This window comes from Quercus lobata, chromosome 6 (assembly GCF_001633185.2).
Source record: "Quercus lobata isolate SW786 chromosome 6, ValleyOak3.0 Primary Assembly, whole genome shotgun sequence".
NCBI lineage: Eukaryota > Viridiplantae > Streptophyta > Magnoliopsida > Fagales > Fagaceae > Quercus > Quercus lobata.
In genome coordinates this window covers 22,196,599-22,266,011 of record NC_044909.1, presented here as the reverse complement: position 1 = coordinate 22,266,011, position 69,413 = coordinate 22,196,599, and the positions used below count along the sequence as shown (strand labels likewise).

The 69,413-nt window shown below is 36.6% G+C and overlaps 1 protein-coding gene across 1 annotated transcript; it reads right to left on the bottom strand.

The window, feature by feature from the left end:
• Window positions 1-15,753: 15,753 nt before the first annotated feature.
• LOC115994982 (myosin-6-like) lies at window positions 15,754-44,171 on the bottom strand. The gene is made up of 38 exons (XM_031119362.1): window positions 43,758-44,171; window positions 42,309-42,437; window positions 39,814-39,957; window positions 39,389-39,534; window positions 39,146-39,305; window positions 38,933-38,991; window positions 38,625-38,784; window positions 32,357-32,506; window positions 32,150-32,286; window positions 31,930-32,076; window positions 31,716-31,817; window positions 31,224-31,281; window positions 31,029-31,130; window positions 30,013-30,050; window positions 29,705-29,831; window positions 29,427-29,597; window positions 29,209-29,340; window positions 29,007-29,116; window positions 28,864-28,924; window positions 28,392-28,569; window positions 28,059-28,264; window positions 24,670-24,789; window positions 24,285-24,383; window positions 22,774-22,986; window positions 22,486-22,625; window positions 22,183-22,312; window positions 22,007-22,081; window positions 21,713-21,883; window positions 21,219-21,365; window positions 20,931-21,113; window positions 20,054-20,185; window positions 19,895-19,965; window positions 19,142-19,241; window positions 18,850-18,906; window positions 18,550-18,606; window positions 16,916-16,996; window positions 16,691-16,773; window positions 15,754-16,396 (listed from the first exon to the last, which is right to left on the bottom strand). Exons 1-38 carry the CDS (start codon window positions 43,758-43,760, stop codon window positions 16,282-16,284), a joined length of 4,494 nt encoding a protein of 1,497 aa, XP_030975222.1. The 5' UTR covers window positions 43,761-44,171; the 3' UTR covers window positions 15,754-16,281.
• Between the last annotated feature and the right edge of the window lie 25,242 nt (window positions 44,172-69,413).

The window sequence follows — 69,413 nt, the reverse complement described above, 5'->3', positions numbered from 1 at the left end:
GATGACTTAAGCGGACCAATCAAGCTGTGACATGTGTCACCAATCAAGCTCTGCCACGTGTCACTCACCCACCCCAAAACTCCTATAAATAGAAGCCTTCCTGAGACATTTAGAGGACCAGAATTCAGAAGTGAAAAAGCTCTGTGAAGATCAAGCCTCAAAGCCTTCAAGAACTTCAAGAACTTCAACCCCAAAATCGAAGAACATTCGAAGCAGAATCGTCCAGATCATCTGCCTAGATCCTAAAGTTCACGGGAATCAAGCCAAAAGTGTCCGAAAACATCAACAACTCACAAATCATTGAAGCTCAACGGATTCAAGCCTCTAAAGCTCCGAAGAACTTCCACCACAAACCTTCGAAGACGAAGAACGCACGAAGAACACGAAGAACGCGAAGAACAAAGGATTTCTAAACAAGCTCATAGCCAGAGATTCATTGTAATTCCGTTTCAGTAATCTTCGATCCATCCATCAACCAAATTGAAGGATATTTTGTGTTTAAGTCAAATCCACATTACCATAAATCTAATCAATAAGTTTTGCAAGGAGATCGAATCAGAGGATCACTCTTTTATAATTTCAGAGAACTGTACCACACAATCATAAATACAAATTCGCATTTGTGAAACTATTTTACTTGTTTGATTTATTTCAAACTAGAGATTTAGTCGCTTACAAATTCTGGCACGCCCAGTGGGACCTCTCTGCCTCTCATCTCATTCTCCTTCAAAGAAAGAAATCAACATCACCATCTTGCTACCTACTTCAATGGCCTCTAGCAAGAATGTCCGAAAATCAGTGGTTGATGATTCCAGTGCTGATGAGTATGTCGGCCCAATCACTCGCAGTCGATCTAAAGCTCTTGATCGACTCCAACCTCAACCAACCCAAGAAAATCAATCTCCTGCTGACATTTCTCTGGACTTTCTTGCAAATAGGAAAGCTACCACCAAAGATTCATCTACCTCGGAAGATTTGGAAATCAGTAATGAATCGTCCCCAACAAAGACCTTTTCTATCAACTCTTCGCCCGTGATGAGAAACTTAAGGAGTGAAGTACCACTAACTCATCCTGTTTCATCATTTTCTCCATCATCTATAGAGGTCATGCCAGTAATGATGACTAACACCTCTACCATGGAAGAAAAGATGGCTGAAATGGAACAAAGAGTCATCCTTCTCACAAAGGCACTTGAAGAAAAGGACGTCAAAATTGCAACTCTAATGAACAAGCTGGAGGTACAAGATTCGGGTGAATCAAGCCTTGGCCCTGAGCAGCCACCTGGCTTTACCTTCAAAGGAGAAAACGTCAAGGGTGATAAAGGAAAAGGAGGTGAAGGCACTTCTCAACACGGACATTCCACCTCAATGGCCTCAATATCTGTCCAACAACTACAGGATATGATTACAAACACCATTCGAGCACAATATGGAGGTTCTTCCACAAGTTCTCTCATATATTCCAAACCCTATACAAAGCGCATTGATAACATGAGAATGCCAAATGGGTATCAACCTCCCAAGTTCTTGCAATTTGATGGCAAAGGAAACCCTAAGCAACACATTGCTCACTTTGTAGAAACTTGCGAGAACGCAGGGACTCAAGGAGGCCTCTTTGTAAAACAGTTTGTCCGTTCCCTAAAGGGGAATGCCTTTGATTGGTATACAGACTTAGAGCCCGAGTCAATCGATAGCTGGGAACAACTTGAAAGGGAGTTTCTCAACCGATTCTACAGCACACGACGCACGGTAAGCATGATGGAGCTTACCAATACTAAACAGTGGAAGGATGAACCCGTCGTTGATTATATCAATCGGTGGCGTTCTTTGAGTCTAGACTGCAAGGATAGACTTACTGAAATATCTGCCATAGAGGTGTGCATCCAAGGCATGCATTGGGGACTTCTTTACATCCTTCAAGGAGTAAAGCCCCGAATATTTGAAGAGTTGGCAACTCGGGCACACGACATGGAATTAAGTATTTCCAGCCATGGAAATACGAAACCTCCCGTACCTGAGGAAAGGAAAGAAAGACGGGAAATAAGGAAAAATGACAGGAATGTGAAAAGTAATATCAAAGATTCAATGAATGTCAATCCTGCCCCAGTCAAAATTTCAACAAAAAATGTGAAGGCCAATGAAAAGAGGCCCGAAGGAGGTCAACAGCGTGAAACGCGTCGCTCATCACTTAAGGAATGGGAACAAAAGGTCTATCCTTTCCTAGACGCCGATATGCCTGAAATGCTAGAACAACTGCTCAAGTTGAAATTAATTGAATTGCCAGAATGCAAACGACCGGAAGAGATGAGAAAAGTTGATGACCCGAACTATTGTAAGTATCATCGCATCATAAGTCATCCAATCCAAAAATGCTTTGTTCTTAAAGAACTCATCATGAAGCTAGCCAAGGAAAGGAAAATCGACTTGGATTTTAATGATGTCGCTCAGTCAAACCCGGTCACATTTTCTTGTGGGTTACCTAGTTCCCTGTCTCCAAATACTAAGCAAGGGGCAAATACCACGCTCATCCATTTTGGTTCTCTAGAACCGGTTCAAATTCAGCTCTCACAAAAAGCACCTGATTATAATTCAGATGATGATAAAAGGTCAACGATGGATGAGGAAGAAGGCTGGACGATAGTTACTCGCAAGAGATGGAAGAAGAAACGAGCATTCCCTCTTCATTTGATCACCCGAGAGTCCAAAAGAGCACAAAACCAGATTCAGCCTTGGTCAAAAAGAATGAGTGATAAGAGGCAAGGGAGACTAGGAACAAAAGTGTATGAAGATTCAGCACAAATCCAAAAATCTCGAAAGCTCATCACATTGGAAGAATTCTTCCCCAGGAAATTCTTTCAAAATGACTCAGCCGAGGCCGTCCACACAATTTCTCGTTGCGAAATCCAGGACGAAAAGGAGGACGTTGACCATGATGATCCAAAAGAGACCTTGTCATCTTTGGAGAAATTCCAATCTCAGGTCGATGAAGTTGAACCCTTGCAATCCCCCACATCACCAAAAGAAGTGCTCACCCGAGCTCTTGAGGAGCCAGAGATATACGCCCCTCATACCAATACGCTTCAACAAACACAGGGATGTTATGCATGCTCTCCAGACTTGACTTTCACTGATGAGGATCTATTGTTAGGCTCTAAGCCCCACAATCGCCCACTCTATGTCTCTGGTTATGCTCGTGAACAAAGGATCGAGCGTATCCTTGTTGATGGAGGTTCAACCGTTAACATACTTCCAAAAATGACCATGAAACGACTAGGTTTTACTATGGAAGAATTATCACACAGTCGTTTGGTCATCCAAGGTTTTAATCAAGGAGGACAACGTGCAATCGGCCTGATCCACCTAGAATTATCCATTGGAGAATTGAAAAGCAACGTCTTGTTCCACGTCATTGACGCTAAGACGACCTACAACATGTTGTTAGGACGTCCTTGGATCCATGAAAATGGAATAGTGCCATCAACCTTGCATCAATGCTTCAAGTTCTTTCAAAATGGAATAAAAAAGGTCGATGCCGATTTAAAGCCTTTTGCAGAAACCGAAACTCATTTTGCTGATGCAAAATTTTATGCAAAAGAAGACATTTCTAGCGAGGTTCTTCCAGTTGAGATCCCGTCTATGAAAAGTAAACAGGATGAAAAAGAGCATGTTAAATTCATCGCCAAAAAGGACATTTCTTCCCCAAAGAAAGGCCCAGAACCCTTCCTCCGGTATATACCATTATCACACCGCAAGAATGGACAATCACCATTCGCGGAATGCCTTCAACCTACAAAAGACATGGGAAGACCTGCAAAGCTCACGATGGAGGATGTAGCCATATTGAAAGAAGATCATGTCATGCCTTTAACTTCATCCACAAATCCTTTGCCCTCGAAGCCGTTAAATGGATTCGTGAGGTCTTTGCAAACTCCGATAGAGCATGGTATTCTACCAAGTGGGCGGACAGAAGAATGGTTCGACCCAAAGGCATATAGGCTGTTAGCCAAAGCAGGCTACGATTTCTCAAAACGAGAAGACTTAGGGAAGCTAATTCCAGAAGCCACCGGAGAAAAGATGCATGGCCTTAGCAAAACACAAAGGAAAATGCGGCTTGAAGGGCATGAAATTCATATCCCAAAGACCGGATTAGGTTATACTCCCGAACAACCAGCTCAAATATGGATCAAGAAAAGAAGCGATCCTTCAAGTTCCCAATACATAACGGTGGAGGTCGGCGAAAGTTCAAATCAAAGAAAAGACCATTCTTCACCCCATGTCTCAGTGTTTGATCGCATCGAGGCCTCGTCATCACGAATCACAGTGTTCGATAGGTTAAATACAACTTGTTTAACACCAAATCGGGACACCCTTGCTTGTAAATCAGTCTTTGATCGACTGGGGGCAACGAAAAGGCCTATTGATAGTCATTCTCAAAGTTCAATAAACTTTGACGTTCAAGGGGAGAAGAAAGCCAATGATGAGATTCGCAGTAGCATCCCTTCACGCATGAAACGTAACTTTACCTTAGAGATCAACACTCAAGGATCGCTCAAAGTCAAAAGACGAACGATTGTACATACAAGTCAGTCACTCGTCCATGATGAGGAAATTGAAGAGGTGTCATCCTCGTTTCATATTACAATAGAAGAGAGTACACTGTCAGATGCTGAAGCAACCAATGAAGAGGTCGATGAAGCTCCTCCAGCCTTGGAAGATGGAGGACAAGCTACAGTTGATGAACTTAAAGAGATCAATTTAGGAACTGTTGAAGAACCCCGGCCAACTTTCATCAGTGCGCTTCTTACCCCTGAAGAAGAGGAAGGATACCTCAAGCTCCTAGTAGAGTACAAAGATGTGTTCGCTTGGACTTACAAGGAAATGCCTGGGCTCAATCCGAGTATTGCTCTACACCATTTGGCAGTAAAGAAGGGCGTGCGCCCAGTCAAACAAGCTCAAAGACGCTTTCGGCCAGAGCTTATCCCTCAAATAGAAACCGAGGTCAATAAGCTCATTGAAGCAGGCTTCATTCGTGAAGTACAGTACCCGGAATGGATCGCTAACATCGTCCCTGTCAAAAAGAAGAATGGACAAATCCGAGTGTGCGTTGACTTTCGAGATTTAAACAATGCATGTCCTAAGGATGATTTTCCATTACCCATCACTGAGGTCATGGTTGATGCCACTACTGGTCATGAAGCTTTATCTTTCATGGATGGATCTTCGGGTTACAACCAAATTCGAATGAATCCTAAGGATGAGCAGCTTACAGCTTTCCGTACCCCTAAAGGAATTTACTGTTACAAAGTGATGCCCTTTGGACTAAAGAATGCTGGTGCTACTTATCAACGGGCCATGCAGAAGATCTTTGATAATGTACTTCATAAATATGTGGAGTGTTATGTCGATGATTTGGTGGTTAAAACAAAAAGGAGGGAAGACCATCTGGCAGATCTACGATCCGTGCTCACCCGACTGAGAAAGTATCAGCTTAAAATGAACCCCCGCAAATGCGCTTTTGGCGTAACATCTGGAAAATTTCTTGGTTTCATTGTGAGGCACCGCGGTATTGAAATTGACCAGTCCAAAATTGAAGCTATCCAGAAAATGCCAGAGCCCAAGAATCTACGAGAACTTAGAGGCTTGCAGGGAAAACTGGCCTACATACGACGATTTATCTCGAATTTGGCCGGTAGATGTCAACCTTTCAATAGATTGATGAAAAAGGATGTGCACTTTGAATGGGATGAGGCTTGTAGCAATGCTTTTGCGCTCATCAAAAGGTACTTGCTTAATCCTCCAGTTTTAGGTGCTCCTATCCCAGGAAAGCCTTTGGTGCTGTATATTGCGGCCCAAGAAAGGTCTCTAGGTGCTCTTATGGCGCAGGAAAATAAAGAGGGGAAAGAAAGAGCCCTTTATTATCTAAGTCGAACTCTCAATGGGGCTGAATTAAATTACTCTCCTATCGAAAAGATGTGCCTCGCTCTTTTCTTTGCCATAGACAAACTGGAGCACTACATGCAAGCATATACAGTCTGTTTGATAGCAAAGGCGGATCCGATCAAATATGTCCTCTCCAGGCCAGTGGTTTCGGGTCGTATAGCTCGATGGGCAGTCTTGCTACAACAATATGACCTTGCATACATTCCACAAAAAGCTGTCAAAGGACAAGCATTGGCAGATTTCTTAGCTGATCACCCAGTTCCATCTGATTGGGAGTTCTCTGATGATTTCCCGGATGAAGATGTGTTTTACATTGAAGAAATGCCACCATGGATTATGTTTTTCGATGGGGCTGCACGTCGAGAAGGAGCGGGGGCAGGTGTTGTGTTTGTTTCTCCACAAAGGCAAATACTTCTGTACTCGTTCTCATTAAGCGAACTTTGCTCTAACAATGTAGCTGAATATCAAGCATTGATTATTGGTCTACAAATGGCCATTGAGATGGGCATAGCGCAGCTTGAGATCTTTGGGGATTCCAAATTAATTATCAACCAAATCTTGGAGCAATATGACGTTAAGAAAGAAGACCTCATCCCCTTTTGCAAATATGCGAAGAAATTGCTAGCAAATTTTGAGGCCACCACATTGGAGCATATACCAAGGAAGGAGAATAGACAGGCCGATGCTTTAGCTAATTTGGCTACTGCCTTAGCATTATCCCAAGAAGAGACAACCAAAGTCGCTATTTCCCAAAGGTGGGTGGTACCTCTCGTAGTTGAAGAAGAAGAGGAAGAGCAAGCCAACATCATTTCTGTATGCCTTGTCGAAAAAGAAGATTGGCGACAAGTGATCATTGAATACCTTCAACATGGAAGACTCCCGGATGATAAACGCCACAGGACTGAAATTCGGCGGAGGGCTGCTCGATTCATTTACTATAAAGACACTCTCTTCCGCCGTTCATTTGATGGATTGTTTCTCCGTTGCTTAGGAGAGGAGGAGGCTAAACAAGCCTTTGAGGAGGCTCATTCTGGCATATGCGGCGCACATCAGTCAGGTCCTAAGTTACACTATAGGATCAAACGAATGGGTTACTATTGGCCTACAATGGTACAAGATTCTATGGAGTGCGCTAAGAAGTGCGAAGCTTGTCAATATCACGCGAACTTCATCCATCAGCCGCCAGAACCTCTACACCCAACTGTAGCTTCTTGGCCTTTTGATGCATGGGGTCTTGATGCAATAGGGCCATTACCAAAGTCATCCGGTGGCCACTTGTACATCTTGGCCGCAACTGACTACTTCTCAAAATGGGCGGAGGCTGTACCCCTTAGGGAAGTGAAGAAAGAAACGGTGGTCAATTTCATTCGAACTCATTTGATCTATCGGTATGGTGTCCCTCGGTATATCATAACTGATAATGGCAAACCATTCTACAATAGGCTGATGACAGAGCTATGCGAGAAGTTTGAATTTAAACAATACAACTCCTCCATGTACAATGCCCCGGCAAATGGACTAGCTGAAGCGTTTAACAAAACACTGGGCAGTTTGTTGAAAAAAGTGGTATCCAAGACAAAGCGAGACTGGCATGAAAGAATCGGAGAAGCATTATGGGCATACCGAACAACATTTCGAACGCCTACTCAAGCAACGCCCTATTCTCTTGTCTACGGAGTTGAAGCCGTCCTTCCGTTAGAACGCCAAATCCCATCATTACGGATTGCCATTCAAGAAGGATTGACTGGAGAAGAAAATGCCAAGCTCAGGTTGCAAGAATTAGAGGCGCTTGATGAAAAAAGGCTCGAGGCCCAACAACGCCTTGAATGCTACCAAGCTCGTCTTTCAAGTGCATTCAATAAAAGAGTCAAGCCACGATCATTCCAAGTTGGTGACTTAGTCCTCGCCGTTCGAAGACCTATCATCACAACTCATCGTACAGGCAATAAGTTCACTTCAAAATGGGATGGACCTTATGTTGTGCAAGAAGTCTACACCAATGGAGCTTACAAGTTGATTGATAATGATGGTGTAAGGATCGGCCCCATCAATGGGAAGTTCCTCAAACGCTTCTATGCTTGAAAATCAAGGATTACTCCTCGGTAAGAGCTTAAACTACCCACTGTAGCGCTGCAAGAGTACATGATGTCTTCCCATTACCCTTCAAAGCGTACCAATAAAGAGAAATTAATCTCATTCCATGTCAACAATTGTGAGTGTGGCGTAGCGGTTGGACGCCCGTGTCACCCTTGAGGCCATCTCGGGTTCGAGCAGTGGTGATACCCACTATTACACACTGCGCCCCCCTTTTTGCGAAAAAAAAAAAAAAACTTTTGAAAACAAACTTGATCCCTAAATACGTAAATAAATAAAAAAAAAAAATCATTTGAACTACGTGATGACTTGATCCCTCTCAAGGGTACGTAGGCAACTTAGTATCTTTTGCTAAGTTCAGTCTCGAAAAAAAAAAATCTTTTGAACTACGTGATGACTTGATCCCTCTCAAGGGTACGTAGGCAACTTAGTATCCTTTGCTGAGTTCAGTCACGCACTAAAAAAAAAAAAAAATGAATGAAGGAACAGAAAATAAAGTCTTCTTTATTGATTGACGAAAGGAAAATAGTACAAGAGGAAAGCATGTTGACATATATGAAGGGAATTAAAACTAAAGAAATTATGACATCCATTTCAAATCTTTCAAACTAGAGCGATTATCTTCCAGAAGGATTCGTATCTTCTCTAAAGCCTCTATATCCTGGTCTTCAAGAACGGGGGCAGATTTGACTTCTTCAAGTTGTTCTTCTAAGTCTTGCACAACATTGTCTTGTTCAACTTGATGAGTCTCAATTTGAGAAAGCGATAGCTCTAGTTGGACGAGCTCGGTTTTCAGGTCAACCATCCTCAATTTAACAGCATCAAGTTCGGTCTTCAAAGATGCTTTCTTCTGCGATGCTTCAGAAAGGAGAAATTCAACTTCAGTCTGGCGTTGAGATAAGATAACAGGACTTGGTCGTTTGTTCAGAGATTCCTTCATCTTCAAATAGTCTGCGATACCCTCACAATATTTGTCAACATTCTCACGCAAGTGTTGAGGGTCCACTCCAAAACTTTCAACTCCGCTATAAATTTCATGTACTTCAGCTTGTGGGAGGATGGTGTCTACAGAAAGATTCGAAAGCCTATTTAGAAGAACATCTCCTAGCATAGAAGCCCCTTTCCTACGCACAGAAGAAATATGCGCCTTGGCTTGAAACACAGAGACTTCCGGAGGTTTAGTCGATTGCAGGAATGGGAGAGGTGACCTTTCTGTCTCAATCGGAAATTTGGACGACGTACCAACATCAGCAAACTTACACCTCCTGAGATCTGAACTCTTCCCAGATGGCTTTGAAATAGAAGACTCACTGTTTGCAAAAAGATGCGCATGATTAATAGAATTCTCTGGATCAACACCCTCCATTGGACTCTTTGAATGTCTCCAATTGGAGCCTAGGTCATTACACACCTCCTCTTCAGAAATTTTAATGGCATCCCTAACTGGTACAACAAATGGACTTTTGGTGCCTTGACTGCAAGTGACTTCGTTATGTTGAGATGAGTCCTTTGAATGATTACCATCTTCAAGACGACGTTGTGCAAACGCTGACAAAGGCTGTGGAATGTATGGGTCTTGTAGTTCCCTCTTTCCCTTCTGAGGCTTGTTGGATGTTAGTGGCTTAACAGGGAAGGAGGCAATGTCAGCTAGGAGGTCTGTTCCTTTGGTAAAATCATTTCCGCAAACTCTTTCCCACCATTGTTTGTAGCTATGTCTGACTCGACTTCCAAAGTCTGTGGCAAAAGCTGGAATGAATATCTTAGAATCTGTGTTACAGCAAGTGAAGGATTGATAGAATTGGCAGAGGTCTTTTAAAGAACCGGTATGAATTTCTTCCTTCAAATCACCTGGGATGTCTTGATAAAATCCAAAGCGCCGACTGAATCTGTGAGGACTGTATGCTTCTACAATATGTTGGTCTTCACATCGAAGTGACAAGTACCCCGAGCGAAGGCTCATAAAGTAGTCGAACTTCTGAACGGATAAATGATTATTGTCAATGAAAGTCTGGTCATAGTTTTTCTTGAAAGCAGTTCGGTGCCAAAGAAAGTTTGTGGCGTTTCGTATATGCTTGCGTGCAGAAAATTCGTTGAACGGAGAGACATAACCCACACCAGAATATTTAGTCATCAAAGCATCAGATGGTTTATCATGGGTGAGGCGATTGCTTCGGAAGAAATGACCTACCCAAGCATAAACATAATGGATGGCAAAGCTAGCTCCGGACTTGCTCGGGGTAGAAGAGGAAGAAATGGTATTAAGCCCACGATAAATGCTAGCCAATACTGGGGAAGCAAGGCCAAATGAACGACCATTAGCTATGGAACTAGCAATTTTGAAAGTGCCAGGACGGATGTTGTTCTGATCCTTGATAGGGAAGACAAATATGCACAGCCAACAGGAAAGAAGTGCCGATAAGTAAGTCTCTTCCTTTAAATCACCTTCAACTTGAAGATCCACAAAGACCCCGTGTTCTTTGTCAAGCCATGGCCCATGCTCCTTTATCTCACCCGAGGGATTCTGACTATACTTAGGGATGGTTGTCCGTCTCGCTGGTTTTCTGGGAGCCGAATACTTGCTAGTTCCTCTATACCAAAAAGTAATCCAGTCGCGAACACTTACTTTCCCTTGTTTCTTCAGCCGATTTTGAAGATGATGATACGCCAGGAAAAGGTAACGGCAGCTGTACGGCAGATAGGGTCGTCCTTGGTCATTGATTCCATCTAGCTCTTGCGCATTGGGTACTACTTCATCATAAAATGCACCGGTACAAGGAAGTCCACCGAGAATGGAAAGATCCCATGGTGTGATGGAAATTTCTCCAATGGAGGTGTGGAGGGTATTAGTGGACGGACTCCAACACTCACAAAATGCTTTCATGAGGTTCTCATCATAATCATACGTGAACAAAGAAGCAAAGACAGCACTGTAGAGGTGGGTTACATCAAGGAGGTGTTTACACCGACTGAGCACATCTTCTAGCCAATCCCAATAAAGGGAGAAGTAGGAAAACCCTCCATTCACGCTAAAGGAAAAATCCCAATCCGCACGTTTTGCAATCATCTCTCGCCCTAAAGTGTTATACGGCTTTGATCTAGCAACATTTTTGTGGTGTGAAGCAAGAAGGATAGTTGTTTCCAAGTTAGAGCCGCCATCAGAAGGAACGATCTGTGACCATTTCGGCAAATTGAGAGGATAAGAGTTACGACCCCATTTTTCTGAAAATCTCCCAATTATGGGTGGACGAACAATCAAAGTCGTAGCCTTCGCATCCTTGCCATCTTTTTTTCTATAAATAAACAAAGCTGATTCTTCGCCAATCTTCGAATCTTTAAAAAAGAGCGTCATGATAGCTGTGTACAAAAAAGAAAAAAAAAAATTATTATTATTATTATCAAATAATAGAAAATGAATAAATAAATTTAAAAAAAAAGAAAAAAAAAGAAAAGAAAAGAAGGGCGTGCATGGTTTCACCATACAGAATATTACGTATTCTTTTTAGAGGTTATGTTTGCACAAGTTAGTGCATGCCTGAGTGGCTTTATATAGGGATCCACAGAAGCTTCTTCCTTTATGGAGCCAACTGCCACCAACTCCATGAGATCAGCAGAGACACTCAGTAGTTACTCTGCAACCACTCCCTGCCTGGATTGTCAAGCGTTGTCAGAACGGCAAGCACCAATGTAGACCAAAGTGGCAACCAATTCAACAATATCTGTGGACTCCATTCTGGATTTCTAAAGTTTCTGACAAGATTTCACAAAGAAATCAACCCACAGAGATCTTCTAAAGACTTTTGCGTACAAAACCTAGAAAAAAATCTTCAGCAACGGAGCCGCCACGCACCGCCACGCACGGCCACAAACTCACGATGACCCACGGTTTAATCCTTCAAATCTGTGCAAATCGGGACACCAATTCAGAAAACAGAAACCACCATTAGATCCATCGGCTCGCGATCTACAAAACCCAAAAATTTCAAGCCCAGAAACGGCCGTATCCGCCTCCATGCGCCGCCACAATCTCTCAATGAACCGCTACCTAAGCCTTCGGATTTGTGCAAACCTGCTCAGAAATTTACAAAACTGACCAGACAGGGGTCTCGAACGGCCTTAGATCAACAAAACCCAAAAATTTAAGGCCCAAAAGCCCAAGCACGCGCCGCCACGCGCCGCCAAGAGGTCCGGCGAACTTTTCCTTAAGCTCACGCGCTGGTCACGCGCTCACACGCGCCGGGAAGTTCCCTCACGCGCGACACGCACGACACGCGCCATACGTGTGAACGCCAGCGCATAGTGACGTCATCCATGACGTCATCTAACACCAGCTGACCCGTTGGTCCGATTCGACCCGGACCGACCCGGATCCGAACCACCTAAAAAAAAAAAAAAAAAAAGAGAGAAAATGCTTGGACCAAGCAGACTTTTGACCTTGACCAGAAAATCAAAATTTTCAAAATGGACCTGTCCCACTCAATTTTTCGAGTACATTCCGATTTTGGGACCCGTTTCTTCATTCGAAGCTCAGAAATTGTGCAAACGTCCAATTTCCAAAAAAATTGACTTTTGTGCAGATGTTGACCAAATGTCAAAATTTTTGAGATGGACCTATTTTGCTCAATTTTTCGAGTACATTCCAATTTTGGAGTCCGTTTCATCATGTGAGACTCAAAAAACTGTACAAATGGCTCAAATTCCAAGACAGTTGACTTTGATGTTGAAATCAACCTAAAGTCAAAATTTTCAAGTCACACTTGCCTTCCTCAATTTTTCGTGTACATTCCAAATTTGGGGTCTGTTTCTTCATTTGAGAATCCAAAATTGCTCAAATGGTGTGATTCTACAACTGTTGGCTTTGAAGTGAACTTTGGCCAAGAATCAAGACATTCGAGCAAAATTTGTCCTGTTCGGACCTTCTCAAAGATTCTGATTTTGAAATCCACTTATTTTGGATTTGGTGATCACCAATCAAACCCCCACATCTTTGAAGTATTAACGATGTCCAAAACTTAAACTCCTGAGATCAAAATTTGAGATTCATCCATTTAATTGGGATTTCCTCAGGGTTATTCTCCAGACTTCATCAAAACTTCTCTCTCCAAATATAAATGAACTCTCACAAGTGTGTCAGAACTTGAGGTTACACTGGGTCATTAATTCAACCTAACATTCTCATTCGGTGCCTACCATTCCCACCTACCATTTCCACCTACCGTTCCCATCTACCATTCTCACCAAAAATTCTCAACTACCATTCTCAACTACCTACCTACCATTCTTCATCTCTCTACTATAAATAGGAGGGCCGGGTTCATCAAAAACTCATCCAAAAAAAAAACCCTAAATCATGAAATGAAGATTTGCCTCTTTCAGATTTTCAAATCCTCCTTTTCACAACCATTTCTCACTATGATCTTATCATTCTCAACACCTAGCAACCGATTTTGCTTCATAATCGGTTTGAGATCAACCCTCCCATGGTTCGGTTGAAACCCTATTTACAACATCATTGCAGTTTTGAGATCCAAACAAACTTTATTTCTCCACTTAACGACCACCTTTGTCCATAAAATTACTCGTAACAAGGTCTGCATTGCGGTTCCATGTTTCCTTGGACTTGGTTGGCCAGGAAATCCAAGTCCAGCAGAAGCACCCGTTCCTAACCTCAGGGCTCCTGTAGTCTCTTTCCAATTGCTTGGTCTTCCAGCAGGAGCAGTAGTTCGGAACAAGTAGCAACTTGGCTGGTTTCTAGGGCCAGAATCACAAGTTAGCTCCATCTTTCATTTTTCTGTGCTTTTCCAACAAGTGGCAGTAGGTGAAGATGGTAAAAAAGTGTTGGGGTATCCTACAAATTGTTTTCCATCAACACTTAAAACAACCTCCAAGGTGCCAGCTCATCAGAATTCAGCCTTTGGTGCCGGTAAATGGTCATCAAAGACTTATTCCATGTCCCCACTACTACGGGACCTAAAGGTCATCGTTGCTGGTACCTCAAAATTTATTTTCTGAAATTACTCCAACTTAAAATCAGCTTGAAGAATTTCAGAAGGTACTCTTCTGAAATTACTTCAACATAACATCCGTTGGCATGGTCCCATCACACAGGCACATTCGGTTACTTGCTGCCAAACCCCATGCAACACACAGTCAGTCCCATATTCAAAGGTGTACTTCCCATAAACATCTACACCAGAAGGGTCCCAGCATACAGGGCCAGCACCATGGTAGTGTATGCTTTGCCCATTTGCTTTGCTTCATCTCCGTCTTCTTTGTGATCTTCTGAAATAACTTCACCAGAAGTTCTTAAGAACACGAGGCTAGCACCATGACCCTGCATGCTGTACCCAGCCACCATTCTCTCATCTTCCCCATCTTCAACATCTTGTGATCACCGCCAACGATCCAAAATACTCTCCTGAAAGTACTTCAACTTAATCTCTGCTAAGAAAGCTCCATCACGCAAGTACGTTCAAATACTTGCAGACCCTTTTTCGATCTCATCAAAGCCTTTCATATGGGTAGGTCTACTCTTCGGAAATTATCTCATCCTTCTGAAAGCTCCACCACCTTCAACAGCTCCACCACCTTCAACAGCTCCACTACCTTCAACTACTTCACTTAAATAGTCAAGTACCAAAAATCCATTTTTTCGAAACTCATTCCCACACCACACTCTGAAACTGTGTGCGTGAACGAGTCTCGAGGGGGCATTTGTAGAGAGGGAAAATTCCCGACCTATCACAAGCTGACACGTCACATTACCAAGTCCACAAAATACAGTCAATTACAGAACACCATATATTGCTGCTAGGTTTTGCTATCACTATTCAGAAGCCAACAGAAATTTGCCAAGTGTCATGCAAGAGCTAATCACGCATCAGCGCACGTGTAAGCGATGACTCAAGCAGCCTCGCACGTGTAAGCGATGACTCAAGCAGCCTCGCACGTGTAAGCGATGACTCAAGCAACCTCGCACGTGTAAGCGATGACTTAAGCGGATCAATCAAGCTGTGACATGTGTCACCAATCAAGCTCCGCCACGTGTCGCTCACCCACCCCAAAACTCCTATAAATAGAAGCTTTCCTGAGACATTTAGAGGACCAAGATTCAGAAGGGGACCAGAATTCAGAAGTGAAAAAGCTCTGTGAAGATCAAGCCTCGAAGCCTTCAAGAACTTCAAGAACTTCAATCCCAAAATCGAAGAACATTCGAAGCAGAATCGTCCAGATCATCTGCCTAGATCCTAAAGTTCACGGGAATCAAGCCAAAAGTGTCCGAAAACATCAACAACTCACAAATCATTGAAGCTCAACGGATTCAAGCCTCTAAAGCTCCGAAGAACTTCCACCACAAACCTTCGAAGACGAAGAACGCATGAAGAACATGAAGAACGCGAAGAACAAAGGATTTCTAAACAAGCTCATAGCCAGAGATTCATTGTAATTCCGTTTCAGTAATCTTCGATCCATCCATCAACCAAATTGAAGGATATTTTGTGTTTAAGTCAAATCCACATTACCATAAATCTAATCAATAAGTTTTGCAAGGAGATCGAATCAAAGGATCACTCTTTTATAATTTCAAAGAACTGTACCACACAATCATAAATACAAATTCGCATTTGTGAAACTATTTTACTTGTTTGATTTATTTCAAACTAGAGATTTAGTCGCTTACAGGTGTATGGCAATCTTTGTTAACTAAATAATGAGTATGAATTACGAAACAATTCTTTTTCATTCAAATGAAGAATGGAAGTCATAATGACATCAATCCACTAGAAAACAATTACACTATATATCTTCATATTCTGTTACTTTGTACAATAAAACGTGGGGGACGGGAGTAGCAGGCTTGATTATTGAGACACCTCCTCGCACCTCACAACTGATAATATTCTTCCCTCCTACCCCTAGAAAGAATGCTGGCCCCAAGTGACCCATTACCAAGAAAATATAAAAACTGAAAATAAAGTACAAAATACACTCGAAGCGCTAAAATCTATCCCTAACCCTTTTAACTATCTGAACCAGCCTAATTAATTTTACAATTCTAACTTAAAGAATAATTTTACATCCGGGGCAGTGGATGTTACAAAGGAAAAAAAAATGGGGGGGTGGTAACCCATGGAGGGGAAAAAAAATTGGAGTGGATTTACAGTGTGACATTTGACTCAGTTGAAGTTTCGCTTGAATCTTTGACAAAATTTGATGCACCAAGAGAACAATGCCAAAAGAACCAAGGCCTTAATCCTGTAAAAATTGGAAGGCTGGATTCTCAAGAAGACATGCAGGAGGCTTTACATCAGTAAAATGCTTCTCTTGGAGGGAACCAGAAACGTCATCAACTGAGAAAGGAATGCTGCATTCAAAAAGCATTATTAGTGGGAGTTTGGGACGTTAGATGTAGAAATTTTCTTTAGCCATCTCAGCCAATTACTTCAGAAAAAAAAAAAAACAAAAAAACAAAACAAAACAAAACAAAACAAAAACAAAAACAAAAACAAAAAACAAAAAACAAAAACAAAACAAAAAAAGAGTTCTTTATCCCCTAGTGTTGAGGAAGTGAGTTCTTCTGCTGAAATGCTATATTTTTTGTAGTATATTAGATTTTCTATAATGTTTTTTCTACGGTTAGAATCGAGTGCATGTAAACCTGGAATTATCATCCAATAAGAATGAGTTGCCATCATCATTGTCAGAGTCCTCCGTCATTAGAATCCTCATGCTGGAGATGACCTGTACAAATAACAGGTGGAGTACCACATTAATAATTTTAGTTTTTTAACATATACACCACATTAACAACTATCAGGCAGGAATTAAATATCTTTGAGCAATTTTAAACCAGAGTTTTATCAATTTGATTTTCTTGACTTACATCTTGTGATACACTTCTAGTGTTGTAATTGTCATCCCAGTATAGCGTACAAATTCTATAAAGCTGCTGAACACTCAGGATCTGAAGACAGCAAGCAATAACGAGTGAGCAATTCAAGCAATTTACAAATCATTCATAAAAATTAATTTCTTCAAAATCATTATCATTCAGGAAATAACATAATTACATTTAAAATGATATATGCATTGTTATTCCTTTTCTTATGTTCTATTTTTTTTTTCCCCTTCCTTTTTGCAACTATCTAGGCACTTGCTTCACTCTTCAAGCATTATTTATGCCCATGCAATGAATAAATTAATAAAAAATCATATGTCAATTAAAGAAAACATTTCAATGATATAATTTAAATTGAACAATAAAATAGATTGTAAAATAAAAGAATAAAAATTACTTAAATTAAATTGTAAAAGCACTCTGTGTAAGACCAATTTTTTTATTAAAATCAAAAATTATACTAGGATATTAAAATAAATAATGAAACTCCTTATAAGTTTCTTGAAATATTTAGTAATTAAGTTTGAATCATATATCAGTAAGTTAAATTTATTAAAAATTTGACAATGGAGTTTCACCTAAACAATGAAATAATTTTTACATAACTATAATGCATCACATAGCATGTCCTATGATGTGTAAACTTGCCTTGGACCACACCGTGTAAGCACATGTAAGACTCAAATTTTATTATTTAAACAAAAAATTACAATAGATTTTTAAAATAATATTGAGTAAATAATGCAAGTGTTTTTAAATTTCTAGAATCTTTTGATAATTGAATTTTAATCAAAGTAAAATTTGAAAACCTTTTGAAACTTTGGAGATAGAGTTTTACTTAGAGCAAACCATGTTAATAATTTTAATGTATTCATAATTAAGGAGGAAAAAAAAACAAACAAAAAAAATATATATATATATATATATATATGTGGTTAGGTTCAAGTTACATCTAGTATAACATTGTTTTAATGTTACACCACCAAATAGTTTTTAATTGGCTACGAATTTTGACAAATCCACTATTACATTTCACTATCTTTGTATATTCTTCATGCTTGCAAAATGTCATAGTAATCAAAGATCAATAACCACGTCATCAATCAGTTGTTTATTCAAGTTTTTATAGTTTAAAATAATGCATAAGAGATGAGTTTATGAATCGAATGATAAATAACATCCGATTGGTATGAAAATTGGCATAAATGTTAAGAACATATAGAATATGTAATCCAATAAAGGAATTTTCAAAATATAAGTTCAATGGCAAGTTATTAGATCGTTTAAGTGTAACATTACTTAGAGGTACATTACGTGTAACTTAAACCCAACCATATATATATATATATATATATATATAAAAGAAGATGTCTACACAATGCTACCATAGCTTATAAGACGCAACTTTTATTATATAGTATACGATTGTGTGAATTTCACACTCTAAGAGTGACTTTTTAATCGAATATCTCATTATAGTTGATGATATTTTGGCAGAGTGACTGACTTTTTAATCAGATTTCTCATTATAGTTGATGATCTTTTGGCGCACAATCATGCACGTGCGTGCATGCATGTGTTTGTGTGTATGTGAGAGGGAGATAGAGAGAAAGACTTACAGGGCAGAGGTCATTTTTAATTTCATCATAGGAAATTCTTGACTTCTGGTGTATAACCTGCAGAAAAAGTTTTTCTCAAATTAAGTTGACATTAATATCTCCATTTAGCCAAACTAATTGGTAGTTAAGTTGACATTAATATCAACTCCATTTAGCCAAACTAATTGGTAGTTAATGCACAATCCCGTGTAGCTAGGTTGCATGTTTCTTTTAGATTGCTATCAATAAAAAATTCTTGTCAAAAAAATTTTAAAGTAATCACTTCATATTGTTCTACAACACAGAAACGAAGAAACATACCAAGAATCCAACTGCCTGCCTTACGTGTTTGAGTTCATCCCATGATGAACCAGCATACTGCAAGGAAAGGAACCATTAAACAAACAATAAAAAATATCTTTTCTTATTGGTGAGTTACATATGCAAAAATGGGTCTTAAACCCATCACCTCACTCTCCACCCCATTCTTGTGAGGGGGAGAAAGGCCCTTTGAGCAAGAGCTCATTAAGTGCTGTTACCAAGATCCATTAGAGAGGAAGGTGATAGTTGAAGAAGTCTGAAACTGCAGCCCTTCACTGGTAACAATACTTACCTCTTCAGTTGCTTGGCCACACCATAGTTCTAACTCAGCCAACCCAGACTTCACGTATTCCCCGTTGCTGAACGTGCAGCACTCTCGACGAAGGAGAAGGCTGCAGCAGCATCAAAGAATAATACATCTACAAGTTAACACTGATAGCTTATAATGTACACCATACGTAGAGAGAGAGAGAGAGAGAGAGATGCAGTGTATTTGGAGCAAGCATTGCCATTTCAAGAAAAGCCATGTGGACAGGTCTTCCTCCAAGCAAAGATATCTTTTAGAACATGCGCTCAATTATTTTAGGCATGCGCTTAATTTTTTTTTTTTTTTCTTGATAAATTCAGAAGTTACAATGTGACTAAAACACTTTGGTAATTTAGGCATGTGCTTAATCGATTTAGAAGTTAGTTAGACATGTTGGAATTAGATTAGCTTGTGATTATTATAGCAAGTGACAAATTCATTTGCACATGTACTTGGGAATAGTAATTTAGTTTTTTTTTTTTTTTTTAAGTGTTAATCAGTTATTATGACATCAATACTAACTCTGTCGTATAAATAGCCCTGCTATGGCCTTTTAAAGGAAGCTTTTGATAATTGAATGAGAATTTAGTCTTTCATGACTTACGTTTTGAGATGAGGAATAACTCCCTCGGGGTCGTAGATTACCTCCCCAACCACCAAAACAATTAGTTTCACTCTTTCTTTGAATGCAACATTGATGTTACTACATTTGAGAGAGAGAGCAGAAGAGGAATTTACCTATTAAAGAGCTGTACATTAATATATGAGAAAATTTGACTGAATATCTTCTGAACAAAAACTGGAGGAACCTGAAACAAAACCGACAACAAGTTCATGGTTCATCAAAATCCATAAATAAGTTATTCATTCAAAAAGTTGCCTGAAGTAATTCCATACAAAATTTTCTTTTAATGTACAAAGAAGCCTATTAAGGCTATCAATGATGAGGTGCCAAGGACTAGCTTGAGGACTATTGCTATTAGACCGTCCAGATGATTTTAAAACACTTCCTCTTGACATTCTGGGTGCCTGCAATGTCAGATAATGGATAGCTGGTGTTAGAAAATTGCTACACTAAGACATAGCTAACCAAATTAATTGATATAGGCTAGCACAGAACACCAGTCAAAGTTGAAATTTTACCACTCAATTATTGAATGAAACCCTCCAACAATGACAACATTTTAGGCAAGTAATATACATCGTTCGTAAAACTCAAATGCCAAGCAGTGATACAAAATCAAACCAGCAAGCATAGCTGGCATCTTCACCACCATGAGCAAAAAAAATATACAGAAAACTACAACAGACCCACCATAAAAGTCATTCCATGTTTGTAGCAGGGTATAATGTAAAAATGAAAATCCAGAGTAGGAAAGGAGAAATTTAATACAAGAGAAGAGAAAATTCAGCTTCAGCGCAAAAGCATGTTGGATCATGGGATGCTAACTCTCATTATCACACATTGGGTCCTTTTGGTTAGGCATTTTGGGAGTTTAAAATAGAGTTTTAAAACCCAAAACTCTGTTTTGCAACCACAACTCCTCATAAATTTTTTATAAACGCTCATTTTAAACTCAAAAACACAGTTTTTTAACAGCTTATACAAACACACCCATTATATTGTGTAAGTTCTAGAAGTTACCAATCAACAGAGGCAGTATTAATCATTTGGAAAAGTTTAAGTGAAAAGCCATCACAACTGAAAGAATATTAAAACCATGAAACAATTTATTTTGCAGGTTAAGTGTTGGAAAATCAGGATTCATTCTACCTGGATACAAGAAGAAAGCAGTGGTGACAAGTCCTTCTTGACATTGTCTCGAATGATTCCATACATCTTTTCCACATATGCTACAAGCTGCTCCTTAAACAGCAAAGCTGGATACTTGGCCTCAACATGGCGTACTATGTCAATTGGACCAACAGAAAGATTGGCAGAAGAAGAACGGAAACCCTGGGGGAAAAAATTAGTGATTATATGATATTTTTGCACACATGTTAAAATTATACACACACACAAGCATACATATAATATATATATATATAATCATCTCAGTACTTGGGTCATTCTCCCAAATAATGATGTCGGGGTGGGAGGCTTCCGTGCTGCAGTTCCACTGCTGGCTTTTAAACTCCGTTGGAGCAAGAACAATAATGTAGATGTGTTGGTTAGCCAATAAGCCATATGATCATTGTTATCCTGGCTCTGCAAGAAACATTAAAACAAGCTCAAACCGTGTTAGATAAGTTCATTAAAGTCGATAAAATTTCTTTTTCTTTTTTTTTTTTCATTTTGCTTGGGAGGGGGATTTGCTGGGTAGTGGGGGCTATACAAACACCATTTTATTACTGGTTCACATCATAGAGAGAAGAATATTTTTGTCTCCCTCAAGCTAATTAATTGAAACTGTTAGCAATATAGCAATTACAGATCGAAGATTAGTAGCAAGAATATTCCTCGGACTACCCTCCCACAGTTTGCCACAACACATTTCTGATCTCTACATTATCCCAGAAAATTAACAAAAATCTGCTTAAGGTTGATAAACTTACCTCTATTGCAGAACCAATTAACTGAATTAGGCGATCAAATACACTTGTTCTTTCTGCTTCAAATGATCTCCAGTGAAGAAGACATTTGTAAATGGTAAATGCTCCAACCGGTTTTCCTTCACTAAACCCAAGATCTTGTGTCACACATTTTATAAGAGCATCTACACTCTCCTGCACCAGAAACCAATATCAGAATTGGTCCATTTAATTGTCACACCAAAAATAAGGCAAACAATTAATTAATTAACAAGCATTCAATTTATTTTTTGTTTTGATAAGTAATCAAATGCATACATGCTGCCTTTCAATTTGGGATTTCCTGAAGGACTCAGTACCCAACTTTTTTGCTGGCGCAGCACTCTGTGGTTCCTGTAGAAATAGAGACTCTCAGGACTATATAGCAAGGGTAGATAACAATAAGTAAACAGTATATAAAAGTAACTTTCACTGGTTTTATTTTCCTCACTTACATGATGCCCATTTTCCAGAGGTGTTGGAATTGCTAGATGTTCTGACATTTTTCTAACAGGTGAATTTGACAATGCTTGATGACGCAGAACCTGGTCCTCAGTTTCCATGTCAGAAAGTTTTTCTTCAAGCCTGAGCAAAAATATAGGCAATAATTTAAATAAAATTAATCTTTAATTAATAATTCAAAAATCAAAGCATAATAGCTAAACCCAAGCTAATCAAGAAGAAATCCAATTGACCCAGATTCCACAATAATTCACACTTTACACCAATTGATAGCAGTAGAAACTTGCGGCAAGAACCTTTGCATGGACGACTTCAATTCAATTATCTTTGACTCTGCATCCAAAGCTTGCTTCAACCGCTCTTCACTAATCTTATTTGTTTCCTCATATTTCCTCTCTGTTTCATCAATTTTCTTTTCCAGAGAATTTACCAGAGCCTACAAATTGCAAGAGACAGGATGACATCATCAATTATGAGCAAATACTTACAACCCACATCCACAAGTAAACATTTAATATGCCTCTGATTAAAACCCAAAGTTTTTTTTTCAAAAACAACATATACCAGAGTTTCAGCAACCTTACCTTGAGCTGTTCATTTTCAGCAGTAAGTTTATTAACTATTTCATGATCAATAACTGGAACCTCCTGTACAATTGGAGCTTGTTCAGCTGCTTTCTTGGCAGCCTCGAGTTCCTCAATAAGCAGTGTTTTAGCTTCTTGAAATTGAAGTTGTATCTCTTCCAGAGCAAACTGCAGTTTTGTGTTTTCCTGTGTTTTGGCTTCTTCAAGGTCAGCCTGCATTGATTAGAAACAAGCCACACCAGATAGCTTTAGAGTTTACAGAGTAACCACATAAAAGAACACCACCTTCTAAATACATCGATTAGAAACAAGCAACACTAGATAGCTTTGAAGACATTCTAAACACAGTGATAAAAAACAAGCAACACCAGATAGCTTTAGAGTTAGCATGCTTTCAGATCGTTTGGTGTTACTTGGGTTTAACCCAAGAGGGTTATCAATTTATTGTCAGGTTGGAGAATTGGTTGGGAAAGAATTCTTCGAATATTTGGAATTTGTTATCACATTGTGTGTTGTGAAATATTTGGAGGGAGAGAAATAATCGCACTTTTGAGTAATCAAAGCTTTCTGGGGACAAGCTCCTAGCTTTATTTGCAGAAACTTTGCTTGATTGGTCACATGAGTGGGGATTTACTTCTAGGGAATCCATTTCGCTGTTTTTAGATCCCCTTTACTCTTGTACATAATTTTCTGTTTTCTTTTTATTGCTTGTACATATTCTCTTTACCTACTTCATTTCTTTAATGGAGTAGTTTTCTTTTAATACTATTTTTTCTTACCTATCAAAAAAAAAAAAAAAATTTAAAGGTAGAAAAGAACCATTTGGAGTAAAGATAAATGATGCACCAAGGTAGACAGAGCGCCTTCTTTATTTAATTTTTTTTTTTTTTAGGGAACATAATACGTAAACATATTTTTAAATGGGAAAAGCAGCCTGTAGGTTTTATAAGATATGCATCCTTCACACTAAAAACTTCAATTGTACATCAATATTTATAGAGACCGCTTACTGTATTAACATATCATTGGAGGACCATCAATCTCAAAAACTTAAGCAGTTAGACAGCAAGACAAAAATGAAAATCCCACTGAGAAACAAAATGACATTGATAACCTCACACCGTGCCCCCCCCACAAAAAAAAAAAACACACTACCAAATAGAGGGATAGCCAAAAATTGAATCAATGACCTCTCAAACAAGGCTCTAACACCATGTCGAAACCATCACTTCATTCTTTTGACCTATACAGCAGCTTTTTACATTTAAGCAAGCATATGAATTAAAAAAGAAGAGAAAATTCCACCTCAAGAGAGTGCCCTTGAAACTTAACTTAAAAGGAAGCCAACACATGCACCAAAAAAAGGGAAGAGAGAGGGGGGGGGGGGGGGGGGGGTTGAAACCAAAGCATCCATAGCAAAACCTCACATGAAATTCAATTCCTCCCAGTGTTCATCATGATGACAGCTAATTGAAAATTTGTGTATTAATCTAAATAAAGAAAATTATTACCCTCATTCTCTTCTCCAATTGCAGACGCCAGGTCAGTTCTTCAACTTGCTTTTCTAGCTTATTTTTGGCAGCTTGAAGAGCACCAGTCTCCTTAGCAGCCTGTGGACATACATTTAAAATCAAAAAAAAAATCCTCACATAACCACTGAATGCAAGGTGCATGCAAGCCACAAGGAACCAGAGTATCTGACTTTTGAAAAATACAAACTTGTCATTCAAGACCTAACTATAAGATACAAACTTGTGAAGATTATAATAAGTAGAATGAATATTTATATAGCACATGAATATCTTATAAAACATTGCCACATAAGAAGATTTTAGAAAACATTAAACTAACAAGCATGCCCTCGCCAAGCAAAGAAAGAAAGAAAGAATTCATCACCATTTTAAGTTTCCGTAACTCTCTACGTGCAACCTTTGCTCTCCAGGCACATTGTGTGGCTACGGCTGCTTTCTTTATCCTTAAATAATGAAGACGGGCCAAGTATCTTCGGCATTGACTCTGTAACAGACATGAATTGACATAGAATCATAGAGCATAATCTACCTTTTAAAAAAAAATTAAAAATTAAAAATTTATAAATAAAAAAAAATAAAAACCCTCAAACCAAGTGACAGTTAGTAAATAGCATAACAAATGCACCACCACTTCAATTCTTCCACTTTTTCCTTTATTTAGGCTTCTTTGGGTTCTTGGTGTTTTAAGCTTTACGAATTAGTATTTATTCTTTTTTCCCTTTTTCTTTTTTAGAGGAGTCCCCCATATACTTGCCTCCATAGATAGAGCCCTTATGCAACTTAATGAAGCCCTTTGTTAGCCAGATAACTGAACAATAAAAGGTGCCTTGGCACGGTAAAATACTCAAATCAGCTACTTGATGGAAAAAGTAGACCTTTTAAAAAAAGGTGGTTCACACCAGAAATAAAGGTGAAATGAGGCTGCTTTTGGTTATCAATTTCCTAATATGTCACAAGTTTGAATGTGCAATGTTACTGCCAGTACATGTCAAGATACAGCCTTAAAAACTATAATATCAAATGTGGCTTTAATTGCAGAGCTTGAAGATGTGCCTGAATTATGTGCCACCAAAACGGAACACAACATGAATCGTAACCATAACATAAAGAAGAATCTAAGCACACATCTAACACCTAAGCCATATGGAACAAAAATATGGTAATAATGGTATACACTTTCTTTTTATATTAAATCCCAGCCAATGGCTGTATGCCCCTTAATTTATTTATCTTGCTTTTTCTGATAGGTACTAAGAGATTTTAATACAGAGGAAGTTCTAATGCACAAAGGATTTACAAAAAGCTCATCAAAAGATTAAAATTTTAAATCTGAAAAAAAGAAAAGAAAAACAAAACAAAAAAAAGGGGTGGGGGGGAAACATGGGTAGCTGAAAGCAAGCATCCAATCATACAATTATCACAGAATTAAAGATTGAAGCTCAAGTGTTTTTTTTTTTTTTTTTTGATAAGTACTAAGAATTCATTGATAATAAAAATAGAGACACCCAAGCACACAGGGAGTATACAGGGGTGAACAAGTCAAGAACGAAAATTACAAAAGTCAAGTAAATCCAAAATAGAAAAAGGATGGTTTCTCCACACAGAGAACCATTCAAGTAAGGTTCGGATGAAAAGAAGCTTGAGGTCAGGCATAGCACGCTCAATGTCTTCAAAGCATCTACTATTCCTCTCCTTCCAAATACACCACATCAAACAAAGAGGAACGACCTTCCAAATAACTCCATTGCGGTGGCGACCAAAGCGACCTTGCCAGCAAGCAAAGAGCCCAACAACAGACAAAGGCATGACCCAACACACTCCAAATAAACCAAAAACCATATCCCATAACTCCGAAGCAACTGGGCAATGAAGGAAAAGATGGTCAACACTTTCACTATTACACTTGCACATATAACACCAATCCAAAATGCAAACCTTTCTTTTCCTTAGATTGTCAATAGTCAAACATTTCCCCAAGGCTGCAGTCCAAACAAAAAAAGCCACTCTAGAGGGGATCTTCTGCTTCCAAATGCTTTTCCAAGGGAAAAATTGCTCACTATGGCCAACAAGAAGATGGTAGTATGCACTAACCGTGAACCCCTTACTCTTACAAGGCAGCCAATATCTCTTATCCTCCTCGATTCCCCTTACAGGAGTGCTATAAATGGAATTGATGAAGCTCCTGAAAACTTCCAATTCACGATTATGCACCTCCCTACAAAACTAAATCTCCCAATGGAGGCCTCCATTGGAGAACCTCATTAGATCCGCCACACTTGCCTCTTTGCTACAGCTAATCCTATATAATTCGGGATAGCGGACTGCAAGAGAGGAAGTTCCACACCAACGATCTATCCAAAACTGCACTTTTGAACCATCTCCAATATCATACATAATAAACCGAGATAAAGAGTGCCACCCCCTACTAATATTTTTCCACAAACTGACATCATAAGAACCAGAGGAAGAGCTAGAACACCAACCACCCCAATCACAACCATACTTTACCTCTATCACTTGACGCCAAAGAGCATCCCTTTCTTACCCAAATCTCCAAAGCCATTTCCCTAAAAGAGCTATATTGAAAGTTCTCAGATTTCTAATCCCTAAACCACCTGAAGAAAGCGGGGTACACACCGTAGACCAATCAACCAGATGAAATTTGGGCTCATCTCCTAGGCCAAATCCCAACACCATTAAAAGTCCCATTATCCAACTTTCTCCAAAGAGTACACTAGGCAAAGAAGAGTCATATTCCATACCAAACTGTTACAATGTTGTCCAAACAATCCTTTTGAACTAAATTACACTTCACCAGAAAAAAAAAAAAATATATATATATATATATATATATGAAAGACTACAATTCACAACTGATGAACAGAGCAATAGATGGTCAATTAAATGGCAACTGAATATACGTGTTCCACAGCCAGAATATTACCAAAAACAGTTGTCCAAAAAAAAAATAAAAGGGAGTGGCCTCCCTGAACTTTGCTATACTGTACAGTCTTCCAATAAAATTACTCGTAACTAGAGAACCTATCCACACCCATACTCATTAAGAGGTCAGAATATGGAAAGCCCAAACAAGAGTTTCAATTTCCCAGCCCTATTATGCACAAGCAAACTTGAGATTCCATCAATAGATCTTCTGAAGATCTACTAAATAAAATAAATAAAAGATCGTCCAAAGATACCAAATAAAAAACTAACAAAACCATCCTTATCCTCTGCTATTTAAAACATATTAGAAAATAATTCTTTAATGCAAAAATCCCACACCAAGTATAACGCCAAAAGTTCTCCACAAAAAAAAAAAAAGAAAGAAAAGTATCACAGGATTCACAGCAAAAGCAGTACTCTTATACTTTCCCCCTACCACAAATTTAACACACTTAGAAAACTTCTCCTAAGTCCTAACCTGCCCAAATACAACAAACATACTACTATCACTCACTCATCCAAGTCCTAATTACATGGTCTGCTAGCCTTCTTGACAGTGATAAAGTTCTTTTTTTTTTTTAAGCAATTAAAATTGAAATAGAAAATGCCAAAACAGAACCCAATAACAGAGGGAGTATACAAAAAGGCATCCCCAGAAGAGAAAGGAAAAGGACGGTAAAGGAAATTAATAACATCAATAAACTTCTTGCTCACATTGTTTCAAATATATAGATTAAAAAAAAAAAAAAAAAAGAGAAAGAGAACTCTCAAATGATAATTCTCTTATGAACAAAAGATGAAATTTACCTGGATAATAATGGCAGCTCTTGTCTGCTTCTTGAACTTAAGCTCATTACGAGCAGCCATCCCACGCACACCACTCTGTAGAGAAACGGCTGAAGAGCACAAATTTTTATAAGCATTCCTAGCAAGATACAAGCGACAATGTTTCTGGATTCTCATAGAAGCAGCTTCCCTTCTCATGTTGTCATAACAATGGCGGGCAACTTGTCCTGCAATCAGCTCAAAGAAATCACATTATTAAGTTGTACAATTAGCCCGATTGTTAGTCAACAAAACCTCGAGTTAATACTCTCTGAATCAATTACCAAGATACACATAAGTAACACTACGCATTACCTCTACACAAGGCTTGTATTTGTATGGCAGACAGCCGTAACAAGATGAAAGTTTTACGACCCAAATATGAGCGAACTCTTCTTTGGATAATGCTTGCTGATCTTCCTAGGACCTCACTTCTACAACCATCTAGCTCTGCCATCTGACCTGCTCTAAGAAACACTTTCGTTTTGCCAATCTGAAAAAGTAAGAAATCAAAAATGTTCTACATGAGATATATACGAGGATTTAGGCTCATGTGTGACAGCAGCCCACAACAGCATTAATGCACTATGCGGTATACTTTAACAGTGGCTACTAGTGGCAGTACAATGATACAACAAAAACCCAAAACCAATGCAATGAGGGTCTGCCATGCATTTTCAGTACACAGGAATTTGCCAAACAATACACAGAAAAGGAAAAAAACAGAAATTTGTTATCAATTAATTGTTCAAGCAGTACATAGATCACTGAACTTATGAAAATATACCTGATAGCCTTTAAGGTTCACCTTCTCAAGAAGCCTCTTGCAAGCAGTGACCTCATCATAGCTTACAATGAATAAGAACTAAAGTTAGTGGAATAAGAATCAAACTCCACGGATTCAACAAATGAAATGACAAAAAAAGTTACCTTCCATTCAAAACATCAGGTGCCAGGATGCCAAAACGACATAGAAAATCATCAAAAGTCTTTCTGGTGGGATATCCAGCACAACTGATCCTAATTGCCTCCATGACTCCCTGAAATATGACATTGCCAAGCCAATGATGCAAGTGCTTAGAGAGAAAAAAGAGGAAGGGATTGATTAGTCAGACCAAAATATTGAACTTACCCCACAGCGAAGTTGCTGTAAAATGTTATTATTCTCAAATATGGCTGGCTTGAGAAGGTTATTTGGCTTTACACAACGAATGTAGTGTGGCTCAGTGGCACTCAGTGTCTCTAGCAAAGCTTGCAATTGTTGCTGTAGTGAACATTATTTATGAAAAACTGAAAGGCATATGGGAAGAATTTAAATTGCATTGTACAGACATAACAACGGAAACAGACCTTAAACCGAGAACCTATTGATGAAAACTTTGATGATTTGGAAGATTCTTCAGCTAGAGGTGGGTACAAGCCTGAAACAAATGGGCACTTGGAAGCGCTCAGGAGTGCTTGATGCTCTGCAACAACATAATCTTTATTCTTCTCCAGGAAGAGTTCAGTTTGATAAGTGACCTAACAAAAACGTTTCCCCCCATTAAAAATATATTACAGTGAATTACATTCTTCTTGGTGTTTCAGGCATGTTATTATGTAAATCAAAGTGAACTTCAGATACTTACATCGCCAGCATAATGGCAAATGGTGAAATCGTTACGTGACAACTTTGGCTTGCTAAAGCGTTTATGGTCTTTAAAAGATTGGTAGAGTTTTTGTGCAAATGTCTCATTTGTTGATCTTGGAAACATACTACAAAAAAAAAATAAGAAGGGCTATGTCACAATCACCCAAAATATATACAATAAAAAAATTTTAAAACAAATAAATTCGAAAATAGTATCGCATGGACCAAACAGAAAATGCTTCATAACCATAGAAGACAAAAGGGAATAACAGTAAATGCATCACTGGTTTATCTTCTAAAACATACCAAGCCTCATCCAGAAGAGCAATGATGCCACCTGGTTTCTGGATTACAAAAGCACATGTTAGAGAAAAATAGAACACACATTATGTCATTCATCAAAGCAGACCCCTTTTATCCAACAATGAAAAGAATTGAAGTGGGGTAACAAGTATAAAAGAGGCACAAGAACAAAAACAAGAAACTTAGAAGGACAAGTAAGACTCCATTGCACAAGAGAAATTACTGTACAGCCAACATGGAGTTGTGATAAAATAAAGCTTCATACCATGCATGCATGCGTGTGTTTGAACTCTTACTGAGGCAACCATACAGCCCCCATTAGTTAAATAAATCAAAGTACCAAAGTATTCTGCCTTAACATTTGATCATACAGAAGGATCATTTCCGCAAGGGAAAAAAAAAAGAAGCACCCAACCATCAGAAGTCCAATTTTTTTGTGCAAAGAAAGAGATCTTTAAACTAGCATACAGAATAGAACCATGGATAGTGGAATTAAGTGTCGCATACTAGCATCAAGTACTGGCACCTAGTGCATTAGCCACAAATCCTCCAATCATTGGGCCTGAAGGGGCTTGACTAGCATAAAAGAAGAAAACCAAAGAAATCAGAAGGATTCAATAAGAAAATAGAAAGTGGGAATATTACTTTGTGTGTCATCAAGAAATATTATACATATTAGAAGTAAAAGATTCGTTACAAAAGACAAAACAGGTACAACTCACGTATGAGGGAGGTATACAATTTTACAAATGGACCCTAAAGAGCCAAAACAAAAATTTGATAATATTTAGAATAAGGAGTAAGAAGAAGAAAAAGAAAAGAATCCTGAAGCACACGCCAAACCAAGAAACAATCTCAAAAACAGAAGATTAAGCTTATTGCAATAGAGATCAAAACCAATATAACTTCGACTCTTATCTTTCCTGCAGGCACACCACTGCAGCAAAGTCACTGCTTCCACATTGGATGGCAAGCTGAAGCAATATTTAGAACATCTGGCAGTAGGGAAACTTACATACCTTTTCCAGGAGATCAAGAACATCCTGGTTATCAATGAAATCTATATAACTCCAGTCAATTTCTTCTTTTGTATACTCTTCCTGCTCCATTTTGAAAACATGCTGCCAAACACATTATTGATGTCATATTAAGTTAGAAGTAATTTAAGATATCCAGGAATCCTAAGAAACAGTAAACATATTTCATTTTCAAACCTGGTTGAAATGTTGCTGCAGTTTTTCATTTGTCAAATTGATACAAAATTGCTCAAAGCTGCACAGAGACAACTGACATTTTACAGACTGCAAAACTCAAAATAGGGCTGAGAAATATCACATTATATAACTATGACTACATATCTACACAAACGCAAATAGCCATCATCCAAACAAAAGCCACAAAGCAGCCCAAAAAGTAAGCAGAAAGCAATGACGCAAAATTTTCCTTGTAGGAGCATTTGAACAAGTACATCAATCAGCTCATATGGGGGTTGTCTAAAAGAACAAAAATATGGAGTCATTGAATCAACAATAATGCTTTTTTTTTTTTTTTTTAATTAGTAGAACCAACAATAATGCATCAAGGCCACAAAGTTTAAATGTCCAAATTAAACATCCCCATCAGATCAACCACTGGGATTTCAAGCTGTCCTTTGCAACAAATTAACCTCAGTAAACAATGAAAACAAAAGCGTACCGGTTAAGCACCTGTTTGTCTTGAAACTCTCAAATCCATAAATATCAAGAACCCCGATCAACTTCTTTGAATGAGGATCTTGACCAATAGAATTATTGATCTTGTTCACAAGCCTGGGTCAATAAGTGTTCAGAACGTTATTCTCACCCAAAAATAAAAAGGAAGATAAATCAATGGATTCAATTTATACTTCACGATGGAAGTACTGAAGCTTGTAGAACCTACCAATCAAATAACCTTGAATAAACAGTTTTTGCCAAAGCATCCCTACTGAGAGCTGCAGACTCTGGATCGATCCACTTTGTTATGGTCTCATCCCGTGTCACAATCTCACGTTTGCATAATGAGTCTTCAAGAAACTTCTCATCACACCTAAACAGAACTTGCAGATTATGGATTTGCATTTCAGTTCTCTAGACATTATACTTCAAAATTTATCACATACATGAAAAGTTCAGCTGCCGTTGCAAGATGGAACCGAGATCTGTCATCTTTGGGTTCAGAAGAATCTATTTCTTTCCCCTTTGCAAACTCAACATTGCCCAAATGGAGTATTGCAGAAACTACTCGGAATATTGCATCCTGAGAAAAAAAAAATTAGTGGAGATTTCATATAAATATTTACTGTCAAAAAACTACCCAGACATAGTACCTGCTCATCAGAACTGATCCCAACACCATCCATAGCTCTTCTAGTTGCAAGGTACTCCTTAGAATCATCCACTCCATCCAGCTCATAGCAATTTGATTGATTTAAATAATGGAAAGTTCTTGGGTTACCCAATTTGTACTTCTCAACATCCTGATAGCAGAGGCACAAGGAAACATGTGGATGTGGGAACTCCAAATTACTATCAAATATTTCCATCAGAGTTGAAGAGAAACCAATCAGGGAACCAACTCGACATAAAAAAAATAATAGTGATGGTCAGTGTCTCATATTTTATATGAAAATTAAGCAATAAATGTCACTAGAGCACTCTTCCATACCAGATACAGAATCAAAGGGAACCTAGGGTCCAACCCCATCCAACAGATACAAAAAATTTTAGCATGAACTCTGGTGCTATGAAACCCATTGGATGCATGAGTAACTTCCCAATCCCAAAAAAAAATAAAAAATAAAAAAATCTAGAAGAATCTTTCAGAATTTTATAGCTATACCGTTTATTTTCACTTTTCCCATTTACCTGCCTTGCAAGAATCAGATCGCCCATCATTTGATAACTGTTCGTTATGTGAAGGGAAAACTTTTAGGGGTTGCTGATATACTTGATCAATCAAAGGTTGATAAATATAGCTATCTCTCATTTCTCAGATTTGAGAGGGAGCTCATTCTAATGAGTCTAAAACTAGCACTCTTAAGGATTAAAGGTTCAACATGAGCCATGCAACCATCCAAGGAAATTTGAAAAACATAAATCAAATAATGAAGGCCTTCAAAAGTTATACTTGTCTCAAAATTCAAGTAGATGGGCAACCTGATGTAGGCTACAAGAGGCTCATTAAGGGCTTTTTTTTTTTTTAAAGGCAAGCTTGGAAGCCAAAGAATCTTGTTAACATTAATTTCAATTTATAAGGCCTAAGTCAAGACCTCTAAAGGCTATTCTAGATCTTAAAGCATGGTCAAACTCCTTGGAGTGTCCTTGTCCAACACATGCCTGAATGCTTTTTAAACCATATATTGTGATAAAATGAGATAAACACCATAATTAAACACATATTTCTGTTGCTTATGGGTCCATATAATAATTTTACCATTATTCATATAAATTTACCTTGGAGATACTTTTTATTTTTCTTATAAACCAAAATTTAACATAATATATACCTAAAATATATATTCATAAATTAATTAATTGTCACAACCCTTTATTTATTTAATTTTGACAAATCTTATCAAAAAAAAATTTATTGTCACATCCCGCCATCCTGACCTGATGTAGCTATATTCATATTATTTCATACCATATCCAAAGTCCATGCTTCCTGGTTCTAGATAGTATCAAGTCTTATTTTTTATGGTTTTCTGTCATTAAAAGGCTACTTGCTTTCTCAACCCCACCCCTTACCCCCACACCCCCCCCCCAAAAAAAAAAAAAATCTATTTTTTAATATTGAACTCTTCTTAGTTTTAGAAAGCAAGGGTACTTGGGGAACTTCCATAGTGTCGGGACATGGTATGTGGTTGTGGCCCATAGAACCTATTATAACTAGCTTATTCTATCTGGTCTTCTATAATTTTTAGCTTGGTTTTAGCACTTCCTGTACTGGTCCTAAAATCTACTAGGATCAGGAGTACACGAAGCCTATATATATTGAAGTAACTCTTAGAAATTAGAAAGAACTTTTATTAATAAAATCTCAGCCAAATTTACTCTCTTTGGGGGGTATGTAAAAAGAAAGTAATGAGCTAAAGGAGATTCCATTAAAGTTCTTCTAGATGAATCCCAGAATACCTTGGTGAGATTCTGCAGTTATATCTTTCTTTTTCCTTCTATTCTTTTCCCCTTTTTTATAAGTAATAAATCTCTATTAAAATAGAACTATCCCATGTATAGGTTTTATACATAAGGTGCTCCAAAATAATTACAACATTATAGAGTAACAATTTAAAAGAGAGAGAATTAATGAATTTCAAAACAAAATGTATCTCAACAGAGCCTAGAAAATGAGACCATTCAAACAATTATATTATAAAACTGATTTCAGCTAAACAATGGAGGCTTCCACACTGTCAAATGTACAATGATTCCACTCCCTCCATAGGGTCCACAATTAAAAGGAGCTAGATTCCAAACAGAGGAAGAAGTTTACCAAACTAATTCCTCTAAGCTGAAACAAGGGTGGTGAATAAAGTGGAGGAAGCAGTGAGGCGATTTTCGGTTGCTTGTAAATTTACAAGTGTGTGTGACCAGTTTGTATGGGCGTTTACGGGCGTATATGGTCCTAATTCTTCAAGAGACAGAAGGTTTTTATGGGAGGAATTATTTGGTTTGAGCAGTTGGTGGAATGTTCCATGGTGTGTGGGTGGTGACTTTAACGTGGTAAGATTCCCTTCTGAGCGCTCTAGTTCTACCTCTTTTACTGCTGCTATGCGGGACTTCTCTCATTTTATTTCTGAGAAAGGCCTCATTGATATTCCGCTTCAAGGGGGAGACTTCACTTGGGCTAATTCTCGTGAAGTTGCTTCGAAGGCTAGGCTGGACAGATTTTTATTTTCTGCAGATTGGGAGGATAAGTTTCCATCTGTCTCTCAACGACGCATGCCTAGGCTGTTATCTGATCACTTCCCGATTGCTCTTGAAGGTGGTTCTTTTCAGAGAGGTAGGAGGCCATTTAGATTTGAGAATATGTGGCTTAAAGATGAGGGTTTTGTGGAGAAGGTGCGATCTTGGTGGGATTCTTATAATGTCCTAGGAGCTCCGAGTTTTGTTTTGGCCAATAAACTGAAACTCTTGAAAAATGATTTGAAAAAATGGAATGTGGAGGTTTTTGGACATGTTGAAGATCGGGTGAGAAAATTGTGGAAAGATCTTAGTGATTTAGAGATGATTGAGGAAAGTCGTATTTTATTGGAGGAGGAAAGGCTGCAATTGGAGAGAGTTCGAGGTGATTTAGAAAAAGTGATTTTGATGGAGGAAATCTGTTGGAGGCAGAAGTCTAGAGTCCTGTGTATTAGAGAAGAAGACAGGAATACCAAGTTCTTTCATCGTATAGCTAATTCTCATAGGAGGGTTAATTCTATTGATAGGCTTATGGTGGATGGGGAGTTATCTTCGGACCCGGTAGGTATAGCAAACTGTATCTCTCAGTTCTATAGGCAGCTTTATATTGAGGATGTGGCTCATAGACCTGTCCTAGATGAAGTGGACTTTTCTGGTATCTCAGTGGAAGATGCAAGTTGGCTAGATCGGCCTTTTGAGGAGGAAGAGGTGTTTGGGGTGATTAATGATTTTAATGGTGATAAGGCACCTGGCCCAGATGGCTTTTCTATGGCATTCTTTCAATCTTGTTGGTGTGTTTTGAAAACAGAAATTATGGCTGTATTCCACAACTTTCATACTCAGGCAGTGTTTGAGAAGAGTCTTAATGCGTCGTTTCTTGTCCTTATTCCCAAGAAAGTGGATGCTGTGGAGGTTAAGGACTTTCGGCCTATTAGCTTAGTTGGGGGGTTTATAAGATTATTTCTAAGGTGTTGGCTAATCGGCTTCGTAGGGTGGCGCATGGGCTTATTTCAGATTCACAAAATGCTTTTGTAAAGGGCAGACAGATTTTGGACTCCATATTGATTGCTTCTGAATGTATTGATAGCAGATTGAAGTCAGGAGTTTCAGGTGTGTTGTGTAAATTGAATGTGGAGAAGGCGTATGATCATGTGAGTTGGGATTTTTTAATGTATATGCTTCAGCGTTGTGGTTTCTCAGAAAGATGGAGAAAATGGATTAGGTGTTGCATTTCAACTGTAAAGTTTTCCATTCTGATCAATGGTATCCCATCTGATTTCTTTGGAAGTTCTAGGGGGCTTCGACAAGGGGATCCATTATCTCCATTGTTGTTTGATATTGTGATGGAGGCATTAAGTCGTATGTTGGATGTGGCTGCCTCCGCTGGGCAATTCTTAGGTTTCTCTGTGGGTAGTACGGCTGGTCCATCAGTGTTGGTGTCTCATCTTTTATTTGCAGATGACACGTTGATTTTTTGTGATGCTGATCCTTCCCAGATTGCTAATTTGAGGGCGATTCTTGCTAGATTTGAGGAAGTATCAGGGCTTCGTATTAATTTGGGAAAATCTGAGTTAGTACCTGTTGGTGGGGTGCTTAATTTGGAGGCTTTGGTTGGTCTGTTGGGGTGTGGGCAGTCTTCTCTGCCCTTGAAATATTTGGGCCTTCCATTAGGTGCAAAGTTTAAGAATTTATCTGTTTGGAATCCTATCCTAGAGAAAATGGAGAGGAGATTAGCAGGTTGGAAGAGAATGTATTTATCTAAAGGGGGTAAGGTGACACTCATTAAAAGCTCACCCTCGTCTTTACCTACTAACTTTCTTTCCCTTCTTCCTCTACCGGATAAGGTGGCAAAGCGTATGGAGAAATTACAAAGAGATTTTCTGTGGAATAGGATTGATGGTGAACCTAAAATACACTTAGTTAATTGGGCAAAGGTCTGTAAGCCTTTGCAGGTTGGAGGGTTGGGTATTAGAAGGTTGGGAAGCTTTAATTCTGCCTTGCTAGGAAAATGGTTGTGGAGATATGGCATGGAGACTGATGCTTTATGGAGGAGGGTTATAGAGGCAAAATATGGGAATATTTGGGGTGGTTGGTGTACGAAAAAGGTGACAAGTCCTTATGGGGTCAGCCTATGGAAATACATTAGAAGTGGCTGGTTGAATTTCTCTAAACTCCTTGTATATGATGTGGGGGATGGTACTAGAGTGAAATTTTGGAAGCATGTGTGGTGTGGGAATAGTACTCTCCAAGAGGCCTTTCCGGAACTTTATAGTATTAGTAGGTCAAAGGATTCCTCGGTGGCTGAAGTTATGGGTTTGGTCTGCTGGGAGGTTTCACTGGAATGTGCAATTCCGTCGTCCACCACAAGATTGGGAAGAAGAAGCCTTTGATCGGTTTATGGGGTTGGTCTATTCTTCGACAGTGCGGGGGTTTGGACCGGATAAGGTTTGTTGGAAGCTTGCAAGGAATAGAGGTTTTGAGGTTAGAGGATATTATAACTCCTTCTACCCTACTAATCTTGTTGCCTTTCCATGGAGAATGATATGGCACTCGAAGGTTCCTCCAAGGGCGGCATTCTTTTCTTGGTCTGCTTCCTTAGGTAAGATCTTGACAACAGACAATCTTCGTAAAAGACGTGTGATAGTGCTTGACTGGTGCTATATGTGTAAGAGTTGTGGGGAGTCGGTGGATCATCTTCTACTTCATTGCGCCATTGCTTGGGAGTTATGGTCCTTGGTTTTCTGCCTGTTTGGTATTCAATGGGTTATGCCTCATACAGTTCTTGAGTTGTTTGAGGCTTGGCAAGGAAAGTTCAAGAGACATCGTCACATTGATGTTTGGAAATTAGCGCCTCATTGCTTGTTTTGGTGTATTTGGTGTGAAAGGAATGCTAGGAGCTTTGAGGGTTGTGAGCGTTCCTTGTTAGAGATTAAGTCTTTGTTCTTGCACACTCTCTTTGAATGGAGTGTGGTCTTTTCTCATTTTTCTTGTTCTTCTTTTCCTATTTTTCTTGACCGTTGTACTTTTGTTTCCTGATTTGTGCCCCCATAGTACATCCCCAATGTACTCGGTTTGGCACATCTCCTATTATTAATAATATTCTTACGTTACTTATCAAAAAAAAAAAAAAACACTCTTTTCTCTTTAAATTTAAGCCACAGCCAGTACTCATCTTAAACATTTACCAAGCCTCAAACCACATGAAGCAAATTTTATAAACCCCTAACATAGCCAAAACAAATTAACAAGACAATCCCCCCAATAAAGATATTCGCCACACAGAACACTCTTCAGAAAGAAACACCATGAGAAAACTAATTACACAATTTAGGGCATTAAAAACACCAAAATCAGTTGGGCAATTTTTTTTTTTTAAGTAATAAAATCTTATTAGCAAATTCATCAAGTACACTGGGAGTATACTAGCTGAAAGTTAATTGATAGTTCTAAAATTACTAAGATCAATAAGCTCAAAGAAGTTTGAAATGAAAAAACTCCCTGAAGCTCTCATCCACTAGCAGAGCCTTCAAAAATCAGTTAGGCACATTAGCAATTGTTTTGGTTGCAAGCTAAATTAGACGCTTTTAAATGGATGAGTAATACAATAAAGATCATGGAAGCAGACTCCAATTTCTCCATGAATACAATTTCTCAATAAATACAATTTCATATACATGCAAGAAATCAGTTTACCTCTTGAGGTGCAGCACAAAGCATATAAAAGCAATGATAATTTCGTTCAGGGTCAGAAACTTGACAAACACGGGATCGTTCTAGTAAATAAGTTCTGATGGCAGCTCCAGAAATTTTCCCCCTTTCATTGAACTGAATCTCCACAAACTTACCAAAACGGCTGCAATTGTGTACAACCAAACAGAATATATTACAGATCATAGAAATACAAAGGAAGATATATTTATACACACGCACATCCATATACATATATATTTGTGTGTGTGTGTGTGTGTGTGTGTGTGTCATTTGAGAAATAGGTTTCCCACCTTGAATTATTGTTTCTGACTGTCTTTGCATTACCAAATGCTTCTAGAACAGGGTTGGACTGCCAGACAAAGAAGAAAAAACATGAATAGATAGAATTTGTCACTGGTACAAGATCCATTCCCAAGAAAAGGCGACATCTCAGAATTCAACATCAGAGGTATCAACTTTAAGACCATTTGTTCAGATGAGTAAACATCAAATAGATTTGTTACCTCTAGGACTTGCTGCTCCACAGACCGTCGGCCATCGGCTGCAGCTTTCCCTCCCATGTAGGCAAGATAACGCATAAGCATTTTTGTACTTTCTGTTTTACCAGCTCCACTTTCCCCACTAACCAAAATTGATTGGCTAATTCCCTCATTAATCATCAATCTGCACTTACAAATTTTTTTATTTATTAGGCACGCTAGATATACTGAAGGACTCCTATAATTTTGGCAGGATATGACAGATACCTGTATGCAGCATCAGCAATAGCAAAAGGATGTGGGCTCAGCTCACCTATAGCAGCCCCCTTATACTGTTCCATCATATGATTATCATATAAATGAGGTAGCCTTCTAAAAGGGTTCACAGCTATCAATATATTTCCTGTGTAAGTCTGGAAACATCATTAGCCAGTTTAGCTTTGTATTCCTGAACTGTCAGAGATATACTTTCTGAAAAATACATGAAAGCTACATAATTCAGTGTTGATAGCAAATAAGTGAACTTGTCCACACTTCACAGACATGATATAAATAGAAAAAAAAAAGCATGCAAAACTAAGAAAAAACATGAAGCATCTGATCTTAATAAACAACCAGTCATCAAAATGTATACTCACAAAACGAGGAGACAGGGGGGGGGGTGGGGCCATAAAACTTCTGATAATACTCACATATATTTCATTTATATCATAACGACATCTTAAGTTCTGCAGAACCCCTGGTTCGTGCAGATAAGCCAGCCTTGTCATGTCATCAACACCACATGAAGGAAATTCAGGATCCTTTGGATAGACATTGGATGCTTTAACCACAACCTACAACACAGAAATATTAACCCTAAGACTTGATCACAATGTTTTTATATTGGGTAATTAGAAAAAATGAAACAATCACAACCAAAAAAAAAAAAAGCAACGCAGACACTGTACTACCTAAACATACAATGAAGGTTCTGTTAATAATACAGTGATGGAAATTTAGAACCAGGTAATAGATACAATCAAATGAACTTTGAACGTCATAATTTTGAAGCAAATATGCTTTGTTATCAAAATGTCGGGCAAAATAAGTAGAATGAAATATGGGGGAACAACCATATTTTCAGGATCATGGCCTCCCAAGAGAAAAAATGAAAACCAATTCCTTTGTACAGAGATTTCAGTAGTAGCACTTCCATTGCACTGGAAAGATGATAGGCCACATAAAAAGACTTTTAACGAACATTTCAAAGCTAATTTCTAACTAACAAACAAAACTATGATGGAGAATTTAGTGTCAAATTTAATTCTTCAAAAGTAATAACTAATAAGCTAACGTAAAATTTGGCCATAACATGTAAGAGCAAGGCTCAAACACCCCCAAAATCTTAACATATCTAATAGCATGTCAAGTGCCAAATATCAAGCCTCACTAATAGACATAAAAATAGTAAAATAGTTCTAAATTTTCTAATCAACAAAATGTCAATATATCAGAATTTCAAAGGTGAACTAATAATGAAAAAAATAGGATCAAAATATGGATAAATGTAGACTTGTATGTGTTGTACTTTTTTGTATTGGTACGGTATGTGGGAGGGGGAAGGGGTGGGTGCAGGTGAATATACATATACATGTGGTTGTGTGTGTACATACATAAAATTAATTCTTTCTTAATCCAATTTGCTTTTCTTTTCTTTTTTTTCAACGGTAAGTTACACATGCACCCAATGGGTGTTGAGCTCACAACGTCACCCTTCATCCACTCTTGTGGGAGTAACATTTGAGCCAAAGCTCATTGGTTGGTTAATCAAATCATTATTCATCATTCATCATTCATCATTCATCAATCAGGAAAGAAAATCTCGTTTATATTCAAGCGGGCATCATTCACTTAAGGTTCAAAAGACCCATCAAAGGCCCTTCTTATTTTATTTGCTAACAGCAACAGTCCTATCTATGCTAAGAAAGGCACATATCCTAGCATTCAAGTTGTACAATGCATATCCAAGAGCATCCAAATGCATTTCCAAATTGTAAAGAAATTATACTTTAGATCTAGATGTTTGTGTCTATAATAGAAAGAAAGAAGGTAAGTGTCGGATCATAAGCTGTGCCATTTCACCTCAAAACCAATTGGTGATGAGGAAGACATACTCAAATCTTTTATGACATTCAACGTCAAACCACGCGGGCCTATTTTTAGAGTAGTTGTAAGGAGTCAAATTGTGATCCCCCCAACAGTAAGTATGCTCACATTTTTATAATAATAATAATAAGTAAAATTTCGTTGATTAAAAGAAAAGAGTGACACCCATGTACACAGACAGAATACAACAGGAACACAAAAATCAAACATGAAAAGTACAACAATCAATTAAATCAGGCATGTATGCCAGCATTCATGCTGTGTCCAAATAATACCTAAGAGCATCCAAAAAGAATGGGCTACATTTCAAATTTTTGAGGAAAACATACTTTCAAATTTGGATGAACCTAATATCAACAAGGAATACGAGTTTTAAATGAAAAATAGATCTTCATCCCAGAAGCATCCATGCTAATTAGGATGTAAGATTCCCACATACCTATAACTTTTAAACTTTTTATAGTCCCCAATTCAATCATAATTTTCATACAATCCACTCCTATATAATTATCCTCTATGGCTTTGCATGCAATATTTCCCAAAAGAATGTTTGTTAAGTGTAGTTTCCATATGATGTTCTACACAATATTATAGGAAATTGTGTGTATATTGAAAATGTAGAATATATGAATGATTAAAGATAAAATATGCAACACAAGAAGTTCATGATAGAAAACTTACAATTCCATTCTGAAATCTCACCTAGGCATTTCAACAGTCATAAATTATTTTTCTAACAAAGAGTTTGTTGTGTGTATAGATGCAACATCTAACACGATATCCAAATGAGCTCTAGTTCAAATGAAATTTTGCAAATGAGCTCTAGTTCAAATGGCACTTCCTGCTCCTACAGAAGTGAGTGGAGTGTGAAGCCATGGTTTCAAAGCCCACTAGATGCATGTGTAAAGTACCAATTAAAAGAAAAAATTCTAATAAGTAATAACAAAAGCCAATGAAATCAAACATTTTTACACCATAAACACGATATCCAAAATTCTAGTGCAATAACTTCATATTGATTCTGAGAAGGAGCACTCACTGTCCTCCCCGATGTACAGTTTATTTTTATATCTTCATTATTAACTTCCTCAACTTCACCATCTATCCAAGTTGCCTCAGGATCCTCCACCCAAACATGGGATCCAATCGCTAAATTGGATTGAGCAACCTGATTAGTCAAGTAGATCATCAGCACATCTATCAAACAAACTGTAAAGATAGTGCATCTCCAAGATGAACATTGACATCAAATATGAGTTCCATGTATTCAAGCAGATATGTGAGGTTAGCAGCAAGAGTGAAGAGAGAAACCACTAATTATACTGGAATCCAGCTAAACATAATACTAGAACACACTGCAGACCTCTGCCTCCCCTGGCTAAACCAACAAAAATACGAAACATAATTCCAGCAACGGTTGATCAAAATCAAACAAGATATTCATCAAGACTATTAAAAAAAGAAAAAGGTAGCCCACTAAAATTTTTCTTTTCTACACATCTCAGTATAAAATTTGCAAAAACATAAAATATACATAAAACCAAATACAATACAAAGATATGATCATCCAAAATCAGGTAAACCAAACTATAGTGTGACTTCCCATGGTGCAGTTTTCATCACCTTTTTTTTTTTGGATGAATAAGATGATTTTATTACCAAAGAAAAGTAAAGATATACAATACAGCACATAGCCCAGACCAAGCAGCTAAGCCACAACCAAGGAAACAAGCAAACCACCATACCAGAACTACCCAACCCAGCTACCACCCAAAAAATAAAACCCTACAGTTAACACACTAAACAAACCAGCCTAAATCAACCAGAACTACAAGTTAATTCTCAGGTAAGAACAAATTTTCTTAACTCTAGCAGAACATTTCTCAGGAATGAAAGCACATTCTCTCCATCTAACCTCATTGAGGCAGTTCAGCACTTTAGTGCTAATACTTTGAAATAAATCAACCTTTGAAGATGTCCTAAGAATTTATTGCAACGTCCGAAAATGTATAGCCACTTCAAGGAAACAGTAGTAGAACACACTCTTGCCACATTGATATATATAACATTTATCAAATCCAAATATGCATTGTTTACACAACTCCCATTGATATATAAGATTTATCAAATAGAAATATGAATTGTTTACACAAATCCTTTCAACAATAAGCAGTCAATTACACCAAATGCTATCCGAACCGAACAGATTTTTTTTTTTTTTTTTTTTTAAAAAGACGAAACAGCATTATTTGTCAGAAAAAGAAGAATAGAAAAACAGCAAAGTTTGATGTATTAAGTAGACAGAACTGTCAGCACGAACCAAGCTACAAATTCCAACACTGTAAATTGCAAACACACACATATCTGAAAATTTCAAACCAGAGACAACAACCTAGGCATGTATGCATGAATGTATGTATATACTTGAAAAAAATTCAACTTCATATTTCTTTCTTATTATTAAAATAGAGGTAGAAAAACAATGTACCATTTTGAGATCTGAGGCCGAGGCTGAGCTAACAAACCCTAAATTCGCTCAACAACAACAACAACCACCTTGCAATGTGACCATAACACAGAATCCACAGATTTAAATCCAAAATGTCAGCCCAAATCACCACAATGCACGAGTCGTTTTAGCTCCGCTCTCTCTCTCTCTCTCTCGCTCTAAATGTACGGACTTCAAAGGAGAAAACCGTAACCGTAGGGGAAAATGAATGAGAGAATGCCGTTGCAGAGGAGCTAAAGGCTCAACAATGGCTGGAAGAAGAAGACTGGGGATCAGAGCAAAACCAAACCAAACCTCTCAGCAACTCTTTTGATTTTCTTTCCCACCTTATTATTTTCTCGCACTTTCCTTCGCTTTATCTCTCTCTTCTTTCTCGGCTATCTTTCTGTCTATCTCTATCTCTGTTTGGCTTCCCTATCAAAAACACGACAACGTGAACGCGTAAAACCAACATTAAAGTCCCTACTTCCATATTTGCCCCTAATATTTTTGTTTTATTTGCGGATACTGCCATTTCTGGAGTTACTCGTTCTGTTCCGTTGGACCGAAAAGGTCTAAAATCTTTCCAACAAAAAAAAAAACTAAACTAAAAATTTAAACGGCCGTTATTATTTAACTGGGTTTAGCTTACCTCTAATGTTACTGTTTTGTATCGATTTAATACACTTCAACACCACTGGACTTAAGCCAAATCTTTGTTAGACCCAGATAGTTTTTTATTTATTTATTCAATAATATTATGTACATAATAAATTTTATAACAGTCGAGGTGATAAATTGTTTTTTCTTTTTTTGAGAGAGAGGTGTTAAATTGTTATTAGTACAATACCACTTCTACTTATAGACTATTCTTACTTCTATTTTATTTATACATTAATTACAATATATCATCAATTCTTAAATGTATTTAAAGTTACTGTTATTTATTTATACATAATAATAATTGATTAATTGTTTGCCTTATGTAATCACCCTCTAGATAGAGAATTCATTTAGAATGAGCCTTTCATTAATTCATTCTCATCTAGATATGCCAATAAATAAATATATATATATGCGAAAAATTATTAGGTACTTCTGAAGTACCATAAATGCGTACTCCCTCCTCTCACATAAATGTTGGGTCCTATCATGAATTTAATTAGTGGGACTCACTATCATGTGAGAGGAGAGAGTACGCATTTATGGTACTCCGGGAGTATGCAATAATTTCCCTATATATACACACATTTTGGCTTATCAAAAACTTAATTCATCTATTTTCCATAACAACCTTTACAATACACCTAACCCCTATTTTTTTTAGCGCACGTTTGGTAGACTGTAATAAGCATTCTAATTTAATAGTTATTATTATGGTTAATCTATTCAATAGTTTGGTTATATTTTTATTACAGGGAATAGTCATTCCTTATGAATAGCTATTCTTTAAAATGAGGAATAATTATTCCTCTCTAAAAGGATTGTAATAGCTATTCCTTAGTAAATGTAATAATTTATAACATTAATATATTTCCAAATAAATAAACTTTCTATATCCACCTAACAATTATGGAAATAAAAAATTATCAAAAAATAACTCATCTCTCTAAAATTTAAAATATATTATTTTCTAGGAAATATATTTGTATGAATGAAATATTTCCTAAAATAGATCATAAGTTTTATTCTAATATTACAACTCACAACCAAACTAATGAATAGGTTTAGTTATTCCATTACAACACCTTTTATTCTTGGTAATAAAGATTACTATTCCTGTTGTAATCCACATTCAGTGTACCAAACATACCCTTATTATTTTACAATACACTTCATCAAAATGATATAAAATAATTCTAATGTTTTTTCTTGTACCCACACCAACAAAACTAGATTAAAAAAATTATTATAAATAAATAAATACATAAAGAAAACTCAAAACCACGACCTACATTACAACCCAAATCCAATCTGCACCAAAATCTATGTTATATCTACTATCAAACCTAACCAAACTTTCAAGTCTAATTTGAATATGCACCAACAAGAGACTAAGGTCAATAACAAAACTCCATTATCGCTGTGCAAATCATTTGTGATTGACTTTTAATGGGAGGAGAAAGGTGGTCTATAGAGGAAAGAGGAGAGATAATGTGAGAGAGGAGGGAGATAGTAGAAGAAAAGGAGATTAAGGGCTCGTTTGGTTTGGCCACGACTCATTTTTTATAACTCAATACTCAAAACTCATAACTCAAATTCAAAACTCATAACTCAAATTCAAAACTCATAACTCATAATTCAGTTTCCACTTTCTCTCAAAAACTCCAAAATTCTTGTTTGGCAACATAGCCCTGTCACATAACTCAAAATTTAAGCCTACTTTTTGCCAAAATGGTGGAGCCCACCCACTAACACCACACTATTTGCTTATGATTGGTACCCATGTGGGGATTTCTCTTACCTCTCACAAGATCTCCCAGTGCAGCAAGCCCAGTCTAGAAACAAACCCAAACCCCATAAAGCGAAAAGCACAGTACAGACCTCCTCGTCCGACGCCAGCTCAAATCAGAAATAGGTTCGGTCTTCTTTACTCTTCTTTCTATTTCTATTTCTTTATGCTTTTCATCAATACCCATTAACACCTCCCTTCCCATAACTCATTTCATGCATCAATACCCATTAATCTTTGTGGGGGTTCAGTGGATGATGCCTAAAGGCATAGATATTAGACTGGTGTATTGGCAAGGACAATTTCGTTGACATCAGGGATATTGAAATCTGAAGGGTGATCCTTCACTTTTTTATTTTAATGTGTTGATAACACATTTTTCCTTAATTGAATTTCCTTCTTCTCTTTTATTTGATGGTAGATGCTCTTTGTGTTCATCATCATGAGCATCAAGTAATTCTCCTTTTTAATAAAGCTTCATTACTTATCAAAAAAATGAGGTGTATTTGGCTAGATTGGGGAAGAGCTGAAGAGGGAAAGAGGGAAACTTTGCTCTATGAAAATATTTGGGGAAGAGCTGAAGTGAAGAGCAACGGTAATATCAACAAACTTCAATTTGATGGGACAATACACTATCAATGGGTCCCATGAAGTCACTCAATTTACCAATATGCCACTGAAAACTGAGTTTGAACTTTTGAAAACTCCCATTTTCTGTTTCTAGTTTCCATCATCCTTACTCAAATTTTTTGAGTTTTGAGTGATGGAAACATCACTCAAAAACCAAGCCAAACAAGATTTTTTCAGTGGGACCCATGAGTTTTGGACTATGAGTTATGGAAACTAAGTGATATCACTCAGTTTTGTGGGTTTCCAAACAACCTCTTAAAACATTTGAAATAAGTTTTACACAATAATACAGTGCTTGCGTATATTTACATCAACACAGTAGCTAGTTAAAGTTTTTTGTAAAATGCCTCACTAAATCATACTATGAGGATGATCAAGTCCCAAAAGGTGAAGAAGCAAGGGAAAACGACAAAGGATTGAAGATTCATGCATTCTCCCAAGCTCTCAAGGAGGAGGATGAACTACTTACTAAAGAAGATTCAGCATATAAAGCTATAAAGTCAATGCTACGGTGCCTGAACTGACTCTTTTTTATGTCATTTCCCATCTTCAAATCATTATCGATATTCAACCTCTCGATGTTGATGCTGATGATGATCCTCACATGTGACATGTCCATCATGACAAAAACTGGGGTGAGTATAATAGAGTAATGTTGGGGATACCGAATTTAGCACAACTTTGTGCTATAACTCGTCACATGGCAAATAGTAATTGGTAAATGTGTATTAGTGGGCCATGTGGGAACACACCTTTTTTTTTTTTCATTTTTTTGCTTGTACATGGGTTTTGTACCTGATCTAATGAGGTACCTTTGAGCTTTAATGATAATATGCTTAACAATTGGTATTTATCTTTGATATTAATATGCTTGGGTTGAATTCACTATGCCTATGCATTGTGAAATTTGTTTACCGTTATTTCTTGGGCTTTAATTGATTATTATTTGGGTTTTTCACGTGGTGCATGTAACGTGTCTATTACGTGCTTTCAAGAAAGATAGGTATGAAGCTGACCAAGGAATTGTTCCAAGTTTTTGTTGTGATTTCTCAAAATCGATTGTCATTTGGTTAGGCTAGTTATTTATATTAATTCGAAGTAATTGAGATTATTATTGTAATGAGTTTCCTTTTGTAATTGAGATTTGTTAAAATGGGAGATTATTAGGTCCATAATGTTTAAGTCAGCAACCATGAACAAAAGTATGAGTCTTGTGTGTCAAATGGTCATTCAAGATCAAGATTAAGTCCTGAAAATAGCTTAAGTAAATAGACATCACTAAATTATCGATACCTTTGTCAATCACTTGTCAATCAATCGAGATTAATCTTGACAGTTTCTCAATAGCTAGCCGATCAATCCTCGAGAATTGGGATGACAAATTTTTAACCAGGCCCATTAAATCAACCCACAAATTGGACTTTGAGCCCTACTTGTTAGAATATAAAAAATGGGTCATTATTAATCAACTAAATCGCATAATAGAAAGTCTTTCACGTATATCTAGGATTTGTACATTCTCTCTCAAGTTCATAATCGTACCAAAGACATGAAAGTAAATCTGAAGAATGATATAGTTGTTGCTTGATGATTCAATTGAAGCCACAATGACAAACACAATCAAGTCGCTATGAAAAATCTTCAAAGTGGTCCTTCAAATTGCAGACAGGGTGTTCATGTGAACAAAATCCAAAGTGAAAGAGTCCATTCATGTTGGAGTTACATTTGATCACACGAGTAAGTTTTTATATGATGTACTAATAGATATTAGAGTTGATTTATGTTTTGCAACAATTATACTAAGTGGATTATGTTCCTTGGGGTTAGCGGCTACACCTTCAGTTTTTTTTTTTTTTTTTCATTGGTAGTTCTAATTGCTTTTTAACATTATAAACATACTATTATGTTCATTATTTTCCACACTTTATTTTAGTACTGTTTTTTTTATGTGATTTAATTAAACCTAAATTCGACTTGTTCACATAATTGATTAATTAAACAACTCAACTTGAATTTCGTAAATTTTGTCAACAAAGTCTAAACTATAACCCAACACTTTTGTTTTGATACTTGCAACTAAATCTGTAAGCAGTGAGGTAGTAAAACTAGAGAAGATTTCTTATGAACTTGGGTTAAGTGAATCATGTGCATTGCACGTAACAGAAACAAATATAATTCTCCTATTAGTTATTGGAGCCAAACTTTGTCCTTTTTTTTATATCATTTTCTTTTTTTCTTTTTGTGTTTGGTTCAATTAGGTGACACTTTCATTGAATGCCAGGTAAAGAAATCCAAGCACAATTTGGATTTATAGTGGATTTGTTGTTGCCATATAGAGAATGTGCAAGAGCCTATATTAATTATTGAATTTAAATATAAGAAAAGGTTTCTCTTAAAGTTGTCATCTTAGATCTCCAAATGTATTGAGTCAGTCTTGAATTGAATTAGGCTTGTTTAGGTATTTTCTTATCTTTGAATTAAATAAAATTTATTAAACTTCTCATGTCAGTCTTTTCATTTAAATTCTATTTTTCTTACCTTTTGAGATACAAAATTACTAATTAAATTTTATGATTCAAGTTTCACTAATATTTCATTTTCAATTGATAATATGACTAATTATCTTAATATTTTATTGTGACATAATCGATCTTAAATAAGATTTCATGAATTTTAATTTTGAAAAACTTTTCTACACATACAACTGTAACACGTATTGTTAGTAATATTTTTTAAATTTTCTCCCTTTTTGTTTGATTTTTCATATCCAGCAGGATATTTGTTTTAGTAGCCATTTTTAAGAAATGTCATCTACACTATAAAATTATATTATAACTATTTTTATTAGAAATAATTATAATATAACTAAAATAAATTAATTTTTAAAGTGTAGAACAATAAACTTAATTTATCAAAATACTATTATAGTTTCACTTAACATTAGAATCAACAATAATCTCAACTTTCATGAGTAAAGATAGGTTAATATAATTTTTTTTAGAAAAGGATTTATATCAAATTAATACTACAAATTTCACTTCAATTGTATATAAAGCTTAAGTTGTACAAAAATAATATAAACTTGAGGATGCAATGAATCGTCAATGAGCCAATCGTCCAAACTCGCAACACTAGGATACTTGAAGAATGAAATACCTATAGAGTGCACCAGTATGGTGCCAACAAAAAACTCAATGATTTCCAATAACTCCAAAAGTATGAGAGTTAGGAAGTTACAGTACCTTGGAGAGGAAGGGGTTTGGTGCTTACATAGTGGTATAGGGATGACCAAGTTCCCATGGATTTAGGCACTTCCCTTATAGGGAGCATAGTGGAGTTAATGTCTTGAGATTTTTGGGTCTAACTTCCTATACTTGGAGAGATACAAATACGTAGAAGGATCTTTGAGCGTTGTGTGCAAGTTCTTTCCAGATGGAGATAGTGGAGTGAAGGATATGCAAAGGTTGGAGGACTAAGTGTAGGGGATCGTCAATCAAGACCTATATATCTGTCATAATGGTGTATTGGACAGAAAGTCGTTGGACGAATTGCATCAAAGGGCACCAAACATGGGTACACGACGATCCTTTTGCACGTGACAATCCCTCAAAGACATAACAACTCTTGTGTATTAGATTTATTTTGCTTTGGTGAAAAGAATCCTTATCAAAACTTATTTACCATATCACCACACAGCCTTGGCATGATGGTCACTCCATAAGTATAAGTGTTTGTGGGGTATGGAGAGTAAGGGTTGGGGTTTAAGTCTCTAAGAGGAAGTTTTACACACATATACACTTAGATTAGACTAGAGTAGAATTCTATCTATCTAAAAAAAAAAAAAACCTTTTATTTACCATAAATATAATTTTAAATGACAAATTAGGGGTAAAAGGAAAAAAGAATGGGTTATTTGATGGTGACTAATGTAAAAAAAAAAAAACTTTTAGAAAGACAAAACAAGATAGAAATAGGGTTTCTTCCTAAGTAATATATTGATCACTTTTCCAAACATATAAAAAAAAAGGTCAATAAATTAGGGGCAGCTCTACAGCCAGCCCAGGGGGTTCAAATGAACACCCGATATATAAAATTAATTAATTTTTTTTTACCCCCTAAAATAAAATTTTGAACACCCTAAGCATAAATTTTGTTTAAATCTAGCTAAAATAAGCTTGAATATGCTCAACTTAGTGCTACTTTCATAATAATTTTAAAATAAATGTTAAGTGGCAAGTTGTAACTAATTTTATCTAAACCCACAATTGACATCACTTTTTTACATACATTTAACAACTTGTCACCTAGATTTTGTTATAAAGGTGTTGTACAGTAACATTACTTTTAAAATTGCTCATTTGTTTTAAAATAAATAAATAAATAATCCTAATCTAACTCTGGCTTACTTTATTGTTGATGGCAGAATAAAACTATTTTTCCTTGCACTTTTCTTCTTCATGAGTAAAAAATTACACCACTTTTAGTAATTAAAAAAAAAAATTACGCCACATCTACAACAAACCTATTTTTATCTATATCTGTGATTTTTTCCTCATTCTCTCCATCTCTCGTTCTCTCTTTTATGTTTTCTTTCTATCTAATCAAGTAGGTTGATAAGTGCTTTATAGATTTCCAAGTCCAAAAAGTTTTTTAGTGCTTGCTCCAATTTCAAGAGATTGACCATGTGTATGGTTAAAAAGTCATACACTTCAAAAGCAAAAACTTATATTAATTACTATTTTTTTTCTTAGTTTCACATTTACTTCCAGACCAAATCTTTTGTGTGTTACTATTCTTCTTTATCATTTTTTTAATTGTTGGTACATATAAATATAATAAATTATTATTAATTTGACAAAAGTGTTTAATTAGTTATTTAATTATATTTATTTATGCATTCAATGGTTGTTGTCTTATTGATTTTTAAATTATTAATAATTTTTTAGGCTACTGTACAATACAATTTGTATACTAAATTGTATTTAGAATACTATTTTAGATTATTTTATATAATACGAAAGTTGTATATACAAAAGATAATAATCATTTTATATTTTACTCCTCCCACAATAAATTTCTAACTTTGACACTATTGACCCCCGTAGAAAAAAAAAGTCCTAGAGCCGTCACTGCAATAAATATGAAATAAATTTTATTTTAAGTTGCTATATATAAAAGTATGATATATATATATATATATAGTTTAAATCATGGGGCCTTTTATATATGGGGCCTAAAGTAATTGCCTAAATGGCCTCTATATAAGGTCCAACCTTAATGCATTATTGTTTTTCCATGGTTTCTCAGTTTCTCTTATAATTCCCAATAAAATGTAGTTATTCTTTCTTAAAAAAAAAAAATGTAGTTATTAATCTTGAAGTTAATATTATTTTTAAAAATATTTTTGGGTCCTTGTTAAGGAGTTGAATGAATTTGCAGTTTTTATTTTGATTTTCCCTACAACGATTTATTGAAAAAGAAATATTGCATGGCAAGAACAGATCAACCAACTCAAAACAATAAAATCAGTGCTGGTGCTGCTCTTAAGAGTGCGTTTGGAAGCGCGTTTTGCGCTTCCCAAACGCGTTTGCGTTTCTGGAATTTTTTTTTTTTTTCAGTGAATGAACAGTAAAAGTACTGTTCATATACTGTGCGAGAGACAAATTTTACTGTTCATGTACTGTTTACGCACTGTTTATGGGACCCAAATCACTTTATTCAGAAAAAAATATTAAAAATGGGTCCCACGGTACTATTTACATATTTAAAAATTATTTTGCTACAGTATTTTTCAGTTTTCAGTTTCAGTTTTCAGTTTTCAGCTGTATCCAAACGGACCCTAAATCTTATTAACGGTTAGGAAATGAGCAAGAATATACCCTATTTTTTACTTTTGAGAAGAGCAAGAATATACCTAAACAATGAAATGGCATTCTTGTTATTCTCTCATAATACCCTGGGCATTCCGGAATCAACCCTACCCCATCTCCGAGTCTCTCCAAACGGTTTCGGGGCACAACTCGTGGCCCAATAATGAAGCTGAATATATCATGAAATTAACGGTCAAGATTTTTTCCTCATGATGCAATTGCGGGCTCTACATATTAAAAAAGAATTCCGTTAGATCCGGAGCGCATTTTGTTTGCTAGAGAAAATTCGAACAACTTTAAGTCACCTTTGTCCTACGCCTTTTTTGACATATCGTCTTTGTCGCCTACTGAGGAAGTGTCGCGCGGGCCACCACTATCTCATGTGGGCTCAACAATCAACGGCTCATATTTTAGTGCAGGGTTCGGTGCTGTCTTAGCCGTTTGATTAGAAGAAAAGAGAAGCGTGAGCTTGAGATCATATGCTTGACCACCGTTGCGGACGCACACGGCTATATTTTAGCCCTTTTAGGGTTTCGTTTAGAACAAAACTGAGGTATGTACCGTATTAACTATTAAGTGCTATTTTTTAAGTTATTTCTTTTAAAATTCAGTTCCGTGACTTTTTTTTTTTTATGGAATGGAAAGCATATTTTTAGTTAAATACAGTTCCGTGACTATATTAGCTAAATTTTAAAATGAGAACTTAAGGAACAACATCTAAATACTATACTTAAGTTTTGTCCTTTCGTTTATACATACAACATTTTATAAATTCAGTATAATGTGTACAATTTTTCACAATTTTTTTAATAACATTTGGCATATGGAAAATTGTGATTTGTATGATAAAAATAGTATTTGTGATGAGAGTGATGCAACCTCATTCACAATCACAAAATACTATGCGGGGAGTGGAAGAGTTTTCACCCAGACCTAAGGCCCAAATACTTACTGGACCCCGTGGAGTTGAATGGGCTAGACCCATTTGCACAAGGTAAGGCCCAATAGCTTAGAAGATCCAGCGGAGTAGAATAAGACTGGCCCGTACATCTAGGAGGCAAAGGGAACCCCTATAGACCATTCCTGTGAAGTTGACGATAAACTACATTGAGTAAATTCTTATTCGAGGTAACAAAAACAGATAATCCACGGCGTGCCCACAATTGGTACATTTTACCCTGGGAACTAGACAGATAAGAATAGCAGAGATTTCTGCCTCTGCATTAATGAGGGGTCCTCCACCTAACCTCTGTCACATTAAATACATATGAGATAACTTGAACAATATAAACACTCTCAAAAGTCATGTTCTAAGATAAGGAAGTGGGGGGGGGGGGGAATCCAATAAAGAAGATGAAAAATATCCCTGAAAATCCGGCTAGAAACAAGACAGTTGGAAGGATAAGGGTAGAAAATGTGCCTATATAAGGAAGGGAACTAGCAAATAGAAAAGGGATCAGAAAAAAGGAAAATGAGAGAAAAATAGAGAGAAATTCTAATTTGTTACACGATGGGAAAGAGAGTTTTTCCTATTGTAACGTGCTAGTTTCAAGTGAAATACAAGCTGTGTTTGTTAAATCAGTTGTTTGAGTTTTCCATTGTGGAGTTTTTCCCTACATGTTTTAGATAAATAAATTGTGACTATCATTCCAACACCGCCTCTAAGATAGTTTCCGTATACTTATCCCAAACTGGTTTTTGACCCCCACATACTACATTTAACAATTGTGAAAAATATTGTATTTTTAGCATTATTCCTTATCCAAGATTCCAAATAACAATGTTGAAGACACATAATTTTCAAAAAAAAAAAAAAATCATAATTGATTGAATTGATAAGTTATGATTGATATTGTAAGGACACGATTCTCTGGCGGCCCAATAAGGATGTTGGGCTCGCGCACGGAAGATCCCTCACAATATAATTTGTAGAGAGTGGGCTTAAAAAGCTAGCCGCTGGTCGCAGGGCGATGTCCGATCCTGGTTTTAGAGGAATTCAGGTAGAAAAAGGTGTTAGGCCTGAACATTTAAGCCCTAAGGCGTCGCACCATATGGGATGGGACTCCTCGGAGTTTATCCGAGGACCATTGAGGCCTAACCCCGGTTATCCAAAGACGGACTTTCTTCAGTGAAGTCCGGTGTTGTTGATATGTTCTCTCCCATGTGATCCTCCTTTTTCGGAGGTGGGATGGGATCCCCTTTAGATTTACTTGCTTTCTTATTTTATACTCGTCTGCGTTAATTGTCCTTCGTCCACGTGTAGGGTCAATCTTTACAAGACTGATATTTGTCCCATCAGTCTAATCCCAGAATTGTTGGGTATGGTTGATAAGGCTGCAGAGTACGGCTCTGTCATGTGTTGGGTCTTATCTGGAAGGGTAGTAAGGATAACTTCCCCAAGATATTTTGGATCTCCTTACAAATTCGTCCCTATACCAGTTTTACCCCTTTATTTCGGTGGGATTCAGGATCTGCCGAGGACCAAACTGTCCTCGGCTGCCTTCCAAAATTGTTTTGTGCTCTGTACTGTAGAGCTTGGGCCACAGCTCTCCTCGGACTAGGCCTTCGGATTTTCCAAGAGCAATCGGGCTTGGTCCTTAAAGTATTGGGCCCCACAGATATAGATGCGGTTTGGATTCAGCGTTTTCATGTTTTGCGCATTCACATTTGCGCGTTTTTTTTTTATTTTTTATTTTTTTTATTTTTTAAAGACCAGCACCTAGTGCACTAGCACCAAGGCATATGAATAGGAAAAAAGGGTGAACAGTAGCCGTAATATTTGACTTTTCAGCACACTAGTGGGTCCTGTGCACTGTTCATGGGACCCACAAATTCTACTTTTCAGCAAATTTTTCATTAAAAATGGGTCTCACAGTACTATTCACACATTTAAAATTATTTTATCACAGTATTTTTAGTTTTCAACTGTATCCAAACGGACTCATAATATCATTTTTTTACATAGATTTGTTATTGATATTAGCTTTATTTTATGTTCATTACAATATGCCAATTCATCCGCCCTAAAAAAATATGTTGATTTAAAAAAAAATTTATTTATGCTATCCAAATTCCTCCCCCTAGCTCCACAAAAAAAGAAAAAAAAAAAAAGAGGAAGAAACAAAATGGGAAATGTGTGTTTTATTTTGGAATTTAAATATTCTAGATATTGACATTTAATTACAATTCCTTTTTTTTTTTTTAGGAATCATTTTTAATTCCTAGACGAACCAATTATAGGATAGCATGTGGATCCAGTATTTGGAATTAAACCATCTTATGTCATTATAAGTTGGAACTTTCTCTCTCTCTCAAAAAAAAATAAAATAAAAATAAAGAGCGGCGAGAATCTAATCCAAAAAAAAAAAAAAAAAAGAGGTGTGGCCAGCGTTCTCATTTTTTTTTGATGGAGAGCACTCATTTGTTTTTTGAGGATGAGAGCACTCATCTGATGATGGGGCATGACTATCTCAATGTAAGAGAAAAAGCATAAATAAAACGAAGTGCAAGAAATGTCATAACTGATGAATATGAGTTTTTCATTTTTTATACGTGCATGTATATAAACATATAATTTTATATACATACAAATCAAGTTTCATATTCATGACTCATGAGTTCATTTAAAATTAGGTTTTAACTTGACTTGTTTGTTAGATAAAGAAAAAAAATATTGTTGAAAAAAAATATTGTGAGTCGAGCCCAAATTGCTCATAAATAGCTCAATTAATTTATAATTGTATATGTTTACTCTTTTCTTTTAAGAAGAATATGTCATGGACTCTATATCCTAGTTCATTATGCTTCACATACAATTATGTCAATTTATGATTTATTTTAAATAATTCGTTAGAAAAGCAAACATTGCCATTAATTGTTCAAACAAAACAAGACATTTACCAAAAGAACAAAACTTCTTACGAACAAAAAATTAGTGACAATTTATACATCTTAATTGCTGCTAAAATGAGTTTATTCCAAGTTTTTATAAAGTAATCTTTGTTGGGATACCAGGCACATGACCATAAATTGTTTGTAGTCTATGTGATGAAATTACCCTCCATTATCTTTTGAACATTTCGGAGAAAGTGAGATTTCCTACTTTTGCAAACAACGCGTATAAAGATTACCAAAAAACAAAACGTAAAGTGTTTAATTAATTATCATGAAGAAGCTTTTAGCCTTCAAGTTGAACTCACATGGTGCACTAGCACCAAGGCATATGAACAATAAAAAAGAGTGAACAATAGTTGTAATATTTGACTTTTCAGCACACCAGTAGGTCCCGTGCACTGTTTATGAGACCCACAAATTTTATTTTTCAGCAACTTTTTCATTAAAAATAGGTCTCATAGTACTATTTACACATTTAAAAATTATTTTGTTACAGTATTTTCAATTTTCAGTTTTTAGTTTTCAACTGTATCCAAAAGAACTCATAATATCATTTTTTTACATAGATTTGTTATTGATATTAGCTTTATTTTATGTTCATTACAATATGCCAATTCATCCGCCCTAAAAAAATATGTTGATTTAAAAAAAAAAATATTTATGCTATCCAAATTCCTCCCCCTAGCTCCACAAAAAAAAGAAAAAAAAAAGAAGAAAAAAATGGGAAATGTGTGTTTTATTTTGGAATTTAAATATTCTAGATATTGACATTTAATTACAATTCCTTTTTTTTTTTTTTAAGGAATCATTTTTAATTCCTAGACGAACCAATTATAGGATAGCATGTGGATCCAGTATTTGGAATTAAACCATCTTATGTCATTATAAGTTGGAACTTTCTCTCCAAAAAAAAAAAAAAAAAAGAGCAGCGAGAATCTAATCCAGAAAAAGAAAAGAAAAAAGGTGTGGCCAGCGTTCTCATCTTTTTTTTTTTGATGGAGAGCACTCTTCTGTTGATGGGGCATGACTATCTCAATGTAAGAGAAAAAACATAAATAAAACGAAGTGCAAGAAAGGTCATAACTGATGAATATGAGTTTTTCATTTTTTATACGTGCGTGTATATAAACATATAATTTTATATACAGACAAATCAAGTTTCATATTCATGACTCATGAGTTCATTTAAAATTAGGTTTGAACTAGACTTGTTTGTTAGATAAAGAAAAAAAAATTGTTGAAAAAAAATATTGTGAGTTGAGCCCAAATTGCTCATAAATAGCTCAATTAATTTATAATTATATATGTTTACTCTTTTCTTTTAAGAAGAATATGTCATGGACTCTATATCCTAGTTCATTATGCTTCACATACAATTATGTCAATTTATGATTTATTTTAAATAATTCGTTAGAAAAGCAAACATTGCCATTGTTCAAACAAAACAAGACATTTACCAAAAGAACAAAACTTCTTACGAACAAAAAATTAGTGACAATTTATACATCTTAATTGCTGCTAAAATGAGTTTATTCCGAGTTTTTATATGGTAATCTTTGTTGGGATACCATGCACATGACCATAAATTGTTTGTAGTCTATGTGATGAAATTACCCTCCATTATCTTTTGAACATTTCGGAGAAAGTGAGATTTCCTACTTTTGCAAACAACGCGTAGAAGGATTACCAAAAAACAAAACGTAAAGTGTTTAATTAATTATCATGAAGAAGCTTTTAGCCTTCAAGTTGAACTGACATCCCTATCCATAGGTAGCAGATAATACTAGTGGCATTGGTTGGCGTGAAACAATGATTTGTTAAAAAAAAAAACACACACACACACACAAATTTGAGCCTTTTGTCCGGTAAAATTCTAGACCTTGGCTTAAAGTTACTTTGTAATTAAGGTTGTGTTTGTTTTGGGTAAAAATCACTTTTGGAAATGCTTTTCCGTATTTACGGGTATTTGGTTACACATGAAAAATGCATTTTCTGGAAATACATTTCAGTTGCCCTGTGTTGGGGGTGTAAATTGATTTCCGTTTTTATTTTACCTTCAAATACTATTTTCCGGAAAACAGAGAGAGAGCTGAGTGAGAGGGAGAGAGGAAGAAGAGCCCGTGCGCAGAGAGAGAGAGAGAGAGAGAGAGAGAGAGAGAGAGAGAGAGAGAGAGAACGATCTCGCGAACGCGCAAAGGGAGAAAGATCGTGCCGTCGATCGCGATCTCGCCTTCGCTCTGATGGCGATCTCTCGAAGCACCGATCGTGATCTCGCGAAGCATCGATCGCGATCTCGTGAAGCACCGCGCCGATCGCGATCTTGCGAAGCAACGCATTGATCTCGCCTTCGCCTCCGCCGTGCGATCTCGCCCTCGTCGAACCCAATCGCCTCTCTCTCTTCCTTCTTCTCTCAATTTGACCAGATTTGATGATTTTTTTTCTGGGTTTTGTCTGTGTTTCTGTATTGAGGAATGAGTGATATTGTAATATTTGTTTGGCAACCGAGAAACTGTGAGAAAATGTGACCAGATTTGATGATTTTTTTTTTTTTTTTTTTTTCTGGGTTTTGTTTGTGTTTCTATGGTATTTTCAAGAACACAACCAAACACCAGAAAATATTTTTCGAAATACAACCAAACACATGAAAACATTTTCATTTCCGGAAAATAGCATTTCTGGAAAATGGAATATTTTCCGGAAATGCTTTTACACGAACCAAACTCAACCTAAGTTACAATACATCATGCTTTATTATTGTTAACTCATTGCTTGATTACAAGCCACTAGGCTAAGCACGATTGATGAAAGACATGAGACAATGAAAACAATGCATTTTCATTTCTCTCTGCCTACTGGAAATAAGTTGTTTAAGTCCAAAATCTGATACACATCTAAAAGCCCGAAACAAACACAATGCAACAGAAGCCAAAAAATTACACAAGTGGGCTTGGGATGCTTGTGAGCCCCTGACTGTGTGGCATGTGTTGCTGTAATAAACTGATATTAGCCTTTAATAGTTTAATTAATCCCCTCGATCTCTTAGCTGTTGCAAACCTAGGATTTATTACCCTCCTTGTTAATTTTTTATTCCATCAGCATTTAATAATGCTCAAATTCTTGAGACTCCTTGTTCAACTGTAAAAAAATCATCATTCCACTTTGTTGGAACCAAATAAAACCAAAACGAGTTTACTATCATTTCAAATTCTAATTCTAGTAAATAGAGTTGGCAAACAGATTGGATCATATAAAACTTCTAGAACACTCTCTCTCTCTCTCTAAATAAAACTCAGATTTTATTGATTAGAGAAAATGAATACAAGCAACTGAGTTATAATACCTAGCATCTAATCCTATATATACTGTGTCTAAGCAAGCAAAGAAAACGGAAAAACAAACTTCCCTATTTTGGAGGGAAAAGCAGTTACAAGAAAATCCTATCTAAGTATTACACGTGGAGAACTCAATTAGTAACTGCCTTCTAACTTTCTAAACCACGTGGCATCAGCTCTTCAAAGGAATGGATAAATTGTTCACAGTATGGCACTGCTTCAATCAATTCTAACAACTCCTTGCTAGCCCAAATTGACTCTGCCACTACTGCTTGATCATTGCACCTTTCCTCTGTAACTTGAACTTTGCTATGGTGCTTTGGACTTTCCTTTTCAATTTCAACAGGTGAAGTTCAGCTCATGCTCATAAATGTATTTACATAGATGGATTGTGAGCAGGCCAAGTAAGGCCGGCCCTAGACATTTTGGGGCCTTAGGCAAGAACTAAAATGAAACATTTTTTTAATAATAATTATGTATTAATTAAATTAATATTTATTTAATATTTTTATATTATAGTAATATATTTCATTTAAAATATATTTTTCTTGCTTTTTAATATGCAAATTAAATAATTAAATTTTTGTATTCAAGTTCTTCTAACATCTCATTTTCAATCGATAATATAGCTAATCCACTTAATCTTTCTTAAGACATTGTCGATCTTAGATATGATTTTATTATTTTTAATTTTGAAAAACGTCTTTCGATAGAAGCAATTGTAAAAGGGATTGTTAGTAAAATTTGATAAGCAATGCATGTATTTGGAAATGAATCTAACATTTTTATATAATTTAGTATGTCAATTGGAGTATATTCCTTTATTTGTAAAATTTCTTTTAAAACTTTTAACTTTGAAAGTAAATCTAAATCATCAACATCATAATAAACATCATGTTTGAGAAAATATTCAAGATTAGTTTTTCTTCTTTTTTTCTAAAAAGTTTTTCATATCTAAATGCATACTTTCTAATAGACATTTCTTATCAAACAATATATTTATAATGATTGGAATAAAAAATAACTTTCAAGTGTAGAGCAATGAACCTGATGTATATAAAAAGTACTACTATAATTTCACCGAACGATAACAAGTATCTAGCAATCTCAGCCTGCATAAATAAATACATATTTATTATATTACCTATAACCAATATATATATATATATATATAAACGCATGATTAAAATTAAATTTTTTTTTTAAAATTCCAAAGCCAACCAAAAGTACAAGTGTACAACTCCACCCACAGCCACACAAGTCTTATTAGATCATAAGATTCACCCACAAAAAAAAACAAAATAGATCCTATTACATATAGTGTCCATTTGGATACAACTGAAAACTGAAAATACTGTAGCAAAATAATTTTTAAATATGTGAATAGTACCGTGGGACCTATTTTTAATGAAAAAGTTACTGAAAAGTGAAGTTTGTGGGTCCCATGAATAGTGCACACATGCACTGTTCACGAGAGAAAAGTCAACAATTACGGCTTGAAAAAAAAAACACAAAACTGGACGTGGGAAGCGCAAAACGCGCTTCCCAAATGCACACATAACCAAAAAAAAAAAAAAAAAAAAAAAAAACGCAAGAATTTAAAACTAAAAACTTCAAGGCCTAGCGGCCCCAGCCAGAACTCAAGCACTCAAGTAGGCCCACGGCTCCATCTAGAAGTCTTATTAGACAAGACTCCACCCACAGTAAAAACACAGAGTGCTTGTTTGTTTCAACGTTTTCAACCTAAAAAGCTCGTTTTGAAGAAAACTGAATCACAAAGCCCGTTTGGTTAGGTATAAAACGCAACTTTTTGGAAAAAATTTCATTTTGGGTTTGTGAAGAGAAAGCGCAAAGTGAAAAAGGAGCTCAGAGGTGCATTTTGGAAAAAGCCTGTGCGCGTTGATTTATATCTGTCAGACTCACAGGGTAATTACCAAATTACCCTTCAATAAACTTTGCCCTTTTCTCTTCTCCTTCATATTCTTGCTCCTCTGTTACAGACCAACATCGGTCAAGAAAGTATCAACCAAATACAAACATAGTATCACCCAACTATCACCGATCTACCACCACAACCCATTTCAACATTTGATAATCCAAACACAAAATCAACAAAATCAAACCAAAAATAACTCAAAATCAACAAAAAACAACTTAAAATCAACTCAAACCCCATTGGAAAACCCATCCCAAACCCAACTCAAAATCAACTCAAAATCAAACCCAAAATCCACAAAAAATTAACTCAAAATTAAACATTAACTAAAAACCCATAACCCAAACCCAAAATCAAAATCAAATACAAACCCAATGGTGGTAGAGACTTAAGGGATCTGAGAATTAAGGAGAGAGATGAGGGATTTTCTTTTGTTTCAACCATCTTCATCTTCATCATCATCTTCTCTCTTCCTTGTAGCTTTCGAATTGTCAAAAAAAAAAAAAAAAAAGAACTCTGCGGCAACTAGAACGTTTTGGAGAAAGTGGAAGGGAAAAATGGGAAAGAAGGAACAAAAAAAAAAAAGTGGAATGTTCTGGAGGAAGTGGTAGGGAAAAAGGGGAAAGAAGGAAAAACAAAGAAAAAGAAAAAAGAAAAAAGAGAAGGGTACGTGTGTGGAGGAGAAAAAAAGAGGGAGAAAAAAAGAAAAAAAGAAGGAAATATGGATGAAAAAAAAAAGTAAAGAAATAAGGGAAAAATAAAATAAAGAATGAGAAATTAAAAGTGAGAAATGGTACCACAATATTTTTACAATAAATTTTAAGTGTTAGGTTATTATTAGTTAATATTGGTGAGAAAAAAATAATTTTTTTAGAAACTTTGAAAGTTCTTTTTAGAATAATTTTTTAGAAAGTATTTTCACAATACTTTATATATACATTGTCTTTTTTGGTAATTTACCACTCAAACCGCCACTTTTATAAGTACAAGCCAAATACTTAGTTTTTTCAAAAAACGCTTTTTAACAGCTTTTACCAAACACTTAGCTTTTTGAAAAAATACTTTTTCATTATGCACTTTTTGAAAACTCCACTTTTTGAAAAAGTCCAGTTTCAAAAAGCTGAACCAAACTCACCCAGAATCTACATAATGCAACAGAAAAAATCAACTAAGAAAGAGAAACTCAAAGAAAGAATAAAAAAGGTACTTGGAGAGTATGTGATCAGATCGAAGGAAGCCAACTAGCAACAGAAGGATTTAAGAGTAAGACCAGTAGAGAGAAGGAATGAGAGAGGTAGAGAGCAAAAGTTGAGGTAGAGAGGCGGAGAGCAAGAGTGAGAGAGAGAAAAACGATAATATGAGTAAATTTTAGGGACTTGAGATTTTTTATTTGTTTTGATTTGTGGTTGTTTTGTGGTTAATTTTTTAGACCGGAGTTGTATTTTATTTGGTTAAATTTTGGTTTGTCTAGAGGTTAATGATGTTATTTTTGAGACAATTGATTTTATTTAGACCAGAAAATTTTTTGGGGGTACCAATGTTTATTAGGATATACCAGATTTTTTGTTCATTGGTCACAAGGATGTATCATATTTTTTGGATTTCATCAAAAACTTTTTTTTTCTTACTACCCTTCTTTTCCAAAATTTTGGGGCCTCCCTTCCACTTAGGGGCCTTGGCAATGGCCTAATTGGCCTACTGGAAAGGCCGGCCTTGAGGTCAAGGCGATTTGGTTACGAGTCAACCCATATTTTTTACATGCAAAAATAAATAAATAAATATGATTATATTGTTTTTGTCTTACTTTCAATACAAATAAGAGGACAAATAAAAAATTTCTTAAAATAAAAGTTGAATAATATATAAATTTTTAAAATTACTCAATCGATAGTACACTAGTTATATTATCACCATAAAAGAGCGAAATACTAAATGTTGTGCACCCTAATTTTTTTTTTTTTTTAATTTTTATAGGCACAATATATCACTACCATAATTACTAAATGTGCATGTGAAACTATGAAAAGAAATGAATATACTGTATTGTCCAATTTAAATCTAACATGTAAAAAAAATTACTTTAAAAACTAGTTAAGTTTAGGTTGACCTGACCCAACTTGGAGTTAAGCAATTGGGAATGGGTTGACTTATTTTTTACCCCAGATCCATAAAAAGATAAGTATTTTTATTTAGGTTTGGGTTAGGTTATTGAGTTTGAATCCAATTTTGTCAGATCTAATTAAGAATTCCTTTAGATCATGAACCACTCAAATATTCCTGGCTCGTTTGGTAGAGGAGTTTGAGTAATGTTGTTTGTAGTTTTTTAAAATACGTGTGAGTAAAAAAATGTATGAAAAAGTGTGTAATATTGTTTAAAAACTGAAAATGAATTGTTTAACAACTATACCAAACGAGACTAAAATCCCACAACCCTTTGCAAAAATGATGATAATTGGCGAGTTTCAACTAACTAAACTTGTAATGAACATGGATCTGAATTGCACGCCTGTACTAAAATCAATTGGTTTTTTTGGCTTAATGATAAAAAACAATCATCATGGGAAGGCTATTAAATTCAAATAATATTGTATCTCTAAATAAAATTATGCTAGAATCTTTTGATTGAAAGCGTCAATTGTTTATTTTATAATTATTAATGAAGTACCTTTTTGGCATGTATAAAAAATGGGAAAGAAAAATACGATCAAGTATTAATCACTTCATTCTATAAAAAAAAAAAAAAAAAAGGTAGTAGTCACTTCCTTGAAACTCTAGTTCCTCTCTTGAGCGAGTTGTTAAGGCTTTGACCCCCCCCCCCCTCCCCCCAATTTTTTTGATGCAAAGCTTGCAATTATATTCAATCAAGCAAAGAAAAGGAAGTACAACAGAACTCACAGAGAAGAAAAACGCAGGCACTATTTAATACACTTAGATTGAACAATTTCCTGCACTACCATAGGAAGAACTCCTATCCACACTTGCGAGTCCTCACATAGTCTTGCCAGATGAACTACCTCATGAGCAGCTCTGTTGTAATCCCGTTTCACATGATTGACCTTCCAACTAGTAAAAAAGCTCAGCAAGGCAAGGATGCCTTGAAACAGATGGCCAATACTACCCTTCATGAAATTCTCATTAATACTATTAACAATGGATGTAGCATCAGATTCAACAATAATCTGAGTGAGCTTCATATCTTGGGTAAGCAGAATCCCAGATTCTACGACAAGAGCTTCCACCACTGCAACTGAAAACTGACCTTGTAGGAATTTACCACAAGCCGCAATTATTGCACCACAAGAATCACGAATAACAGCCCCAACACTAGAGTTTCGCCCATCCTCAGATGTCGCCCCATCAACGTTGATCTTGACAACCCTAGGCGGCGGAGCAGTCCACCTATTATTCTTCTCTGCTGGATTTGTGTTCAAAGCCACCAAAGCACCTTTATAATCTTGTAGAAAACTCCTAGTAAACCTCCAAATCTGACCCGGCATTTGGCACTTTGATTCAAAGGCAACTAGATTCCTATTATACCAAACAGACCAAGCAATCCCAAAGAACACCTCCAAGTCACGATTAGTGCCATTCCTCAAAATATCCAAAGCTACATCAGAGATGTCCACAAGCCCCTACCAGTTTTCCACACTACTTACTTCCCAATTATCCCAAACTCTTCTAGCCACTTTACAATTAATAATTGAGTGAAAAAGAGTCTCAGACTCAACGCCACAACAAGGACACAAATCACTAACCCCAATACCTCTTTTTTGCAAGTTCACCATTGTTGGAAGGGCATCCACACATGCCCTCTAAGCAAAGATTTTAATCTTTGATGGGATATGTAAGTGCCATAACTTCCTCCACAAAAGTTCCCTCGGGTCATTATATGAGCATTCTCCCTCCTCGGACAATTCCACTAAATTGAGTGCAACATAATACACACTCTTGACAGTGAAAACACCCCTATTGTTACCAACCCAAATAATTTTATCCTCCGGAAGATTATAGCTAATTGAGATATTAAGAATAGTCCTTGCTTCAAATGGTAAGAATAGAGACTTCACAAGGTCCACTTTCCATCTTCTAGAATCACAATCAATAAGAGTTGAGACCATGGGAAAATTATCAAAATTTTGAGGAGGAGGAGAAACAACCTTATATGTTGTGGGATTGGGCAACCACTTATCATCTAGGATATGAATCAATCTTCAGTTGCCAACTCTCCATCGCGTTCCTCTCCTCACAACTTCAAGCCCCTGCATTATGCTTCTCCAAGTAAAGGATGGGCTAGACCCCAAACTAGCTTTAAGAACATCACCATGGGGATAATACTTAGCTCTATATATTCAAGCTACTAATGAGTTTGGGTTCTCAAGGAGCCTCCAACCTTGTTTTGCAAGCATGGCAAGATTAAACGCTTGGAGATTTCTGAAACCCATACCACCTTTAAGTTTGGACTTGCATAACTTCCTCCAACTCACCCAAGCAACCTTAAACTCTTGACCTCGCTGACCCCACCAAAACCTTCTCATCATGCTTTCAATCTCATCACACAACCCTTTAGGAAGCTAAAAACAACTCATAGTGTATGTAGGAATAGCTTGGGCCATCGCTTTGATCAAAATCTCTCTACCACCTATAGAAAGAATTTTTTCCTTCCACCTAAACAGTTTCCTTCCCACTCTTTCTTTGATCTTTGCAAATACATCAATCTTTGATTTGCCAATGATTGAGGGAAGACCAAGATACTTACTATGTCAAGAATCCTGCATCGGCCCAAGAATATCCAAGGTCTCAACTTTCTTTTCCTCAGGGGTATTGGCACTAAAGAAAACCGATGATTTGTCTGTATTGATTTTCTGACCTGAAGCAGCCTCATACAACTGGAGAATATCAATTAGATGCTGGCATTCCTGGCTGCTGACCTTACAGAAAAGCAAATTGTCATCCGCAAAAAAGAGGTGTGATATCATAAGACAGCCTCTACAAATGGACAGTCCACTCATAGCTTGACTTCTTACAGCCTTATTAATGAGCGAAGAGAAACCATCTGCACATAAAAGAAACAGATAAGATGACAAAGGATCCCCTTGACGGAGTCCCCTTGAAGGCACAATATTACCATGAGTTACCCCATTTATAAGCATAGAATAGGAGACAGTTGTTATGCATCTCATTATCAAGCCAATCCACCTTTCATGGAAGCCAAATTTTCTCATAACTTGCTCAATGAAGCCCCATTCCACCCTATCGTAAGCCTTACTCATGTCCAATTTAATAGCCATATAACAATCCTTACCCACTTTCTTATGTTCTAGGTAATGCATCATCTCAAAAACAATAAAAACATTATCTGTTATAAGCCTCACAATAATAAAAGCACTCTGGTTTTCTGATATTATTTGGGGAAGGATCAATTTGAAACAATTAGCTAAGACCTTAGCAATAAGCTTATAAATAACATTGCTTAGGCTAATTGGTCTAAAATTCGTCATTCTAGAAGGATTGTTATTTTTTGGAACAAAGTAATATAAGTTTTATTTATATCAGCCATGGACATATCAGAATTTAAAACATTAAGAACCATATTCACAATATCATTACCCACAATATCCCATAATTTTTGATAAAAGACAGCAGACATACCATCTGGGCTGGGGGATTTGGTCAGGTGCATCTGTTTTAGGGCTGCTTCAACTTCTTCCTTTGTGAATTGCTTAATAAGATTTTGATTCATTTCAACAGACACCTTTGATTCCATAGTGTCAATAACCTCCTGAATTCTGCTCGGATGAGATGTTGTATAAAACTTCTCAAAATTAGACACAACAACTTCTGCCACGCCCAAAGTAGATTCTTTCCAGATCCCTAATTCATCCAAAAGTCTGGTGATTGTGTTTTTCTTTTTCCTCTCGGAAGCCTTAGAATGGAAGTATTCCTTCCATTCTGATCCCTTAATACCAGATCATTTAAGACATTCCTCTTCTTTTGAATCTGCCTTGGAACATGGCCAAAAACTGTTCTATTCCATTTTGAAAGGTCATTCGCATACCTTTTGAGACCAGCCACTATGTCACATGGGTTATCAGCTTTCACACTTCCAGTCCAAGCCTCTTTAATACTATTTCTACATTCTTCTCTTCTTGTCCACATTGCTTCAAACTGGAATCTTCTCTGAGGCTTTTTCAGGGCAAAGGAATTAGAAATTGATAGTGCTACATGATCACTGGTTGATTCTACTAAGTGGTGCACTCTCATATCTTTATAGTGATCAATCCATTCCTACGTAGCCAATGCTCTGTCTAACAGAAGACACCTCCTATGCACACCTTCTTGCATATTACACCAAGTGTATTCCGGACCACAATACCTGAGATCCTTGAAACTGTAGCAATTAATTGCTGCCCTGAATTCCTCCATTTGCCTTTGAGATCTTCGGGCTCCCCCTAATTTTTCTCTCATTAACGTGATTTCATTAAAGTCACTAAGACACAACTAGGGGAGATTAAACTTCCTACTAAGAGCCTTAAGTAAATCCCATGATTCTTTTCGTCGGTGAGCTTTAGGATTTCCATAAAACCCAGTAATCTGCCATTTAAATCCGGAACCCTCAATAACAATGGCATCAATATGCCTATCTGAATAACTTTGAATATCCATAGTAATATCCTTTCTTCAAAGCAGGGCTAAACCTCCACTTCTTCCCACATTTGGCACAATTAAGCCATTGATGAAGCCAACATTCCTTTTCCTCTTCTCCATACTACTCTTCTTTAATTTTGTTTCTAATAAGAACACAAAATCGGGATCCCATTGTTGCACTAAGTCGCGCAACTCTCGAGCTGTCCAAGGGTTCACAAGCCCTCGGCAGTTCCACCCTAAAGTCCTTATTGTTCTCGATGGTGCTGCCACGCAGCCATCGCCATTTCATCAAAAAAATTTGGACTGTTGTTGTCAAGCTTCTCACACACACGTTTTTGATCCCTTCCTTCAATTTCTGTAAAAGCCTCAATGTTTCCCAGTCTTTTTTTTCCACTCCGTGGGCTCTGGCTTATTATATCTTTCTCATGGGCCACATTTTTCTCTCTACCCATTTTCTTTATTCTTCCTCTACCCGTGGCCTTCTTTTCTATTTTTGGGCTCAGGCCCTTAGCATATCTATTGCTATCTACTTCCATTTTAAACTTTATTGGGTTGCTAACCTCAAAAGCTTCCTTACCCGGCCCGCACATACTAATATTAGTTGTTGACATGGCAACTTCCTTCTCCTTGAACAACTCCTTAACCAAACCAGCCTATTTTGTTCCTTTTGTACTGAGTTTCCAACTTTTCCTCAATAGCACGTGCAGTCACAGCAAGCCCATCCCATCTGTCAAGGCTGCCCTACTCAGAAAAATTTCAATTTTTGGACTTTGCTTCTAAACTCGAGGCTGTCATCACCGCCATCTCACGGTTACTATTCGGTTGTCACATCTATTCTCTTCCGTTTGAATTGATGCACCAAAAAAACCAGCTGCACCGTGTGACTCGACACCTGCT

What these genes read in the sequence shown, in the direction of transcription:
- LOC115994982 (XM_031119362.1), bottom strand. An exon ending in GCTCTTCTGGATGAGGCTTG is followed by an intron (nt 29,832 to 30,012) that starts GTATGTTTTAGA and finishes TTTTTTTTGTAG; the next exon opens with TATGTTTCCAAGATCAACAA. An exon ending in GTACATTAAAAGAAAATTTT is followed by an intron (nt 19,966 to 20,053) that starts GTATGGAATTAC and finishes GTTTTGTTTCAG; the next exon opens with GTTCCTCCAGTTTTTGTTCA.